Source organism: Mus musculus, chromosome 5 (genome assembly GCF_000001635.26).
Source record: "Mus musculus strain C57BL/6J chromosome 5, GRCm38.p6 C57BL/6J".
NCBI classification, from domain to species: Eukaryota; Metazoa; Chordata; class Mammalia; order Rodentia; family Muridae; genus Mus; species Mus musculus.
Genome location: NC_000071.6, coordinates 95,297,873 through 95,369,961, shown reverse-complemented (window position 1 = coordinate 95,369,961; position 72,089 = coordinate 95,297,873). Strand labels below are relative to the sequence as shown.

At 40.3% G+C, this 72,089-nt stretch overlaps 1 protein-coding gene across 1 annotated transcript; it reads right to left on the bottom strand.

Annotated features, from left to right (window-relative positions):
* Positions 1-26,386: 26,386 nt before the first annotated feature.
* On the bottom strand, positions 26,387-64,039 carry Pramel47 (PRAME like 47). Its single transcript, NM_001270456.1, has 5 exons — positions 63,934-64,039; positions 60,639-60,741; positions 29,485-29,778; positions 28,403-28,993; positions 26,387-27,591 (listed from the first exon to the last, which is right to left on the bottom strand). Exons 3-5 carry the CDS (start codon positions 29,751-29,753, stop codon positions 27,024-27,026), a joined length of 1,428 nt encoding a protein of 475 aa, NP_001257385.1. The 5' UTR covers positions 29,754-29,778; positions 60,639-60,741; positions 63,934-64,039; the 3' UTR covers positions 26,387-27,023.
* Between the last annotated feature and the right edge of the window lie 8,050 nt (positions 64,040-72,089).

Sequence of the window (72,089 nt, the reverse complement as noted above, 5' to 3'; positions counted from 1 at the left end):
ATGAAATCATGAAATTCTTAGGGAAATGGATGCATCTGGAGAATATCATCCTGAGTGAGGTAACCTAATCACCAAAGAACACACATGATATGAATGCACTGATTTCTGAATATTAGCCTGGAAACTTAAAATATCCAAGATAGAATTTGTAAAACACACACAAAAAAAAAAAATCAGAAAGAAGAAAGACCAAAGCATGGATACTTCATTTCTCCTTAGAATTGGGAACAAAATACCCATGGAAGGAGTTACAGAGTCAAAGTTTGTCACTGAGACAAACGGATGGACCATCCAGAGACTGCCTTATCTCCTGATACATCCCATAATTAGCCACCAAATGCAGACACTATTGCATCTGCCAGCAAGATTTTGCTGTAAGGACCCTGATATAGCTGTCACTTTTGAGGCTATGCCAGTGCCTGGCTAATACAGAAGTGGATGCTCATAGTCATCTATTGGATGGAACACAGGGCTCCCAATGGAGGAGCTAGAGAAAGTACCCAAGGAGCTAAAGGGGTCGACAACCCTATAGGTGGAACAACAATATGAACTAACCAGTATCCCCAGAGCTTGTGTCTCTATCTGCATATGTATCAGAAGATGGCCTAGTAGGCCATCATTGGGAAGAGAGCCCCCTTTGTATTGCAAACTTTACATGCCCCAATTCAGGGGAACTCTAGGGCCATGAAGTGGGAGTGGATGGGTAAGGGAGCAGGGCAGGGGGAGGGTATTTGAAATAGCGTTTGAAATGTAAATGAAGAAAATATCTAATAAAAATTGGAAAAAAAGAAAACATACCACAAAATTTTAATGAAAAGAAAATCCTTCTGATAAAAAAAAAAGAAAGTGTATCTTTGTATGTCAGGCTGTTCTGTAAGTCACTTGATAGACCAGGGTGGAGGTCGTCCTGCCTCTTCCTCCCATGTGCTGGGATTACACTTTTGTAATACCAAGCCTGGCTCTGTCTCAGGACTCTTAAAATGGCTGTTCCTTTTCTTAGGAGAGACAGAGAGGGTGTGGATTGAGATGGAAGAGAAGGTAGGGAAGATCTCAGAGGAGTTGGGGGAGGAGAAGCCATAAAACATTGTATGAAAAAATATTTTCAGTAAAGGAAAAGCAAAGAAAAGGGGCTAGAGATATGAATGAACAGTTAAGAGCACTGGCTGCTCTAAGAGACCACTCAGGTTCATTTCCCAACCTTCTCCTGAGAGCTCCTATGTGCTGTATTCCTAGTGCTCTTAACTGTGGAACTATCTGTTCAACCTGCATTGGGGAAATCCAAAGAAGGGTCAGCTTAGCACATTGTCTACAGATGATGCCACCAAGATAGTAGCTAGACTTTGCAAAGGCTCATACTACACAAGGAGGCAGAGACAGGGTCTTCCTTAGTTTGGGTGTAACCTGGGTTATAGATGGAAACTGTTTCACCTAGGCAGCCTTGGAAAATGGGATCTGGGGTTCAATATAGGAAAAGATCTCAATATCCTGACTTAATTAGTGAGATAGTACAATTTAAGAACCTCTGAAGTTGAGAGTTCTAGCACCCTATAGCAAGAGAGAGGAAGCAATATAGAGAAGGCCAGTGGCTCCTTATGGTGAACCCTAGTCTTAAATACAGTTTGTTCCCAAACTTGTTGCTGACAAAACTTTCCAAGATGTGCCCTGGACTGAAGGCAACTGATCTTTGTTCTGTACTGTCACAGGGATCTGCTGTGGTTGATGCTGCCTCCCTGGAAGTAGTAATACTGAAGTGACCCCTGATTTTACTCTCTAGGCACATCTGGTAGAGAGATTCTAGATTTGCAATGGTTGATGACCCACCCTAGATGTGGCCAGTGTCCTATGAAAGCCCAATTTCTAGAGAAAATCAAATGGAAAAGCCACGCTCAACAGTTTCTTTGGATTCCAAGTCTGTAGTCTCTGGCCCCTGCCTTTTGAGGGCAACTGCCAAGCAGGGAAGAAAATTGCTGCTTCTGGCTTGGGCAAAAACCTGGTTTTGCTCTGATGCTCAAAATTGTTCATTCCAAGATTTTACTGTGGAGGCTCAGGGTTAAAAATAGAAAGAAACTGTGTGGGCTAGGAAGATGTGAATGGCTAAATACTAAGGGTACAACTGTGAGTCAGCTACTACACCTGCATAGGTGGTAGAGGGCAGCAAGCAACCAGAAAAAGATCAAATGGCCACTTACAAATAGTAGCTTTCATTATTAAAAATGATTCATCTGGGGAGCTTGTAATCTCAAGACACAGACCAGCAAGGGGCTAAAAGTTTCAAGACCAGAGAATAGGGCTTATTAGCAGGATCTCAGCCTCAGCCAAGTCCAGAGGAAACCTTTAACTAAAGACAGAAGTCACAAAACCAAACAAACAGACAAGCAAACAACAAAACCTGCCAGGCTCTCCATTCTTCTACTCTTTTTGAGCATGGAAGAGAAGATGAAAGGCACCTGGGCAGTGCTCCTAGCATCATGCTGAAACCATTCCTCCCCAAACCGCAGAATCTACTGTGCTCTATCCCTGGCATGGAATTCTTCAAGGACACCTTGAAAAAGTGCCTTAGAGGGACACAGGTCAATCACAGAAAAGCTCTGGTAAACAGATTGCAGCAATATAACAGGATCAGGGATCTATCCCCTCCCACTGAGCACAAATCCTAGACCTGAAGGTAGTCCTTTTTCCACAAGTGGGTATTTAGACAAAAGCTTCCATTCCCTTTGAGGCTTGAAATTTTTCATGCATGATAAAAAGTAAGTCATTGTCTATATCTGGCCAGAGGTACTGGTGGCCCTTCCATTAATAACTACGGTGCCTATTAACTTGTCTGGGTCAATGCTAGCCTCTAGGCTCCCCAATTTCCTGCTCATGAGCCCCACCCAGCTCAAAGTCTCCTTTGTCTTGGTCCCATTTTACCCTGAAAATCTTTCTTTCCACTACTGACTTGTCTTTACTTTTCTCAGGAGACATCTACAGTTCTTCGTAGAAAGCCTTTTTCTCTTGAACTGAGGACCTTGGAATCTTTACTGCAGCTATTTTCACTCATGAAAATTCAGGACAAGTGGCTGAGCTGCCTATTTAACATCAGCTCCCACTGTTGGTATTTGGTTGGGTGAGACAGAATTTCATTATGTAGTGTAGGCTAGACTCAGTTTGGAGCTATCCTTCATCAGTCCCCTGAAGCTTGCGCCACCACACTGGTTCATCTCTCATCCTGTTCTGTATGTGATGACTGTCTTAGTTCATTTGTGTATTGGGGAACATGCATGTAGAGGTAGAGTACTGGAGCCTGATAAATTTCTCTTATTTTTCCTGTGGGCCCTATTACTGGGTCTTGCACCATGGAAAAATGAAAGAACAGTAGGCGTTTGTCCTAGCAGAATGTCTGTCTGTCTGTCTGTCCTCATACTGGGTGTTGGGGCTCTGGGTACTGCTTAATATTTCTATATAGTGAGACTATCTCTAAATAAACTGAAACACACAGACAGACACACAGACACAGACACAGACACAGACACACACAGACACACAGACACACAGACACACACCAAACCCAACCAATGAAAACAAAACAAAAACAAAACAAAACAAAACAAAACAAAACAAAACAAAAAAAGATTGTGAATGAAAAGTTAAAGGTAATTCCAGGGCTGGAGAGAGGCTCAGTGGTTAAGAGCACTGACTATTCTACCAGAGGTCCTGAGTTCAATTCCCAGCAACCACATAGTGGCTCACAACAATCTGTAATGTGATCTGATGCCCTCTTCTGGTGTGTCTGAAGACAGTGACAGTGTACTCATATATATAAAATAAGTGAATCTTTAAAAAAAAAAAAGAGTACTGACTGCTCTTCCAGAGGCCCTGAATTCAATTCCCAGCAACCACATGGTGGCTCACAACCATCTGTAATGTGACCCGTTGCCCTCTTTTGGAGTGTCTAAAGACAGCGACTGTACTCATATACAATAAATCAAATCTCTCTCTCTAAAAAAAAAAAAAAGGTGATGCAAATCCTTTATTATGTGAAATAAATATCTGATTTGTTTGGATCTTATACCTACAAGTACTTTACCTATAGAAATTCCCCATATTCTTAGTTTACCCATTGTGTAAAAGAAAGGCCAGGAACCAGAATCAAGCTATGCTGGTACTCAGCTACTGAGTTGAATAATCAGGATTGATTCCCCTGTCCTTTCATCCACTGTCCTTTCACAATGAATGAGGCTGGGGATGGAGCCCCAGGGCATCATACATAACCAAGCAAGCATCCACCACTTACATACATCTCCAGTTTACTTTAACCAAGTCATTCATTGGTTCATTTTTGCAAGCTGATATATTTCCAGAGGGTCTTACTTTGTAGCCTACCCTGACTGATAATTAATTTTATCTACCTAAGAGGTATGTACAGACACTCACAATTTTTATTGAGGTGGCTACTTAGCCTTCATATTGGGTTTGTTCAAATTTGCAAATCTCCTGCCTCATCTTCTCATGCCAGCAAACATGGTTTAAAACTATGCCACATATGTGTTTCTATGAGGAAACATGAATATTCTGCATCACCTTGGACCACAACCCAGTCTTAGAGACAAGCTGAAGATCATGGATGGGTCACTGTGTGGACACACGGAACCAGGTGGGCAGAGATCTCAGTGTCCAAGAGGTTAGACAGTGACCCTAAGCATGGGATCAGTGTCCATACTGGCTCCTGGGGGACTCATTGTTGCTGTTGCACTGGCTATACTGTATGAGCTGTTTCTGTAGTAAGACTGGCTGTGATTTTCCTGCCATTTATGAAGGGTGATGTCAAAGACGAGAGGAACTCAGAGGAGTTTTTGATTACTCCCCCTACTTTTCCAATATCTAGAAGTTGGGCAACTGAGATATATTTTCTCTTGATGTGAATGGTACTTACTGGGGACCCAGGTTCATTTTTATGGTAGAGCTTACCAACAAATCCTGTTTCCCACCTGGAATCCCATGAGTATTGTTTGTAGAAAAAGAGTGTCTTGTGGTGTTGATAGAAGAAATGACTGGTCCATGATCCTATATAAGTACCTGACAAGACAAATCAGGACTGGCTCTATATCCATCTGACCATTGTTAACAATAATCTTTTGTCTGGTCAAAGAGAAATCAAGTATAGAGATCAAAATATTTAAATGAGTTAACATGGGATGATAGCAATTTGGATTTGTTTCTGGCACCAGGCTATGGAGCATTTTCCTGACCCTATTTTGAAAGACTGTTTGTTATCTGTGGGTTTGTCTTGCACCTCAAATCTGCAGATGTAAAGGTTACCCTGGATAGAAATGATCAGGAAGGGGAGGGCGAGAATCCCATGTTTTATACAATAAGGTCGAGCTTGACTGCCAGAGTGGAATCTCATTTTCTGGGATTGGGGAGAAGGTGGGTTGTCTCAATGTCCTCTGGAACTTAACAGAGCATGGTCCTGTTAGGATTGACATGTATAAAGAAGAGTCATTTTTAGGTAGAGGGATAAAAAGTTTGAGGTGTGTCAGGTGGACCCAATGAGAGAGTCCCTCCAGTGTCCGGGTCATGAGAATTACCTTAAATGGGCCCTGGCATTTGAGAGAGAGGGGTGAGGGCCAATGGCTTGGAGAGCATAGAAGGATTTGGTCTCCAATGTTGGCAGGCAGTGAACAGGAGATAGTGTGTGGCTGCCATAGACGGTGGTAACCAAAGATACATAGGAGAGAACACAAGGGGCAAAACAACGTGGTGAGTAGATCTGGGAGGGGAGAGCATTTAGGTAAAAGACCAGGAGTTAGTACCAGATATCCATACAAGAGTTCAAAGGGTAAGATGAGTAGAGGTTGGTTGGGGAGACCTTGTAGCCTGAAGAGACCCAGAGGTAGTTTTATCCAATCAAGGTGATGTTCCTGTGACAGCTTAGCAAGAGTGGTTTTTAAAGAGTGGTTGGTTCTTTGTACATTACCGTAAGATTGAAAGTGGTAGGGAACATGAAAATGCCAGGGGAAGTCTAGGGCCTTAGAAAGAATTTGAGAAATTTAGAAAGTAAAATCAGGACCATTGTCTGAGTGGAGGGAGGCTTGAACAACACATCAGGGGAATTCCTCTTGGAGAAGGATATCAGAGACTGTCTGATACCTTTTGTTAGTTGTGGGAAATGCCTCCACCTACCTCAAGAAGGTGTCCACCAAGACCAGGAGGTACTTGGCACATTTGACAGTGTGCCTACTTGTGGGTAAAGTCAAGTTGCCGGTCAGTTCCAGGAAGGGAACCTGTAGCCTGATGGGTAGGAAAAGGGTTGCTACAAGACCTTGAGTTGTAGTTTGACATCTAACAGATTTTTCAAGAACCAGTGATAGATTTTTAAGAAAATTAAGTTCTCAGGAGTAGGCTGTAGTTAGGTCTTAAGAAAATAAGACAGTGCTTGGTTATTAGGATGAAAGAGTTGGTGAAGATAGGACAGAGTTTGTCAAGTGATAGGGGGTGAAAGTGGGGGTGTAGGTTGCAATTTAAGGATGTCCTGAGGAGGTTGAGATGAGTCTAGGCCTCTCTGGGCTGCAGCTCTAGCTGCCTCATAGGCTTCGTTGTTTCCCTTGGAGACAATAGAGTCATTTGTCTTGTGTTATATGCAGTGAACAATCCCAAAAGCTGTCAGGATATGGGAGGCCTATAGCATGGTCATAAATTTGGTTGTATTAGTTATTGATCCTCCTTTTGTTGTAAGTAACCCAAACTCCTTCCTGATACTGGTGTGGACAGGAGGATATGGAAAGCTTTTTTGGAATTTGTGGAGATGTTGAGAGATTGTCCCTGTGTCAGCTGAAAGACATGGATAAGAGCTATTAGTCCAGCCTGTTGATTAGTGGTGTGAGCAGGAAGGACCTCTGCCTCCATTACCTTGGTGTCTGAAAGTATGGCATAAGGTCCAGATTGTCTGGACCCTTGCTATAGAGAGGAGCTTCCACATGTGTACCAGGTATAGATGGATTGAGGCATTGTGCCCTCCTGCATGTGTGAAGGACAAGGTAATAGCTCCTCTAATGTTTCAGTGCAAGAGTGAGATAGTATTTGGTTGAGGAAGAAGATTGGAAATAGTAAGAGGTGGACATGATTGGAAGGTGCATGTGGAGTCTTCTATTAGTGCTACCTGAAGATAAAGAACCTTGGAGGGAAGTTGAGTCTTTAAGCCTTTGTAAGTTAACAGCTGTTACTGGTTATGAGAAGAGAAGGCAGTTTTAGGTGACTCCAAGTTTAGTTTTTTTGAATCTCAAATAAGGAGTTCAGTGGATGTTAAAGTATGAATACAAGGTGCCCATCCCTGGATGGTTAGATCTAGTTTATTTGACAGGTGTGCTACATGTGCAAAAGAGGGTCCCAGTTGGTGACCTAAGACTCCAAGGGTAAATCCCTCTTTTTCAGTTACATGGAGGGAAAAAGGATGAGTCAGGTCAGGGAGATATAAGGCTGGGACCTTAAAGAGAGCCTGTTGGAGCCTTTGAAAGGGCTTAGTAACAGTTTTGAGAAGAGGTTCATGGATGGTGCCTGAAGCTGCTCCATATAAGGAGCAAGAGAGGAGGGAAAAGGAATGAACCCGGGAACATACAAAGCTAACCATTTCTAAGAATGATAAAATCTCTTCTTTTGTATAAAGAATCTTGGAGACTGAATCAGATTCTTTCTATCTAAGGTAATAACCTTGTGAGTTGGGGTGATTTTAGTCCCAAATAGGTGACCTGAGGAGTAGAAATTTGAACTTTAAAAGTTGAGAACCTGTAGCATCCACTGGAAAGGATATTTAGAAGAGCAAAGGTGTCAGCTTGGCTAATATCTAGCTATGGACTAGAGAAGGATGTCATCTATATAAAGTACAATATTAGATTTAGGGAGAGATAAAGAGAGTAAGTCAGAAGCCAAGGCCTGGCCAAATAGGTTTGGGCTGTCCCAGAATCTCTGAAGTAGAACAGTCCAGGTAAGTTACATAGAAAAGTGGGTGTCAGAATCTGTTCAGGTAAAGGCAAATATGTTCTGTGACTGGGCATCTAAAGGGATACAGAAAGATGCATCCTTGAGATATGGGACTGAGAAATGGGAAGTTACCGAGGGGATAGTGGAAAGAAGTATATAAGGGTTAGCCACAACAGGATGGAGAGGAATCACTGCAGAATTAATGCACCTGAGATCTTGAACCAGGTAATACAAACCGCTAGGATTCTTAACTACTATTAAAGGGGTGTCAAAGTGTGAAGAGTTGTGATGAAGGAGTTTTTACCTTAAAAGGTCAAAACTGATAGGCTTAAGTCTGAGGCTCTGGAGAGAGAAGTTAATGAGTTTGGGTGTTTTACCTGGAACAATAGAGTAACTGGATGGCAAGAGTAGTTCTTGTCATGTTTAGCACCAGTGGGGTTCTGGAATTCCCAAACTTAAGGGTCACCTGAGAAGCTGGTAAAGGAAACAGCATGCTAGAGTTAGTAGGTTGACTGGCTAGAAGGAAGAGTAAAGGAACTGCTGGTGATCTTGGGTTTAGAAGAATCCGGAATCAAAGAAAATTGATGCTTCCAACTTAGCTTTCATTCACAATAATAGACAAGTCATGCCGCCACTTCCAAAAAGGAATGGGTGAGAGGCACACCTGAAAATGCAACTAAAAATGCAAATAAGTGGTGTGGTTTGATGGGGAAGGTGACATTGTCCTCCTATCCCAACAATAGAAAAACATGAAGGGGAAGTAGGTCCCCAAAACTGTCAGGACCAAGTAAGTGGCCCCAGTTTCCAAGAGGACGGAGATGGGCCACCCACATACCATCATGGCTTCCTGGGGCTTATTGCTACTGATGGTTGTGGCCAAAGTCAAGAGAGCTCAGGTCTCTTTAGTCAAAATGGTAGCCTAAAGAATGGAAAATTAACTTTACTGACTGTATATTTGACAGAGGGCTGATATTCAAACATTACAAATACCTCAATAAATTAGACATCAGCAAACCAAATACACCTGTTAAAAAGGGGGTGCAGAGGTCAACAGAGAATTTTCAAAAGAGGAATCTCTAATGGTCAAGAAGCACTTAAAGAAATATTTACTATTCCTAGTCAAAAGCAAACTGAAAGGACCCTGAGATTCCATCCTATACACATCATCATGGCTAAGATCAAAACTCAACTACCAGCACATGCTAGTGAGGATGTGGAGCTAGGAATACCATCCCACTGTGGTGAGAAGTGTGCAAACTTGTACAACAAATTTGGAAATGAATCTGGGTATTTCTCAGAAATAATTCTACTTTAAGAACTTGTTATAGCACTCCAGGGAATATATTGAAAATGTGTTCCCCCAGAGCACATGGACACTTGCTAAAGTACATTCATAGCACATTTATTCATAATAACTAGAAACTGGAAACAGCCCACCTGTACAGCACCCATAGAATGGATGAGGAAAGTCTTGTACATTTATGCCATGAAATACCAATCAACCATTAAAAATAAGGACTGTTTTATAATTTTCAGGCCAGTGGATAAAACTGGAAAATATCATTGTAAGTGAGGTAACCCTGACACAAAAGAACTTGCTTAGTGTGTATTCAGTGATAAGTAAATATTGCCCATAGAGTACAGGATAACTATACTATAATCCAAACACCCAAAGAAGCTAAGAATCAGTATGGCCCAAGGTAAGATGATGATTGAATCTCACTCAGAAGGGGAAATAAAATGTATATCAATAGTGTTTGATTAGTGGGAACTGTATGGGAAAGGATATGGAGACAGGAACAGTTTTGGGGATCAGGTGTGGTGGGAAGAGCTGTCTCCAAAGGACTGGGAAATGGAAAAGCCATCCATGTGGGGGCATGTCAGGAAGAATCCAGAGACCTGGGTTGGGGCAGGCTGCTGGGAGGATAAGGGAGTGATCTTGGCTGAGACCCTACTAACTGGAGATAAAGACTGAAGTGGCCACCTCCTGTAGCCCAACAGGATTTCTAATGGAGGTAGGGGGACACCAACCTTCCCACAAAAGTTTCCTTCCACAATTTTCCCTGCCTACAAGATATACAATTTAAAGGCTGGAGCAGAGATTGAAGGAGTATCCAACCACTGAGTGGACAAACTTGAAACCTACCTCATGGAAGAGAGCCAAACTCTGACACTCTTGATGATACATGGTTATGCTTAAGTACAGAAGCCTAGCAGAAGTGTCATGTGATTAGTTTACAGTTCATAGCATACACTCAGTCACTTCCTCTCCTCTCAATCTCTCCCTATCCTCTTCCACACCTTGCCTCCCATTCTCCTCAGTTAAGGAGAGCCCTCCCATGGATATATGTTACCTTATCAAAGTGCATCTTTTTTGATTAAGGCTATACAAGGCTGCGCAAGTAAGGGAAAGTGATCAAAAGTTAGTCAACAGTCAGTAACAGCCCCATGTTCTGTCATTTCATTGCCATATGAAGGCCAAGTTTCAGAACTGTTAAATATGTGTAAGGGGCCTAGGTCTGCCTCATGAAACTTCTCTGGTTGGTAGTTGAAACTCAGTGATATCAACTGTGGCTAGATAGCTTGATTCTGTAGGTTTTTCTAGTGCTGTTTTTGATCTCTCTGGCTCCTCAATCCTTCCTCCCCACCTTCTACAAAATTCCCTGAACTCTGTTTGGCTGGGTCTCTGTATGTATTTCTATCTATGGCAATGTGATTCCTCGCCAATGACAGTTGTGCTAGGCTCCTTTCTGCAGAATATCATTAGTAATGTCAGGGCTCTTGAACAGATTGGAAAATGTGATGACTTCCTGAACACCCATTGCTCAGGCACTCAGTTCAATAATTAATAAAATGGACCCCATTAAACAGAAAATCCTTTGGATGACAATGAACAGCATTAGTATGTCAAAACAGCAGCCTATAGAATGAAAAAACATATCTTTACCAACTTTTCATTTGTCAGATTGCTGATATCCAAACAAAATAAATATCTCAAGGAACCAGATATGTACAAACCAAATACCCCATTTAAAAATTGGGCAGAGAGGTCAACAGAGGAATTTCTAATGGTCAAGAAGCAATTCAAGACATATTGTATTTTCCTAGTCAAATGCTGATTGAAAGTACTTTGAGGGCACATCCTATAAGGTGGTGGGCACATCCTTTGAGGTTGTGGAGTAAGGGAGACAGTCTTCAATTTCTGATGAGTGTGCCAACTTTTACACCACACTTGTAATTCAATCTGTGTATTTTCCACAAATAATTCTACCTCAAAACCCAGTTATACCACTCCTGATCATATACTCAAAACATGCTTCCCCATAATACATGGACACTTGCTCAACTACATTCATAGCAGCTTTATTCATAATAGGCAGAAATTGGAAACAACCCACCTGTCCCTCAACCATAGAGTTGATAAGGAATATCGTGTACATTTATGCCATGGAATACTGGTCATCTCTTAAAAATAAGGAATATTATGTAATTTTCAGGAAAATGGATGGAACTGGGAAATATCATTCTGAGTGAGGTAACTCAGACCCCGAAGAACTTGCATGGTATGTAGTCACTGATAATGAGTTATTACCCATACTGTACAAGATGTCCATGCTACAATCCAAGCACCTAAAGAAGCTAAGAAACAATAGGGCCCAAGGTAAGATGATTGAATCTCACTAAGAAGGGTAAATAAAATATCTATCCGAGGTGATTGATCAGAGGGAATTGTATGGGAGAGTGTACATGGTGAGGAACAATTTGTGGTATCAGGTGTGGTGGGAGGGCCTGTGGGGTTGAGAGTTTTGAGACATAGAAAAGCAATCCATGTGGAATCATTATAGGGACAAGCAAGAGAGCTGGGATAGAACAGGCTGCTGGGAGTATATGGGAATGACCTTGGCTGAGACCCCAGCAGATGGGTATAAACAATTGAAGTAGCCACCTCCTCTAGCCAGGCAGAATTTCCAATGGGGGGAGGGGGGGACACAAAACCACCCACAAATCTCTCCATCCAATATTTTCCCTGCCTACAAGATATGCAGGGATAAAGATCAAGCAGTGTTTGAAGGAATAAACAACCAATGATTAAACAAATTTGAGACCTAACCCACGGAAGAGAGCCAAACTCTGACACTCTCAATGATACTTGGTTATGCTTAAGGACAGAAGCCTTGCATACTGTCTTGTGAGTTACTTCATCCAGCACCTGATGGCAACAGATGGATATCCACAGCCAATCATTAGGCAGAATTCTGGGAGTCTTGTGGAAAAATCAGAGGAAGAATAGAGGGAGCCAGATGGTTAAGAGATCAGCCCAGGGCTTTTACCAAATTCCACCAAACCCCAGAGCCTAAGGATCCATCCCTTCCTGGAAGACAGAGGATGTCATGAAGCATGTACGCAACCCTCCCTTCGTGGATTACATTTCTCAGGAAAACCTCAGGGCACACTATCTGTTGGCCACCTACAGACAAGAGAAGTCCTTGCCACCTCATTCCCTAAGGCCCAATCAGTTTAAAAGTCATACTGTTTCACAAATGATATTGTGCCTAGTTGTTGTATAAAAACTTGCCAAATGGGCCATGTGGGATTGGCATCTCTTCTTGAGGTGCAGGACAACCCCAGCAAACTGGAACAATAAATTTCTCATGCTTTTGAATTGATCACTGGCACTGAGTCTTTACTTAGCAGTCTCCAGTAGCTATGGGCCATCAATGCCTTACAATGGGGTCAAGTATACCAGAAGGAGACCTACAGAGCTAAGCTATTCTGACCCATTGGGCGTTCAGAGAGACTGAACCAACCAAAGAGCATGCATGGCCTAGACCTATGCCTTCTACACACATGGAACAGATGTGAAGCTTGGTCTTAATGGGGTATCTCAATAATGAGATTGGGGGTTGTCTGTTTTAGACCTTTTTCTCTTCGTTTGGAACCTTTTTGACTTGTGGACTGACTTGTCTGGCTTTAGAGGGAGAGGATGCATTCAATCCTGATGCAACCTGGTGTGTCAGGGTTGTGTGGCACCTGTTAGGGGTGGGGAATGGGTGCCTTTCTTTCTCTGGGGATAATGGGAGGAGGAAATGAGGGGAAAAGGTCAGAGGTTAGGATTTAGTGGAAAGGAAAGGCAAGAGGTGATCAGCTAGTAAAGTGAATACATAAATGAATTAATGAAAACAAAAAGGAATGAAAAACTGGGAGCTAGATGTGTTAGCATTTAAACTTGGCACAAACTGAATGGAAACAAGGTTTCCTGAAACTTCTTAACAACATATATTCTCATGAGGTACTTATAATTACATTAAATAAACATGAAATTTGCAATTATTTTAATATAAGATAAAGTTCTGAATATTTGTGTGAAGCTTTGTATCTATAGTTAGTATGCACTTATAACTGATAATTAGATCATGTCAATTTTACAAAGAATGTTGTTTCAGTCAGACATTTCCCTAAGACATAAATAGGCATGGTTATATTTATTTTAGTCCTTATCTCCCTCCATTTCTACATGGTTTCTTTCCCTTCTGTTATCAACATACCCTTAAAGTTCATAGTATAGAAATTGTCTAGGTGTTTTTGTTATTTTGATTTTTATTTACCTATTTTGCAGAGTTTTTATTCCGTTGCTGATCAGGGATAAGATGAAGTCAATAGACAGCAAAAGGAAAGTGCTCAGGGACTCAAACTCCATGTCAAGAAGAAGTTTCTAGAATTTTTATATTAGGTATTAGATAAGTACATAGAATGATATTGATTTTCTGCTCTGAATTCTCAACCTATAGGGTACTGAGATAACTGTTACATATTATCACACTGTGTTTAATGGGGTTCACAGATCCTGTGAATGGCTAGGTAAACGTTCTATGAAATGATGCACATCCAGACCATTCTTGGAATGACTCAGGATATTGGTATTGCATTGGCAGATCTACTTAGAAACTATCTAAAAAAAGCAAACAATCAAGCAAACCAGCAACACACACATGTATACAAATCGTTTAAACTGAAATGAATTAAAGATAATGTCAAAGTCATAAGCTTTTGTGCAAAAGAGATTCCTGATTCCTTGTGATTCTGTATCCATGAGCGCATTTACCATTGTCACACATGCAAGAATCATCTGTCAGTAAGTATGAGTCCTGGCTTCTCTTTCAGACAACGGGAGTTCAATTCTAGACAACCACCTTGTAGCTGACAACCATCTATACAAGGTTCTGATACCCTTTTCTGTCATGCAAGGATACATGCAAATAGAACAAGAATATACATAAATGCATACAGAAATAAATGTACCGGGACAAACTCCTAATTTCCTCTCACTCACCCATGGTGTCAGAGGTCAACTACTGGATCCCAGAACACCCTACACTATTGCTCACCAATGGAACTCAAAGGATATACCTAAACCTCCACATACTCTCTTCCTAGAGCAACACAACTGAGACTGATCAACATCACCATTTTAATTAAATGGGCCATTTTTATTCCTTTGTGAAATTAAGTCCATTTTTTAATTTAATTTTTTAATTAGGTATTTTCCTCGTTTACATTTCCAATACTATCCCAAAAGTTCCCCATACTCACCCACCACCCCCACCCCCCGATCCCCTACCCTCCCACTCCCCATTTTTGGCCCTGGCGTTCCCCTGTCCTGGGGCATATAAAGTTTGTAAGTCCAAAGGGCCTCTCTTTCCAGTGATGGCTGACTAGGCCATCTTTTGATACATATGCAGCTAGAGACAAGAGCTCCGGGGCACTGGTCAGTTCATATTGTTGTTCCACCTATAGGGTTGCAGTTCCCCTTAGCTCCTTGGGTATTTTCTCTAGCTCTTCCATTGGGGGCCGTGTGACCCATCCACTAGCTGACTGTGAGCATCCACTTCTGTGTTTGCTAGGCCCCGGCATAGTCTCACAAGACACAGCTATATCTGGGTCCTTTCAGCAAAATCTTGCTAGTGTATGCAATGGTGTCAGCGTTTGGAAGCTAATTATGGGATGGATATCTGCATATGGCAATCACTAGATGGTCCATCCTTTCATCACAGCTCCAAATTTTGTCTCTGTAACTCCTTCCATGGGTGTTTTCTTCCCATTTCTAGGAAGGGGCAAAGTGTCCACACTTTGGTCTTCGTTCTTCTTGAGTTTCATGAGTTTAACAAATTGTATCTTATATCTTGTGTATCCAAAGTTTCTGGGCTAATATCCACTTATCAGTGAGTACATATTGTGCGAGTTCCTCTGTGATGGGGTTACCTCACTCAGGATGATACCCTCCAGTTCCATCCATTTGCCTAGGAATTCCATAAATTCATTTTTTTAATAGCTGAGTAGTATTCCATTGTGTAAATGTACCACATTTTCTGTATCCATTCCTCTGTTGAGGGGCATCTGGGTTCTTTCCAGCTTCTGGCTATTATAAATAAGGCTGCTATGAACATAGTGGAGCATGTGTCCTTCTTACCAGTTGGGATATCTTCTGGATATATGCCCAGGAGAGGTATTGCGGGATCCTCTGGTAGTACTATGTCCAATATTTTGAGGAACCGCCAGACTGATTTCCAGAGTGGTTGGACAAGCTTGCAATCCCAAAAACAATGGAGAAGTGTTCCTCTTTCTCCACATCCTCGACAGCATCTGCTGTCACCTGAATTTTTGATCTTAGCCATTCTACTGGTGTGAGGTGGAATCTCAGTGTTGTTTTGATTTGCATTTCCCTGATGATTAAGGATGTTCAACATTTTTTCAGGTGATTCTCTGCCATTCGGTATTCCTCAGGTGAGAATTCTTTGTTCAGCTCAGAGCCCCATTTTTTAATGGGGTTATTCAATTTTCTGGAGCTCACCTTCTTGAGTTCTTTATATATGTTGGATATTAGTCCCCTATCCGATTTGGGATAGGTAAAGATCCTTTACCAATCTGTTGGTGGTCTTTTTGTCTTATTGACGGTGTCTTTTGCTTTGCAGAAGCTTTGCAATTTTATGAGGTACCATTTATCGATTCTCAATCTTACAGCACAAGCCATTGCTGCTCTATTCAGGAATTTTTCCCCTGTACCCAAATCTTCGAGGCTTTTCCCTACTTTCTCCTCTATAAGTTTCAGTGTCTCTGGTTTTATGTGAAGTTCCTTGATCCACTTAGATTTGACCTTAGTACAAGGAGATAGGAATGGATCGATTCTAATTCTTCTACATGATAACAACCAGTTGTACCAGCACCATTTGTTGAAAATGCTGTCTTTTTTCCACTGGATGGTTTTAGCTCCCTTGTCAAAGATCAAGTGACCATAGGTGTGTGGGTTTATTTCTGGGTCTTCAATTCTATTCCTTTGGTCTGCTTGTCTGTCACTATACCAGTACCACGCAGTTTTTATCACAATTGCTCTGTAGTACAGATTTAGGTCAGGCATGGTGATTCCACCAGAGGTTCTTTTATCCTTGAGAAGAGTTTTTGCTATTCTAGGTTTTTTGTTATTCCAGATGAATTTGCAGATTGCCCTTTCTAATTCGTTGAAGAATTGAGTTGGAATTTTGATGGGGATTGCACTGAATCTGTAGATTGCTTTTGGCAAGATAGCCATTTTTACTATATTGATCCTGCCAATCCATGAGCATGGGAGATCTTTCCATCTTCTGAGATCTTCTTTAATTTCTTTCTTCAGAGACTTGAAGTTCTTATTATACAGATCTTTCACTTCCTTAGTTAGAGTCACGCCAAGGTATTTTATATTATTTGTGACTATTGAGAAGGGTGTTGTTTCCCTAACTTCTTTCTCAGCCTGTTTATCCTTTGTGTAGAGAAAGGCTATTGACTTGTTTGAGTTAATTTTATATCCAGCTACTTCACTGAAGCTGTTTATCAGGCTTAGGAGTTCTCTGGTGAAATTTTTAGGGTCACTTATATATACTATCATATCATCTGCAAAGAGTGATATTTTGACTTCTTCCTTTCCAATTTGTATCCCCTTGATCTCCTTTTGTTGTCTAATTGCTCTGGCTAGGACTTCAAGTACAATGTTGAATAGGTAGGGAGAGAGTGGACAGCCTTGTCTAGTCCCTGATTTTAGTGGGATTGCTTCCAGCTTCTCACCATTTACTTTGATGTTGGCTACTGGTTTGCTGTAGATTGTCCATTTTATCTTTAAAGATGTCTTCAGCTATTTGAATAGCTACACATGTATTATGTGGATTAGTGATTGTGAAAGGTGGGATCAATAGAGGATAGAAAGGAGGGTCCTAGAACAGGAAGCCTGAGTTCCATTAGACAACCACCTGATTATTAGCTCTGAAACAAAACTTTGGTTCTCTGAAAAAGCAGCGTGTGCTCTTCACCTGTGAAGAATCTCTCTCCATCTATGCATTGTTTGTTTTAAGAATATGAAAGAATCTTAATTGTCAGAAAATATCAGGTGAGTTTACTGGTCCTAAGGAAAAAGATCAGGTAACTGGACATTCAGACAGGGAGACGTGTTGTGGGGGAAGACAGAAAGAACGAACCTGAGAGAGGCATGTTCTTTATTTTTTTGTCTACCTCTGTACTTTAGGCCAGCCTAAAAGTTTATATGTATCCCACCATAGCTGATAACTTTATCCACCTTCCCAAGATTGTAAACTGGACTTCTTGCTAGAGGGTGATTGTTGCATAATCTTTAAATTTACATGCTTTATTCAATTTGGACGAAGACAATGATATTTAAAGAAAGAACTCATGTTTTACCTGTTCAATAAATATAGATTAACATATTATTTTATTGAGAGGTTACTCTACAGAAATGGGATATAATGATGAGGCTGAGGGTGATACTTTTCTCTCTTCTTTTGATTACAACTGAAGACTTAAAATACATTTTTTTTTTTGTACTGTAAATGGTTTATGGAGAAGAGGGACCTGCATCTCATTGGATATCTTTAAATAAATATGGGTACTTCAGAGAGTTTTGGAGTACATTGGAATAAGGCTTTAGGGACATGTGGCATAACAGATGTATATAGTGGTTCCAGCAGTCATCTCTTTAAAGCATGTCAAAAAGGCCAAGATTACAAAGCCAGACTCTAAAGCCTGTTTACTTTGCACTATGTTGTCTTCTTCCCTTTAGGCATTCCTTATAGGTCCACAGTGCCTTGTGGTCTGAATGTACTAGATGTTAATTATCTGTGATCCTTTTAATCTTCCTTCCTAGTAGGTGTGTCTATGTTGCTCACATTAGTTTAAATGTTTTGTGCACGTAACTGTTCTGCCACACAGGAGTGTTGTACATGTAGCCCAGGAAAAGGACAAGGGAAAGAAGTGTCAAGAAACTTTCATTTTAATGTAACAGGTTAATTTCACCAAGACCTTTGCTTCACTAATGAAAAACAGTGTCTTTCCATTTCTCCACCCATTGAACCTTCCTGACCCTGAACCAGGTAGTGAGGTTGTTAACAGTCAAATACCACACAGAGAACATCCAGGTTTATAGGTATCCAGACTAGTTAGTCTGTCCATGGAGAAGACATGTAACAATGAAAAGCTGTGTATCTGACTCCACTAGGCCCCTGTTCCCACAGTCCATACAACTGTTCCCCATGTCAAGCTCAGTTTCCAAGACCCAGTCAATGAACAACATTGTCCCTCCTGATGCAACTAGGACATGGACTCCTTGGCTTGTGGGGCATAAGGCAAGCTCTCTCCCAATGACCTGGTTGACCACATCTATAGCAGGGGCATGTTGGTCACTGAGCTTAGAAGACCAGGAGTATGGTGTCATAGCTGGGGCTGGTCAGATAGCCTTTGCCAGCCTGTGGTAATTTTTTCCGTGGGCTTCTCATCTCTCTTATGATACACCTTGAAGGCCAGCACCAAGGCTTCTGTCTGAGAAGTGGGGTCCCTTCTCCAACAAGTTAAGTTTAGCTTTTATTTTGAAGTAGCTCTGGGAAAAAAAGTAAGGCATCAGAAGTTGCTTACCTTCTGGGTTTTCAGGGTCCAGATTAGTGTATTGAAATAAAGCCTTTGTGAGGCATGCTAAAAATTGAGATGGGTTTTTCTCTTTGTCCTGGAAAACCTCGTGGAGTTTTTCAAAATTTACCATCTTTAAGACTGCCTTTTTTAGGCTGGCCTGAAGGCATGTTATAAATCAATCTCTGTGTAAAATACCAACTGCAAAATTATAATTCCATCGAGGAACTTGGTCAGGTACTGCACTGATGCAATTAAACCAATTGGATAGGTTCCATCTATTTGGTGAATTTTGTCTGCATGTGTTTTTGTCTCTTCCCAAACTCACCTGTGTTCATCAGGAAGTAAATTATTAGTAAGGATCATATGTACATAATGGAAAGTCAAGCTATAAGATTTGGTAAAGTAAACAAAGAAGTCTCACCTGAGGAATATGAATGGCTTAGAAGCACCTGAAAAAATGTTCAGCATCCTTAATCATGAGAGAAATGCAAATCAAAACAACCCTGAGATTCCACCTCATATAGGTCAGAATGGCTAAGATCAAAAATTCAGGTGACAGCAGATGCTGGTGAGGATGTGGAGATAGAGGAACACTCCTCCATTGTTGGTGGGATTGCACACTTGTACAACCACTCTGGAAATCAGTCTGGCCGTTCCTCAGAAAATTGGACATAGTACTACCGGAGGATCCAGCAATACCTCTCCTGGGCATATATCCAGAAGATGTTCCAACCAGTAAGAAGGACTCATGCTCCACTATGTTCATAGCAATCTTATTTAAAATAGCCAGAAGCTGGAAAGAACCCAGATGTCCCTCAGTAGAGGATTAGATACAGAAAATGTGTTACATTTACACAATGGAGTACTACTCACCTATTAAAAAGAATGAATTTATGAAAGTCCTAGGCAAGTGGATGGACCTGGAGGGCATCATCCTGAGTGAGGTAACTCAATCAAAAAAGAACTCACATAATATGTACTCACTGATAAGTGGATATTAGCCCAGAAACTTAGAATACCCAAGATATGAGATACAATTTGTGAAACACATGAAACTCAAGAAGAATGAAGACCAAAGTGTGGATACTTTGCCCATTCTTAGAATTGGGATCAAAACACCCATGGAAGGAGTTACAGAGACAAAGTTTGGAGCTGAGACAAAAGGGTGGACCATCTAGAGACTGCCATACCCGGGTATCCATACCATAATCAGCCTCCAAACGCTGACACCATTGCATACACTAGCAAGATTTTGCTGAAAGGACCCAGCTATAGCTGTCTCTCGTGAGACTATGCCGGGGCCTAGCAAAACACAGAAGTGGATGCTCCCAGTCAGTATTGGATGGATCACAGGGCCCCCAATGGAGGAGCTAGAGAAAGTACCCAAGGAGCTGGGGGGATCTGCAACCCTATAGGTGGAACAACAATATGAACCAACCAGTACCCCCCCCCCCCCAGAACTCATGTCTCTAGCTGCATATGTATCAGAAGATGGCCTAGTCGTCCATCAGTGGAAAGATAGGCCCATTGGTCTTGCAAACTTTATATGCCTCAGTACAGGGGAACGCCAGGGCCAAGAAGTGGGAGTGGGTGGGTGGGGGAGTAGGTGTGGGAGGGTGTGGGGGACTTTTGGGATAGCATTGGAAGTGTAAATTAAATAAATACCTAATAATAATAATAATAATAATAATAATAATAATAATAATAACAATAATAATAGATTGCGTAATGTACTGAAACTCTTTAATAAAGGTAGAGGAATTAGAGAGACAGGAACCAAGTCTGTTTTCTATTTGAGAAAGTTCACTCAGGTAGAAAGGGACATGTACTCTGACAAGGCTGTCCACCCCAGTAACTTCCCTTAGAGGAAGGACCAGTGCTTGGTCAGGTGGCCCTGGAAGAGGACTTGGGGGTTTGGCTGTGGCCTTATAGTAGAAAGGGACATGTACTCTGACAAGGCTGTCCACCCCAGTAACTTCCCTTAGAGGAAGGACCAGTGCTTGGTCAGGTGGCCCTGGAAGAGGACTTGGGGGTTTGGCTGTGGCCTTATAGCAGGTTATAGGAGGAGTAAAGGTCAACACCAATGCAATGTGATTGTAGTGACCTGCAGCTGGCACAGGAGGAGGGGAGGGGTTTGAGAGGTCAAGCTAGGAGGGTATGGGTTGTCCTGGTGAGAAGGAGAAACTGAGGCAGCAGTTTGGGTTTTCAGCAGCGTGGAAACAGGTCTGCATTGTAAAGGAGGTGGATGAAGGGTCGTAGACTCATCTATCAGAGGTTATGTAGGTTTCACAGTTAAGAGAAGTTTGGTTGGGGTACAAGAGGAGCACATGGAGGGATGGGAGTGAAGATAGATGAATGCCTGTACAAAGGGAACCTCTTTCCATTTACCAGACCTCTGAAGTATGGATGAAGATCCCTTAAAATCATTAGATCTAGTGTACCTTTAAGTGTCCATTTGGAGCTATTGTTTAATGGGTACTTAATCCTGACCTTATTGAACTAACTTCAGAGATTTGAGATTTTCCAGGAGACATCCCAGTGGAGTGCCCATGGATGTGTTCAAAGACAATTTAGCACCCCCTGGGTGATGGGGTGTTACTGAACTATTCGTACTGGCATCCAGAGCAGAGTTCAGTAACAGGTTTAAGTCTACAGCCAAGGCTAGATGTTCAGGTCATCACAAGAATGTACTGAATTTGCCTGAAAGTGGTTCAACCTAGATGTAGGAATTTAGGAATTGCTACAAGAGCCTGAGGGATTATGAATGGCTTTCAAGAAGAGAAGTCACCCAAGGGTCTAATTCTTATCTCAAAGATCAGCTAGGAGGTTGGTCATAAGAATGAGAGCATTGAAATGCCAACCTCTTAGCCCAAGAAAGGCTGACCAGGCCCTATCTGGGCATTTAGGGTCCCTTCTGCCTACTGGGGAAACACCTTACTAAATTTCTGGTGTGTGTTCCCAGACTTTTCTGTTTAGTAGCAGAAAACATGGAACTGTATGGTTGGTGTAGACTTATCTGACTGTGTAACTCCACATGGTATTACACATCTTGGTGTGCCAGGATAGTGGGGAGTAGGTGCCTCTTCTTTACAGGGGAGAATGGGAGCAGGAAATGAGGGAGAAAGACAGAAGGTAGGACTGGAAGGAAAAGAAAGGCAGGATATGATCACCTGGTAAAGAAAATAAATACATGAGTTAATGAAAATCAATAGAAGTGATAAATAGGGAGCTAGCTATTTTTAACATTTAAATGTTGTCCACTGCAAACTGAATAGAAACAAGTTTTCCCTGAGACGTACTAGCAACAAATGTTTTTGTGGGCCACTTTTGTGTGTGTGTGTGTGATTTTTTTTTATTAGGTATTTTCCTTGTTTACATTTTCAATGCTATCCCAAAGGTCCTTCATACCCACCCCCCAATCCCCTACCCATCCACTCCCCCTTTTTGGCCCTGGCGTTCCCCTGTACTGGGGCATATAAAGTTTGCAAGTCCAATGGGCCTCTCTTTGCAGTGATGGCCAACTAGACCATCTTTTGATACATATGCAACTAGAGGCAAGAGCTCCAGGGTTGCTGGTTATTTCATATCATTGTTCCACCTATACGGTTGCAGTTCCCTTTAGCTCCTTGGGTAATTTCTCTAGCTCCTCCATTGGGGGACTTGTGACCCATCCAACAGCTGACTGTGATCATCCACTTCTGTGTTTGCTAGGCCCCGGCATAGTCTCACAAGAGAGAGCTATATCTGGGTCCTTTCAGCAAAATCTTGCTGCTGTATGCAATGGTGTCAGCATTTGGAAGCTGATTATGGGATGGATACCTGCATATGGCAATCACTAGATGATCCATCCTTTCGTCACAGCTCCAGATTTTGTCTCTGTAACTCCTTCCCTGGGTGTTTTGTTCCCATTTCTAAGAAAGGGTAAAGTGTCCACACTTTGGTCTTCTTTCTTCTTGAATTTCATGCGTTTGGCAAGTTGTATCTTATATCTTGGGTATCCTAAGTTTCTGGGCTAATATCCACTTATCAGTGAGTACATACTGTGCGAGTTCCTTTGTGATTGGGTTACCTCACTCAGGATGATACCGTCCAGGTCCATCCATTTGCATAGGAATTTCATAAATTCATTCTTTTTAATAGCTGAGTAGTATTCCATTGTGTAAATGTACCACATTTTCTGTATCCATTCCTCTGTTGAGGGGCATCTGGGTTCTTTCCAGCTTCTGACTATTATAAACAAGGCTGCTATGAACATAGTGGAGCATGTGTTCTTTTTACTGGTTGGCACATTTTCTGGGTATATGCCCAGGAGAGGTATTGAGGGATCCTCCGGTAGTACTATGTCCAATTTTCTGAGGAACAGCCAGACTGATTTCCAGAGTGGTTGTACAAACTTGCAATCCCACCAACAATGGAGGAGTGTTCCCCTTTCTCCACATCCTCGCCAGCATCTGCTGTCACCTGAGTTTTTGATCTTAACCATTCTGACTGGAGTGAAGTGGAATATCAGTGTTGTTTTGATTTGCATTTCCCTGATGATTAAGGATGTTGAACATTTTTTCAGGTGATTCTCTGCCATTTGGTATTCCTCAGATGAGAATTCTTTGTTCAGCTCTGAGCCCCATTTTTTAATGGGGTTATTTGATTTTCTAGAGTCCACCTTCTTGAGTTCTTTATATATATTGGATATTAGTCCCCTATCCGATTTGGGATAGGTAAAGATGCTTTCCTAATCAGTTGGTGGCCTTTTTGTCTTATTGACGGTGTCTTTTGCTTTGCAGAAGCTTTGCAATTTTATGAGGTCCCATTTATCGATTCTTGATCTTACAGCACAAGTCATAGTTGTTCTATTCAGGAATTTTTCCCCTGTACCCATATCTTTGAGGCTTTTTTCTACTTTCTCCTCTATAAGTTTCAGTCTGTCTGGTTTTATGTGGAGTTCCTTAATCCACTTAGATTTGACCTTAGTACAAGGAGATAGAAATGGATCAATTCGCATTCTTCTACATGATAACCGCCAGTTGTACCAGCACCATTTAATGAAAATGCTGTCTTTTTTCCACTGGATGGTTTTAGCTCCCTTGTCAAAGATCAAGTGACCATAGGTGTGTGGATTCATCTCTGGGTCTTCAATTCTGTTCCACTGGTCTATTGTCTGTCACTATACCAGTACCATGAAGTTTTGATCACAATTGCTCTGTAGTACAGTTTTAGGTCCGGCATGGTGATTCCACCAGAGGTTCTTTTATCCTTGAGAAGAGTTTTTGCTATCCTCGTTTTTTTGTTATTCCAGATGAATCTGCCGATTGCCCTTTCTAATTCATTGAAGAATTGAGTTGGAATTTTGATGGGGATTGTTATAATTACACTAAAAATATCATGAGATATGCAAGTATTTTGGTATAAGATAAAGTTTTAAAGATTGTTGTGAAGCTTGGTGGCTATCATTAGTTTGTACTTATAACTGATAATCAGCATGTGCCAATTATACAAAGAATGTTGCTTCAGTCAGACATTTCCCTACAGACATAAATAGGTAAAGTTATATTTATTTTAGTTCTCATTTCCCTCCATCTGCACATGGTTTATTTCTCTTCTCTTAGCAATGTATGCTTGATGTCTATACTATAGAAATCATTGAGTTTTTTATTATTTTGATTTTTATTTACTTATTTTGCACAGCTTTTATTCCATTCCTGAGCAGGGATAAGATGATGTCAAGAGAGACTGGGAGGAAAGTGCTGAGGGACTCTAGCTCCACATCAAAAGTAAGTTTCTTGAATTTTCATATTAGATATTTAGGTAAGTAGATAGTATGATATTGAATTTCTGCTCTGAAACCAGAAAACTCCTATGTACTATTACACCCTGTTTAATGATGTTCACAGATCCAGTGAATGGATAGATAAACAATCTATGAAGAGAACTACATCCAGACCTTTCTTGGACTGACCCTGAATATTTTAATTTCTTTGGCAGACCTATATAGTGACTATATAAGAAATAAACAAGCAATACTTCAACACACACATGTGTAAAATATGTTTGAAATGTAATGAATTAAAGACAATGACAATCTGGTAAGTTTTTATGCAAAACAGACACCTGATTCCTTGTAATTATGTATCCACAAGTACTTTTTGGATTGTCAAACATAGGTCTGGAGAAATGTCTCAGTAACTAAGAGTACTGGCTGCTCTTTCCAACAACCTGAGTTCAATTCTAGACAACCCCCTGACCTGCTTAAAACTATCTATCCAAGGTTCTGATGCCTTTTTCTGACATGTAAGCATACATGCAACTAGAACAGGAATATAAAATACATACAGAAATAAATGTTGAACATGGACAAACTCCTAATTTCCTCTCACTCACCAGTGGTACAGTAGTTCAAACTCTGAAGCCCAGAGCACCCTACACTATTGATCACCAACTCAACTCAATGGAAACACCTGAAATTCCACAGGCTCTCTTCAGAGACACACAATCAACATCCCCATTTTAATTGAGTTCTATTTGTGAAATTGAGTCATTTTTAAAGGACTTCTTTAGCTATGTGCATAGTGACATATTACGTGTTCATGCATGTGAAAGCCAAGATCCACATAGTCCAGAAAAGAGAGTCCTTTCACCTGAAGTCTGAGTTCAAGAGTGACCTGATTATTAGCACTGAAACCAAACTTTGCTCCTATGCAAAAGCAGCATGTGCATTTAACCTGTGAGCAATCTCTCCCAAACTACGGGCTGCCTGTTTAAAGAATGTGAATGCATGTTTATTGTCAGCAAATTTCAGGTGAGTTCACTGGTCCTAAGGAACAAGGCTAGGAAACTGGACATTCAGACAGGTAGTCAGAATGTAGGGGAAGACAGAAAGAAGGAGCCTAAGAGAGGCTTGTTTGCTTTGTCTTCCTCTGTGCCTTAGGCCAGCCTAGATGTCCATGTGTTCAACCATAGCTGATAACTTTACCCACCTTCCCAAAATTTAATTGTGACATTCCTGGCATCAATGTGTTAATTTTGACTTCTCTCCAGAGGGCATTTGTGGCAGAGTCCTTAAATTTTGATATGTTATTCTATTAAGACAATAACAATGATCTTAAGCAAAGGACTCATGTGCCAAGTGTTCAATAAATACAGAGTAACAATAAATTATTTTATTGATAGTTTGCTATACAGAAAGGGGTATAATGACTAGGCAGAGGGAGATTCTTTTCTTTTGTTTTTATTACAACTAAAGTCTTAAAATACATTTTTTAAAAGTAAATACTTCATGTAGATAAGTTACCTGCATATTATTGGACACCTTTACATATACTATAGGTACTTCATAGATTTTGGGACTCCATAGGAATAGGGCCCTAGAGACACATGTCATGAAGACCTCATATAGAGGTTCCTGTTAGTAAACTCATTAAAGCATGGCAAAAATATCAAGAGTTCAAAGCTAGAATGGAAAGCCTGTTTGCTTTGCTCTATGTTGTCTTCTTAACTTTAGGCATCTTTGATGGGTCCAAGGTGCTTTGTGGTCTGAATGTACTGTATAGTAACCATTTGTGACACTTTTCTTCCTCCTTCAAAGAATTTGTCTATGTTGCTCACTTTAGTTTAAATGTTTTGTGCACATAACTGATCAGCCACACAAAAGTGTTACACATGTAGCCCAGGCAAGAGACAAGGGAAAGATGTGTCACGAATACTTTCATTTTATACATGCCATTTATCACCTAAAACTTACCTTTCTTTATAAAATAACAGTGTATTTCCAATCCTGGACCTATTCAACCTTCTAGACCCTGACCCTGATAGTGATGTTGTTAATAGTCAAAGACCCATGAGAGAGATCATCTAGGTTTATGAGTACACAAAAAAGCATCTATATATACACTGTCTGGGCAGAAGCCACATATAAATGCCAAACTCTTTTTCTGACCCCACAACCCCCCTGATATCAGATTCCATCGAAATGGTCCCAATGTTAAGCTCAACCTTCAGGGTCCCAGTCACTGTAAATCTCTTTATTTCCAACCATATGGGAAGTGTCTGAAATCACAGTTTCTGAGCACTGCAGATAAAAGATGTGTCCCAAGCCTGTCATTTATTCATATCCAGAAGTCCTGTATCTATGTTTACTGAAAACAAGAACAAAATATTGGGCCCTGGTCATAGACACAGGGCTTACCACATTTTTGACAGTTATCTGTAGCAAAAGAGATGCTCTTGGGCTGCCTTATAGCTCTGAGAGTATACATGAGCTCCTGACAAAGTTGGACAAATCTTTCTACAGAGACATGACCCAACTCATTATAGCACTGCAGAGGGGCAGGGTATTGTTCCACATTCATCTTGCTCCAGTTGGCTGTGTGCTGGAAAAGGGCCTTCAGGGTGCACATGGAGAAGTCATTGTTGTAGAAGTTGATCTGGTTGAGCTGAGTGCATTGACTGAGGGCAGGTAGGAGGGCATTGATCTGGGAGTCCTTCATCCTACACCACTGAAAATCCAGAATCTCAAGAGTGTCTGCTACTTTTTGTAGGAGACCTCTCAGAGGCATAAGATCCAAAGCATATAAGATCATCCCTCTTATTTCCAGATGTTTTAATTTAAAGAGGTTTTGGGAGCAGGAAAATAAATCAAAGTCTCTCTGTGAAATTAGGCATTGAGTGATGGAGAGGGTCTCCAAGGGTGTCATCAGGCACCTAGGGATAGAGGAGACCAGAGGGTTAGTTCTAAAAAGTAGTGTTGTAAAGGTTTGGCTGGGATGTACATAGAGGTAGAATAAACCAAGGGCCCCAAGCTCAGTTTGACAAAAGGATCAAGTACATCATCTATGATGCTTATTATTGGATCTGCTCATTCATGCCAATCCCACAATTCATCCTTGGATCTCACACTCAAGCTGAAAACCAGTTCATCATTAAAAAACAAAAAACACACACACAGAAGAACTTCCAATCTAAGAAAGTCCTGACAGAATTTTGATAAATTCTGTGGACTCATTGAATCTACATTCCATCATTCCTTCTGCAATCATCCTTGCTCTAATTTACATTCACCTGTCCCATACACTCAGTGCTACTTAGGCTCAAAACGTTTCTCCCATTGGCACTTGGGGAAGATAGAAGGCTGTTCTCACAGATCTGAGCATATAGCTCATGTTCAAACTGTACTAATGAGTATCCTGACTCATCTATACACTCCCCTTTCTCTTCCCTATCCATTTGATTGGACGGGCATGATTCCAGGAAGAATTACAACTCATTCTTACAAGATCTGACCTACTCTTTACACCAAATCACTTCTGTACCCCATGAGTTCTCATTTGAGATACTATTATAACTTGTAGTATTCCCATTGTATATTTCAGTATACATTGAAACAAGATACAACTTTCTGAGTCTAATGAATGTCTAAATGTTGTTCCTAGTGACTGGCAGGCATCATGGACCACTAATCTTAAGATAGACAGATTTGCTTTTGTACCTGACCCAGATCTCCATTCTTGCTTACCCTAGGACCTGATTCATGTAGTCTCTTAGAAAATGGACGTGTTTCATGAAGATATGCTGGAGACAGTTGAATTGGGAAAACTGAGAAATAATTTTGTGAACACACTTGGCTTCTGTGGCACTTGTTATATTGATAATAGGGGAGGTATTCTTGTGGAGGGGTGCCAGGAAGACTTTTTGAAGATTTTTCATGTGCCCAAAATAGGGAGCAAAATGTGCAAGTTGTAACAGAGTCCAGTCAGTATTCAGTTCTAATTCTGTGATGTGCTCTGGATCAAAAACATTAAAGATGTCTCTGATAACTTGGTCTGGTGGGTCCCAGATCTTCATCTTTATACAGCAGAAATATAGGGATCCTATTCTCTGCTTGGCCCAATTCAAGAAATATGCCTTTGATTTATTGAAGTGGGAACTGATTGACAGGTTGACTATGACCTTCAGACGCTGCCTCCGTGCATATCTCGGAAGGACCTTCACTAGCTGCTTTTCATCCAATGTCTTTGATTTATAGTCACTGTCATTTGCATCAGCCCGTATGTTCCAGAAGGCATGGTACATATTTCTCATGTCAAGAACCTGAAGTTTTGCCCTCCTGTGGTTGAAACATATGAATGTTAGCACACCCTGAATCATCTTTTGCTGCATATATCTAAACTCAGCTCCCCTCCTATTTAAGGTGTTTGATTTTTAAGCACCTGATATCCAAGGTGGACTCAGGTATGCTACAGAAGCTTTCCTGGGCTTCATTACACTTGATTACTTTCCTTTCAGTAAGGTAACCATTATTTCTCCTTAGAGATTAATTAATTATTAATTAGAAAATTTAATTATTATTACTAGTTGTGGGAAGGCCAGGGATAGGCTCATTCTACTGTGAGGCTAAATCTAATCTAGTCCATATTCAACTCTAATCCATATCCAACTGTCCTCAGTATAAGTAAACAATAGCTTTCAAGAACCTTGTATCCCTACTTGATGATGTGATTAGAAGCATCTGATCCATTTAGTACAAAGCCAATCTCCCTGGCAATGTCTATTGTGTACTCCTCATGCTCCCTTATACAATACATGGATATTGCTTACCTGGGGTGAAACTCTCTTGTCAGTCGCATGTCTATTCCATCTAGCAGAGCTTGCAAGGTTTCTAGGTTAGGCTTCTTCATCAATGACCCCACATGGAGACAGGGGAAAGGCCAGGCTGCCACCATTGCCTTTAGGAGATTGGTTTGTCTGCCAGCAAAGGCCTCTTTGAATAGTGCTGGGAAGACCACAGTAGGCAACTCCTCCAGAGAGGACATGATCAAAGCTTCATGTGTCAGCAGAGTGTGTGTGGGTGGGGTCTGACCACTCATCCTCTCAGGTCTTCAGTAAAGGCTCCTGGGGAAGCAGTTAGAAAAGAATATATATTCAAGACAAACTTTATAATATTCCTTCACCATCACATCAACCACTTAGCTTCTGAGTTACTGCCATGACAGTCATAAAGCCACCAATTTACCTCTTCATCCTAAACTGGTGGTGTAAAGACTCTCAAACTGGCATCATGGGAATCTCTCTATTACTCTAATGGACACCTAATTTTGGGGTCAAATATTTTTATTTGTTACTCTTTCTTTTAAAAAGGAAAGAATGAAAGAATGCAAAATGGGAGAGACTCCCAGTAACCAGTACAGCTGGCCCTGGCTGAAATATGTAACATAGAGGAGATAGAGCTTGATGAAGCAACCCCCAATGAATATGCATGGCTCCCTTTTGAGGGAAGGGGCCACTCACACATCTCAAAAATTTTAACGTAGAATTGTTACTATCTAAAGGAAAAACAGGGACAAAAATTGGAGCAGAGACTGAAGAAAAGGCCATCCAGAGACTGGAATCTTGGAATCTATAAAATTAGCAGACACCAAACCCCAACACTGTTGCTGATGCCAAGGTATGGCTGTCCTCTGAGAGCCTGTGCCTATAACTGTCTAATACAATAGTAGACACTCACAACCAACAATTGCATTGAGCTTGGGGACCACAGTGGAAGAGAAAGGGAAGGACTGAAGAAGCTGAAGGGGATTACAATCCCATAGGAAAAAATTATCAACTAACTGGACCCCTCAGATTTCCCAGGAACTAAGTCAGCAACCAGAAAACATACATGAGTGGGTCTATGGTTCCTGATACATATGTAGCAAATGATTCCTTATATGGCTTCAATAAGAGAGGAGGTCCTTTGTCCTGTGGAGGCTTGTTGTCCTAGTGAAGTGGATAAGCTAGAGGAGTGAGGCAGGAATGTGTGGGTGGGTGGGGGAGTGCCCTCTTAGTGGTAAAGAGGAGGGATCATGAGAGGGGGCTTGCAGAGCTGAAACCAGGAAATGAGATAACACTTGAAATGTAAATAAATGAAGTGATCAATAAAAAAATGGGTGGAGGGCCAGGCAGTAATGGCACATGCCTTTAATCCCATCACTTGGGAGGCAGAGGCAGGGAGATTTCTGAGTTCAAGGCCAGCCTGGTCTACAGAGTGAGTTCCAGGACAGTTAGGGCTACACAGAGAAACCCTGTCTCAAAAACCAAAAAAAAAAAGGGAGGGGGGCAAGGGACAAGTAGGAGGAATGGGATGAGGAACAATCAAGTGGCAGATCAGGAGGGGGATAATGAATGGAGGGTAAAAATGAATTGAAGAGAAATTAAATTTAGTAATAAAAATTTAAAAAAAAGAAAAAAAACAAATCAAAAACTGAATAGCAAAAAACAAACAAGAAACATACAAAAAAACCAGTGCAAAAAAAAAAATACAAACAAAAGTCTTGTGTTGCAGATCAATATTGAATTCTCACTAAGGAGGATGACAACTGTGGGTTCCTACAACTTTCAGGCTCTCTTGGGTCCCAAAAGCATACCAAACCCCTCCACAAACACACTCACACACACACAAAAGAAAAGGAAAAGGAAAAGGAAAAGGAAAAGGAAAAGGAAAAGGAAAAGGAAAAGAGAAAAGGAAAAGAGAAAAAGAAAAAGGAAAAGGAAAGGAAAGGAAAGAAAAATCAGGAAATCAGGTGAAACATGTGAAAATGATCTAAAGCAAAGACTAAGGTGAGACATTTGATTAACTCAGAATTGTAATTTCTGCTATTGGGAGTTAATGATGATCAAAGTTACATGTTCTATAGGGCTACAATGTGAGCCAGGGTCTCACAAAAACAAAGAAGACCATCATTTCAGTGAAAGGAAATATGAAGGAACAGGTTAGTCAGAATGATCTGATTTCCAGCAAACCCAGAGCAACATGCCCAAGGGCTTAGAAAATTCTTGTATCAAAGAAATATATAAAGCACACTAATGAAGTATACAAGCTATCATAGAGATATATTGGAGAAGAGGCTAAAACTGCATTGGGAATGAAACCCAAGGTCTTCAATGTGTTTTACTAAAGAGACAGAAAATGAAATTTCCTGTACTATCCTGGAGTCTAAAATCAAACTGCATCAAACTGCTTAACCCTAGGGAAACCAATTACATACCCGTTGTGAGTACTGCAGTTCTGAGTCCTAGACAAACTAGGCAGTTTTTCTACCTCAAGGTCTGAATATTTTCTGTCTCCACTGAAGACTTTATATGCCTCTCTGTGTAACCTTCCCTATTGCACCTACACCCTTCAACCTCGAATTAGAATTGGATTAGATGGTTAAACTCCACCCTTTTAATTCTATATGTAACATCCAACCACTTCGTTGATTGCATTAGAGCTCTCTGTGAGAATACATCCATAGCACAACACCCCTCAAACATTCTATTTGTTACTTAACAGCAATTACTGAATTTGTGGATTTCCCCCTTCATTTGCTTTTTTATTACATAGTTTTGAGTTTGGTACAGGACTGGGTCTTGCTGTGAATCTAGAGTGGTTTCCAAACTCTAAGTTCTAGCAATCCTCTTGTCTCAGCATTCTTCTTCCTGCTAGGATTAATATGAAACACCACACTTGGGCAAATTTTTATTCATGCACACAAAGTCAGTCTGATTTGTGTCAGATCAGGGTTCAATCTATTGCTGATAATAGACATAAAACAATTCATCAATATTACTGTCACTGGATTTGAGACAGTTTTTAATAGTCAGGAATAAGTTCTGGAGCTCTAGGACTGAATTGGATGCTTCAATAAACTGCAGTAGTACCTACACAAAAGTTAGAGGAAGGAGCATGGCCTGATTCCATTAACATTGTCCAAGTGTGCTGGGTGTACACTCAGTTTGTAGGGAGCTACCAAACATACAGGGAGTCCTCTTTGGAGCAGTGCATGCAGCAGATATGACAGCCATGCCTGGAAACTCACAATTCAAGAGTTGGGAGTGAGGGATCAATTAAAACCCATCCTCAGCCATATTGTAAATAGAGGGACATCCTGAGACTTACATGTGATTCTGTTTTTAAATAGACCTAAAGAGAAACAGAAAACAGAGGGTCTGAGGCTGATGCTGCCCTTTGTAGACAGAAAACAGATAATGTGTCAGGTAGGATCAGACCAGCATGTTTGCCCAAGATGAAATCAGGAGTGGGACCTGTGCTGAGGAGTTGGATCCTCAATAATGAGCACCTGTTAATATTCTATTCTGAGCACCTACATGGTGGATTGAAATGATCTGTGAATCCAGTTCCTTGAAATCTGAACCCTCCTTCTCAACAATGTGGGCATCAGGCATACATGTGGTGCACATTCATATATGCACAGAAAACACCAAAACACAGAGAAAAAAAATCTTTAAGAGAAATAAATCTGTAAGTAGAATGGCGGCAAACACCTTTAATCCCTGAACTCTTGAGGCAAAGGTAGATTGGGCTCAGTGAGTTCAAGGCTAGCTTTATCTAAGTAGCTAATTATTAACCAGTGAAGCCTATTGACTAAGGATCTGTTTTATAATTAAAGCAGAGCTGGGATGGGTTGCACATAACTTTAATCCCAGCACCCTGCAGGCAGAGGGATGTGGACCTATAGGGCCCATACTGATCTACAGGTTAAAGTGTGGAACAGGGAAACCTGTAAAATAGGGAAACTCTCTCTCTCAAATCCAATCCAAATCGAAGAAATAAAACCAAAATCTACTTTAGCCATGAGGTGCTACTATAAGCCTTTCATCCCAGAATTAAGGAAGCAGAAGTAGGTGGACCTCTGAATTTGAGCTAGCCTGTTTTACAGAGTAAGTTCTGGATCAGTCAGATCTGTTAAACAGAAACCCTGTCTTGAAAAAGCTAAAAACAAAAAATGAAAAAAAAATAGTGTTTTTAAGAAAAAAATTTTAGGGAGCCTAGTAGACTGTGAGATATCTCAATGGTCAATGGCACTTGTTGCCAAACCTGAATTCAGCTATGAGACACACAGATGTAAGGAGAGAAATCACTTCAGTATCTCATGGTTTCTAGACCACCAACACATTCTTGGGATCCAGGTAAAATATGAAGACCTAGATGGAATATAAGACCTAGGTAACTGCTACATATTGGGATATAACAAAATAAAGATATATAGCAAAAAGAGCCAATGAAAAACCATGAGAAATTCATATAGATGCAGGACATGTTCACACACAGTAGATTCCAATAAAAACCCAACATTGGTAGCCATAATATATGAGCAAAGGTCCCAAAGGTGATAAAGACACTGTAGGAAGTCCAACAGAGTCAATCAACTGGGACCTTTGATGCTCTCAGAAACTGAACCCCCAACCAAAGAACACACATGGGCTTGGAATAGGCCTCCCCACACAGATGTACAGCTTGGTCTTCATGTGGGTCCCCTAACAGCTGGAGTGGAGGCCTCCTTCAAAATCTGTTGCCTGTATGTGGGACATGTTCTTCTATTTGAGCTGCTTTGTCTGGACTCAGTGAGAGAGGATATGCCCTGCCTTGAAAATACTTAAAGTACAAGGGTGTGGAAATACACAGGGAGCCTCCACTCACTTAGAGGAGATGGTAAGAAGGCACCTAGATGGAGTGTGCTAGGGTGTGACCCTGGAGAGAACAGCTAGTGGGTTTTAAGATAAATAAGCAAAAAAAAAAAAAAAAAAAAAAAAAAAAAAAAAAAAAAGATAAAAGGCCTGACAAAACATTATGAGACCTAGGACCTCCAAAGAGGCCCCTGAGTTCATTTTGTGTTGGCCTGCAGACCTGCCCATCTGAATGGGATCTGTATCCTCAGGGAGACTTCATTTGAGAGAACTAATTTTTCGTTTGTTATTAATAGTTTCTGGGTTTGGGATTGGAGCTTGTGTCTATTTCTTTTCTCTACACTGATATGCCATGCAGTATAGACCATCACAGGCCCTGAGAATTCTCCTTTAGTCTCTCTGAGTTCATATGTGCATTAGTTCTCCTGTGTTTAAGAAGGGCTGACTTGCTTGGTGTCCACCATCCCTAACCCTGACACACCATTTAAATTGTTTTGAAAACATTTTAGTACAGCTCAGGCTTTCATTGCACTTTCTATTACAGTCCAAGGTGTCACTGGATTTCTGAGCCTCTACTCAGACTCAGATGAACTGGGAACACAGCATGCCTCATTTGTCTAGATCATGCAATGATTTAAAATCTAAGATGTGAACGCCAAAAAAGGAGTTTTCTCCTCAAGTTATATCACAGAATTCCCTGCCAAAATGGGTGAAGCCATCATCCTGCCTCAGCCTTCTGAGGGCTACCATAGTAGAATATTGGCAAAGCATAAAGCTCACCTCTTTATTCCAGAATAGTGAAATAATTTTTTAAAGTGTGACCAAGAGAGCTCAGTCAGGCAACAGGGTCTCAAGGGTAGGAATGACGATTGAAAAGACAATGACCATTAGACAACATTATTCCATGACTCCAGCCAGAGCTAAGGCTGAAGTAGATTCACTCTTCTCCAGTCTGCTTTTATACTAGTCTAAATACATGCAAAGGATAAAGTCAGTTTTAGGTCAAGCAACAAACAAGGCAATAAACTACATACCAAGTAATGGGACTCCAATGGAGATGTTAGCAAAGCACTGAAGTAGATGAAATGGTTTGCAACCCCATAAGAAAAACAATATCGTCCAGCCAGACCCCAGGAGCTTCCAGGGACAGAACCACCATCCAAAGAGTACACATGGAGTAAACCATTGCTCCAGATGTATATGCAACACAGGATGGTCTTGTTGGGCATCAATGAGAGGAGAGGCCCTTGGTCCTATGAAGGCTCAATGCTCCAGTGTAGGGGAATGCCAGGGTGGGGAGTCAGGTGTGGTTGGGAAAGGGAGCACCTTCATAGAAATGGGAAGAGGGGATGGGATGGGGTTTCCAGAGGGCAAAATGGTAAAGGGAAGAAGATTTGAAATGTAAATAAATAAAATATCCAATAAAAATTCTATTGACAAAAACAAACAAAAATAAATATCCCCTGATCAATATTTCTATGGGTTTATCAAGAGACCATGGTAAAACTAATGCCACATATTCCTCTGCTGAGTTTTCCTTGAGCATTTTATTAGCCCCAAAGTAAATATTCTTATCTGAGCCTACTTCACTGTCCTAGCCCATTGTCAAATTCCTGCCAAATTCCTACAAGGAGGCCCCAAATGCACTGCACAAGGTACTCGTCATGTCCTCCTCTTACAATGGCATTTTATGGTTTTGCACATTTATTTTCAAGGACAGATTATGGCTCCCAAGTGAATTTCCCTCTGAACCATGCTGGTCACCAATGAGGAAAACACATCCAGGTGACTTGGCTCACATAGTAATCCTTCCAGCAAGAAGGCCAAGGCAAGAAGATCCCCATGGGTTGAAATTCTAAATTATCCCTGGCTATAGAACAATGTTGTCACAGAATACAATCCAAACCAAGAAGGTCAAGAGCAAAAAGGAGAATAAAGAAATCAATCAAACAATAAATAACCAAGGAAGGAAACAATAAAATTCAAGCCTTAATATGCAATACAAGGAACACAGAACCTGAAGAGACCACCCCCAGTGGATAGGCATGGCTTCCAGTTGAGGGAAGGTGCAACTCACACATCTCAAAATTTTTAACCTAGAATTGTTCCTGTCTAACAGAAAAACAGGGACAAAAAAACTGAAGAAAGGGCCATCCAGACACAGGGATTTTGGGATCAATCTCATTAGGAGACATCAAACCCCTACATTATTGCTAATGACAAGATCTACTTACATAAAGGATCCAGGTATGGCCGTCCTCTGAGAGGATCTGCTATCACCTGTCTAAGATAATTACAGACACTCACAGGCAACCTTTGAACTGAGCCTGAAGACCATAATCCTCTATAATATATGATGTTCTAGAAGTATCACCATTTTTGATCTGAAGTTATACTACATAGCCATAGTATAGTGAAAACTGCATTGTGTTGGCAGGAAAATAGGTTGATCAAAGAAATGAAACTGAAGACCTGGACACTAGATTTTTAATAGAGAATTCAAAAGAGACATTGGAAAAAAGAAATCATCCCTATCAAATGGTGCCTGTCTAACAGGATATCTGCATGTTTAAGAAAGCAAGTTGCTTCGTATTTATCATCCTCCAATACTCTCAAGTCAATTGAGTAAAGATCTCAACATAAAAATTTATCAGCCAAGCTCAACAGTTCCTTTGGATTCAAGTCTTCAGTTTCTGGCCTGTACCTTTTTGAGTACAACTGCCAAGCAAGGAAAAAAATGGCTGTTCTTGGATTGGGGCAGAAAGCAGGTTTTGCTCTGAGGCTCACAAGTGTTCATTCCCAGTTCCTACTGTGGAGGCTCAGGGTTAGCAATGCAAAGGAATTGTGTGGGCTAGGAAGATGTGAATGCTAAATACTAAGGGCACAACTGTGAAGCAGCTTCTACACCTGCATAGGTGGTAGAGGGAAGCAAGCCACCAGAATAAAAGCTCTTAGAAACAGACCAGCAAAGGGGCTAGAAGTTTCATGGCCAGAAAGAGAACAGGGCTTGGCAGCAGGATCTCAGCCTCAGCCAACACCAGAGAAACACTCAACTAGACAGAAATCACAAACAAAGAAACAAACAATAACAACACCTGCCAGGCTCTCCATCCTTCTACTCTGAAGAGCATGAAACAGAAGATGAAAGTCACCTGGGCAGCACTCCTAGCATCATGCTGAAACCATTCCTACTGTGTTCTATCCTTGGCATGGAATTCCCCAAGGACACCCTGGACAAGCTTCTCAGAGGGACACAGGTCAATCACAGAAAAGCTCTGGGAAACAGCTTTCAGCAATATAACAGGATAAGGGATGGATCCCTTCCCATTGAGCCCAAAGCCTGGACCTGAAGGAAGTCCTTTTCTTACCAGTGGGTATTTTGACAATAGCCTCCATGCCTTTTGAGGCTTGAAATTTTTCATGCATGGTAAAAAGTGAGTCATTGTCTTAATCTCGCCAGAGGTACTTGTGGCCCTTCCATTAATAACTGTGGTGCCTGTTAAATTGTCGAGGTCAATGCTAGGCCCTAGGCTAATTTCCTGCTCATGAGCCTGACCCAGCTCAAAGTCTCCTTTGTCTTGATCCCATTTTATCCGGAAAATTTTTTCTTTTCAGTATTGATTTGTCCTTACTTTTCCCAAAAGACCTCTATAAACCTCTTTGTAGAAAATCTCTTTCTCTTCACCCGAGGAATTTGAAATTTTTACTGCAGCTATTTTCATTCATGAAAGCCCAGGACAAGTGACTGAGCTGCCTATTTAACATCAATTCCCATTGTTGGTATTTGGTTGGGTGAGACAGAATTCCATTATATAGTCTAGGCTAGAATCAGTTTGGAACCATCTTTTGTCAGTTCCCTGAAGCTTGCATCACCACAATGGATCATCTCTCGACCTGTTCTGTATGTGATGACTGTCTTAGTTCATTCGTGAATGGGTGTGTCAGCATGTATGTAGAGGTGGAGAACTGGAATCTGATAAATTTCTCTCATTTTTTCTGTGGGTCCTATTATTGAGTCCTTCACCATGGATGAAATGAAAGTTCACTATTTGTCCCAGCATGATATATGTCTGTCTGTCTGTCTGCCCCTCTCATACTGCAGGTTGGGGTCTTTGGTATTGCTTAATTTTTTTTTTTGTTGTTTTTGTTTTTAGAGAAAGGGTTTCCCATTAAAAAATGGGGTATAGAACTAAATAAAGAATTGTCACCTGAGGAATACCGAATGGCAGAGAAGCACCTGAATAAATGTTCAGCATCCTTAATCATCAGAGAAATGCAAATCAAAACCACCATGAGATTCCACCTCACACCAGTCAGAAAGGCTAAGATAAAAATTCCGGTGACAGCAGATGCTGGCAAGGATGTAGAGAAAGAAAAACACTCCTCCATTGTTGGTGGGATTGCAAGCTTGTACAACCACTGTGGAAATCAGTCTGGGGCTTCCTCAGAAAATTGGACATAGTACTACAGGAGGATCCCACAATACCTCTCCTGGGCATGTAACCAAAAGTTGTTCCAACCGGTAAGAAGGACACATGCTCCACTATGTTCATAGCAGCCTTATTTATAATAGCCAGAAGCTGGAAAGAACCCAGATGCCTTTCAACAGAGGAATGGATACAGAAAATGTGGTACCTTTACACAATGGAGTACTACTCAGCTACTAAAAAGAATGAGTTTATGAAATTCCTAGGCAAATGGATGGACCTGGAGGGCATCATCCTGAGTGAGGTAACACAATCACAAAAGAACTCAAATGATATATACTCACTGATAAGTGGATATTAGCCCAGAAACTTAGGGTACCCAAGATACAAGATACAATTTGCAAAACACATGAAACTCAAGAAGAATGAAGACCAAAGTGTGGACACTTTGCCCGTTCTTAGAATTGGGAACAAAACACCCATGGAAAGAGCTATAGAGAAAAAGTTCGGAGCTGAGAGGAAAGGATGGACCATCTAGAGACTGCCATACCCGGGGATCCATCCCATAATCAGCCTCCAAATCCTGACACCATTACATCACCAGCAAGATTTTGCTGAAAGGACCCTGATATAGCTGTCTCTTGTGAGGCTATGCTGGGGCCTGGCAAACACAAAAGTGGGTGCTCACAGTCAGCTATTGGATGGAACACAGGGCCCCCAATGGAGGAGCTAGAGAAAGTACCCAAGGAGCTAAAGGCATCTGCAACCCTATAGGTGGAACAATGATATGAAATAACCCGTAACCCTGGAGCTCGTGTCTCTAACTGCATGTGTATCAGAAGATGGCCTAGTTGGCCATCATTGTGAAGAGAGGCCCCTTAGTCTTGTAAACTTTATGTGCCTCAGTATGGGGTAATGCCACGGCCAAGAAGTGGGAATTGGTGGGTAGGGGTGTGGGGGTGGTTTGGGGGAATTTTGGGATAGCATTTGAAATGTAAATGAAAAAATAATTTAAAAATTAAAAAAAAAAAAAACTGCCAGTGTTCCACTGGCTACAGTTGGAAGGTCAATCAAAGGCTAGGGATTTTAAACTCACCTATGTTTGTAGTTAAAAAGATATCAAGCTTGTGGAGATGATTGCAAGAGTAATAAAAGGGTTAAAAACAGATGTGGTACAGTATGGGCCTATAGTTTTCTTTATACAAGCTTTGTTGGATACTGTGATAGATACAAATTTAACCCTGCCCCAATGAATATAAGAGAAATCTCCATAGGACTTTATCTAACATGGTGCTGATGAACTGCTCCAAGAAGCTGGTATCAGTTTTGGAGACTATGGCAGGGCTTCCTGTTGTTATACAATTGGCCTATGAGAATGCCAGTGCAGCCTGCCGCATGGCCATCTGGCCATACAAATCAAAGAGATATATAGTTATAGATAGATATAGACATAAATATATACTCATCTTTGTACAGAATTGAGCCCTCCTATAATTAGGGTCCGGCTCTGACTGCTGCCTTGCAGGTGACTACAGTACAAACAAAGCTTTACAGCATAGGGGTGATAAGGAATGTTTAAAGTATGGGGGCATAGGCCATTTTAGGAAAGACTGTCCAAAAAACAGAGGTATAGACAGGCAGTAGAATCACTCCCCTTGAGTCTGTCTTAGGTGCAGGAAGGGGAATCATTGGGCCGGGCCCCAGGAAATAGGCACAAATTAAGAAGCCTTTATATTGGAGTTGATGCAAAGCTCAGAGCAGGCTCCAAGATGCTTGTGTGGCTTTCCATTTGTCTTGGTCATCCTGACCAGGCCCTAGCAAGGTGTTTACCAGACCTGCTGACAAAATAATTGATCAACTTATTTTACTTCCTTTGCATCCACTTCCTACCAAGTTTGTTATCAGTGAGAGAGGACAAAGTTGCTTTCATTCCTCTGATGCTTACTGAGTTCAATCTATTAGTAACAAGAGACCTTACCTTAAAATACTACTTGAAGAAAAAGGCTTTGAAGAATTAATAGACACTGGACCTGATGTACTCACCTCCAAGGGATTGGCTAGTTCATTAATCAAAAGGAAATTTCAGATTTAAGATTCATGGAAGGTTAATGAAACTAGGAACTTGTGGGGGCATTGCAGGCTGGCTTGCCTACTCTAGCTGCCATTCCAGGAAATGTATATAGAATTATTATGGATTTGGTTTTTGGTTTTTGTTTTTGTTTGTTTGTTTATTTGTTTTTTGGTTTTTTTTTGGGGGGGGGGTTGAGACAGGGCTTTTCTGTTTAGCCCTAGTTGTCCTGGAAATCACTTTGTAGATCAGGCTGGCCTCGAACTCAGAAATCTACCTGCCTTTGCCTCTGCATCTGCATCTGCCTCTACCTGCTGAGTGCTGGGATTAAAGGTGTGAGCCACCACGCCCGGCTGGGGAATTGTTTTTATACTATTCCTTTGCACCCTGATGATTGCAAAGGGTCTGCTTTTAGTGAGCTTTTAATTTCAAAGAACAAATGAAGCAATATAATTGGCAAGTTTTGTCTCAAGTAATGGCTAATAGCCTCATATTATGTAAAAATTTTGTCGCTTCTTCAAAACACAAAGTTAGGACATTTGACTCTTTCAGTGTACATTATTCTTTATATGGATGGTATTTTATTAGCTGATCCCTCTGATAGAATTTTACTACAAGTCTTTGCTCTTATACAACAAATTTTGGAGTAGTTGTTGCTCCAAAAAAGATTCAAAGGTAATAACTTTATGAATATTTGGGGGCTCAGTTACATCCTAAACATTCTAAACAGATTGTGGCACAAAAAAATTCAAGAGAGAAAAGATAATCTATTTACTACAAATTATTTTCAAAAGTTGTGTTAGGAGGTGTTACTTGGCAAAGACCTCATCTTAAGCTTATAACAGGAGGACTTGATCCTCTTTGATAATTCTCAAGAAAAATGAAAATCTTAATTTCCATAACAATTAACTGATGAGGGACAAATAGCTTTATAGAAATTAAAGGAAGCTGTAAGCCAAAACAGATACAATATATAGACTATGATCATTTATTGGGTGTTTCACAGCAGTCGTTTGGCAAAAGGAACATTAATGTAGATTCAAAAAGAGAGGTTATAATTACGCTTCTCTTTCCTTTGGTGTGACAGTTATTCTGACTCAATCATGGACTGGCCTATAAATCATTCCAATATTGGAAAAAAGGGAATGACAGACATCATTTGGAAGTCTGTGTTGGGCATTGGGCTATACACTGACAGCCGGGTCTCCAGTTGAGCTGAGATGTTGAACCACAGAACCTGGTAGTGTTAATTCATCTACATAGGACAGAAGGAGTTCTCTTATAATGAAAATGAAGCCACAACATACCGAAACCTATGGGACACAATGAAAGCATTTCTAAGAGGGAAACTCAAAGCTCTGAGTGCCCCCCCAAAAGGATCTAAAGAGAGCACACACTAGCAGCTTGACAACACATCTAAATGCTCTTGAAAAAAAGAAGAAAATTCACCCAAGAGGAGTAGATGAAAGGAAATAATCAAACTCAAGGGCGAATTCAACCAAGTGGAAACAAGAAGAACTATTCAAAGAATTAACCAAAAGAGGAGTTGGTTCTTTGAGAAAATCAACAAGATAGATAAACCTTTATCTATACTCACTAGAGGGCACAGGGACAGCATCCTAATTAACAAAATCAGAAATGAAAAGGGAGACATAACAACAGATCCTGAAGAAATCCAAAACACCATCAGATCCTCCTACAAAAGGCTATACTCAACAAAACTGGAAAACCTGGACGAAATGGACAAATTTCTAGACAGATACCAGGTACCAAAGTTATATCAGGATCAAGTTAATGATCTAAACAGTCCCATATCCATTAAAGAAATAGAAGCAGTCATTAATAGTCTCCCAGCCAAATAAAGCCCAGGACCAGATGGGTTTAGTGCAGAGTTCTATCAGACAATCAAAGAAGATCTAATTCCAGTTCTGCACAAACTTTTCCACAAAATAGAAGTAGCAGGTACTCTACCCAACTCATTCTATGAAGCCACAATTACTCTGATACCTAAACCAAAGAAAGATCCAACAAAGATAGAGAACTTCAGAAAATTTACCTTATGAATATCGATGCAAAATACTCAATAAAATTCTCGCTAACCGAATCCAAGAACACATTAAAGTAATCATCCATCCTATTCAAGTTTTTTATTTCAGAGATGCAGGGATGGTTTAATATACGGAAATCCATCAACATAATCCATTATATAAACAAATTCAAAGACAAAAAACACATGATCATCTCGTAAGATGCGGAGAAAGCATTTGACAAGATCCAACACCCGTTCACGATAAAAGTCTTGGAAAGATCAGGAATTCAAGGCTCATACCTAAACACGATAAAAGCAATCTACAGAAAACCAGTAGCCAACATCAAAGTAAATGGTGAGAAGCTGGAAGCAATCCCACTAAATTCAGGGACTAGACAAGGCTGTCCACTTTCTCCCTGCCTCTTCAACACAGTACTTGTAGTCCTAGCCAGAGCAATTCGACAACAAACGGAGATCAAGGGGATACAAGTTTGAAAAGATGAAGTCAAAATATCATTTTTGGCAGATGATATGATAGTATATTTATGTGACCCAAAAATTCCACCAGAGAACTCCTAAACCTGATAAACAGCTTCGGTGAAATAGCTGGATATAAAATTAACTCAAACAAGTAAATGGCCTTTCTCTACACAAAGAATAAACAGGCTGAGAAAGAAATTAAGGAAACAACACCCTTCTTAATAGTCACAACTAATATAAAATATCTTGGCAAGACTCTAACTAAGGAAGTGAAAGATATGTATGATAAGAACTTCAAGTCTCTGAAGAAAGAAATTAAAGAAGATCTCAGAAGATGGAAAGATCTCCCATGCTCATGGATTGGCAGGATCAACATTGTAAAAATGGCTATCTTGCCAAAAGCAATCTACAGATTCAATGCAATCCCCATCAAAATTCCAACTCAATTCTTCAATGAATTAGAAAGAGCAATCCGCAAATTCGTCTGGAATAACAGAAAAGCTAGGATAGCAAAAACTATTCTGAAGGATAAAAGAACCTCTGATGGAATCACCATGCCTGACCTAAAGCTTTACTACAGAGCAATTGTGATAAAAACTGCATGCTACTGGTATACTGACAGACAAATAGACCAATGGAATAAAATTGAAGACCCAGAAATGAACCCACACACCTATGGCCACTTGATCTTTGACAAGGGAGCTAAAACCATCCAGTGGAAGAAAGACAGCATTTTCAACAAATGGTGCTGGCACAACTGGTTGTTATGTAGAAGAATGCGAATCGATCCATTCCTATCTCCTTGTACTAAGGTCAAATCTAAGTTGATCAAGGAACTTCACATAAAACCAGAGACACTGAAACTTATAGAGGAGAAAGTGGGGAAAAGCCTCGAAGATACGGGGATAGGGGAAAAATTCCTGAATAGAATAGCAATAGCTTGTGCTGTAAGATCGAGAATATGACCAATGGGACCTCATGAAACTGCAAAGCTTCTGCAAGGCAAAAGATACTGTCAATAAGACAAAAAGGCCACCAACAGATCAGGAAAGGATCTTTACCTATCCTAAATCAGATAGGGGACTAATATCCAATATATATAAAGAACTGAAGAGGGTGGACTCCAGAAAATCAAATAACCCCATTAAAAATTGGGGCTCAGAATTGAACAAAGAATTCTCACTGGAGGAATACCGAATGGCAGAGAAGCACCTGAAAAAAATGTTCAAGGGCCTTAATTATCAGGGTAATGCAAATCAAAACAACCCTGAGATTCCACCTCACACCAGTCAAATGGCTAAGATCAGAAATTCAGGTGACAGCAGATGCTGGCGAGGATGTGGAGAAAGAGGAACACTCCTCCACTGTTTGTGGGATTGCAAGCTTGTACAACTACTCTGGAAATCAGTCTGGCGGTTCCTCAGAAAATTGAACATAGTACTACTGGAGGATCCTGCAATACCTCTCTGGACATATATACAGAATATGTTCCAACCGGTAAGAAGGACACATGCTCCACTATGTTCATAGCAGCCTTATTTATAATAGCCAGAAGCTGGAAGGAACCCAGATGCCCCTCAACAGAGGAATGGATACAAAAAATATGGTACATTTACACAATGGAGTACTACTCAGCTATTAAAAAGAATGAATTTATGAAATTCCTAGGCAAATGGATGGACCTGGAGGGCATCATCCTGAGTGAGGTAACACAATCACAAAAGAACTCAAATGATATGTACTCACTGATAAGTGGCTATTAGCCCAGAAACTTATCATAGCTGAGATATAAGATACAATTTGCAAAACACATGAAACCGAAGAAGAATGAAGACCAAAGTGTGGACACTTTGCCCGTTCTTAGAATTGGAAACAATCACCCATGGAAGGAGTTACAGAGACAAAGTTTGGAGCTGAGACAAAAGGATGGACCATCTAGAGACTGCCATATCCATGGATCCATCCCATAATTAGCCTACAAATGATGACATCATTTCATACACTAGCAAGCGTTGGCTGAAAGGACCCTGATATAGCTGTATCCTGTGAGACTAGACCGGGGCCTAGCAAACACAGAAGTGGATGCTTACAGTCAGCTATTGGATGGATCACTGGGCCCCAAATGGAGGAGCTAGAGGAAGTATCCAAGGAGCTAAAGAGATCTGCAACCCTGTAGGTGCAACAACATTATGAACTAACCAGTACCCCGGAGCTCTTGACTCTAGCTGCATATGTATCAAAAGGTGGCCTAGTTGGTCATCACTGGATAGAGAGGCTCTTTGGACACGCAAACTTTATATGTGCCAGTACAGGGGAATGCCAGGGCCATAAAATGGGAATGGGTGGGTAGGGAAGTATGGTGTGGGAAGGGTATGGGGGACTTTTGGGATAGCATTCTAAATGTAATTGAGAAAAATACGTAATAATAAAAAATATTTTTTGTTAAAAAAAGGAGTTCTCTCATGTCTCCTGGAACCCTGGCTCCTGTCGAAGTTACCAACCTGTGGAGAGCCGTGAGCAATCGCCATTACAAGATGGCGCTGGCTTACTCAGTGCCTAACTAGTAAACAAGCAATGTGTGCAGGTGCTGGAGTAAATTTGTGCCAAGTCACTGCCCATCTCGGGGCATAGCAGTGGGGTGATGAGTGAGCAGCTAATCAGGAGCTGACATGTCACACGGAGGGGTATTTAAGCAGCTACTTTTTCCGGGTTCAGGGTCTTCCTGAGAAGTAAGCAATAAAGCTTTGCTGTAGAATGATCTTTTTGTCCGAGTGTGTTTTGCTGGTGAAACGTTACAAGGACAAAGTGGCACTAATAACTCGGGAATATATCATCACCAGGCGCTGAAAGGAGACCCCCCGTTTCACGGGGCAGATTCAGAACTACGGGACAATACAGCTCTGCAAGGTATGGGCTTGAACTTTCTCCAGTGTTAGAAGCCTTTCTGTTCCTTTTTACAGGGCTCGTTCTTTTCTTTAGCTTGTGTATAGTTTCCACAGGAGGAATTGCTAACTAGTGTTCAGCCGAGGTCAGGCCAGGTTAGAAAAAAGGCAAGAAGATAGCATGGGAGCCTCCCACTCTGTGGTGACCACCTTACGGTTGGTCGGTCCTGAGGCAGAGTGGCTTGAAAGTCTCCACCAAGACACTAGAAGACTTTGTAAAAGAGATAGATCGCATAGCACCGAGGTTTGCGTGCTCAAGGTCCTTAACTATCTCCTCTTGGGAGAAACTCAGGTGAGATTTAGTTGGGGAGCAGGAGAACAGCAAACTTAAAGCAGGAAACAATCATGCCGTTGTGAAAGCTGATAAGACCGTGCTTAAAGGATGAGGAATGTCAACAAGTAGTTAAGGCAGGGCAGAAAATTCTGGATGAAATTCAAGAAAGCCTATCAGAGGAGAGTGGGGAGAGAGAGTAGGAGCCAAAAGGGAGTCATGGTGCACCAATCAAGCATACAGGCCTTTCCATGGGTCTTGAACCTGAGGAAAAGATAATGTTGATACAGAATGCCCGGAGAGAGTTTAGAAGAGGAGAAAACAGAAAAACAAAAGATAATAGAAAATATAAAGATACAAAAGATAATATAAATTATAAAGATACAAAGGATAATACAAATTAGGTCAATTTACCCTCCTCTCGAGGACTTTGACTAAAGAGGCAGCCTTCATTAAAGGCTTAAAGATAGTTCTCAGGGTCACTGTGCCTCCTCTCATTCACTGGCAGTATTCCCAGAAGAAGGAGATAAGGAAGTAGAGTCTGAACATGAGAGAGAGAAAATAAGTTTTAGAAAAGCAGTTATCCCCTGTTTGGGATCTTTTAGCAAAAAAGAGAAAAAAATGAAAATAAGCTGTTTCAGAGCTCTCCTGGGAACAGAAGAAAAATGTGAGACGTCCTACTTTCTTTCTGGCTCCTATGGAGATATTCTTAGCTCTCGTTAGGATATCTGTGTCCCTTTGAGACACCAAGTTCTATTCCCTGTCTGTCTATTGTTTGTTTCTGGTGCACCAAAACAAATTGTCCATATGTCTGTCAATTCATGTTTGTTTTTGTTATGTTGTTTGAATGATTATTGTTCTGTGTTTCATGTTGAAAAAATATAAATGGTTAAAACTTTATCTACTGGCTCTCCATCCTTTACCTTGTTTAAAAGCAGTCTCAATTTCCACAGCACAAGCTGATAAGTTTGCTACACTGTGGCTGGGAGCCAAGTACAGCTGAAAAAGCCTTGCTGAGGGCCTATTGCAAACGGAGCTCTTAAAGGGCAGACAGCCTTTTGCTTGTAACGGAAAGTTGGCTTGGGGTTCGGAACTCAGGGTTAGAGTCTTTCTAGACAACATGAATGAACACAAGAGGGCAGGTCTTTAGGGATACTTCAATATGGGGATAGTCTTTGGGCCAGGACTCTGGCAGAGTGTTCAGATTGAGAAAAGTTTGCATTTGGGTTGAGGCAGAGCTCAGAGGGGTGCAGCCTCAGCTTGGCTTGTGTGATACTTCTTAGAGCCTTATTACAGACCTAGCCAGATGTTGTTCTAAATAAAATTTAAATTCAAAGTTTATAAAAGGTCAATTACACTGTGAAATTTATCCATACATTGCGATTTGACTTGCCTACTTTATATAAAGTTATAGTGTACAGAGTTTGCTTACATGAATAAGTGTCTTTTCCTTGTTCCAAACAGCCATTAATTTGGTTATTGCAGAATATTGATGTTTGATTTATTGCATACCATTATATAAAGTAAAATTGAAAATCATCATCCTAAGATAAGTTAAAAATTTATAAATTCATGCATGCATGCATCCCATTTATTGTGTTTAAAAATAGCCTTTATATGAGAAGAAAAAAGTACATGTGAATTAAATCACATGATTATTCTTTTGAGTTTCCTCTTGTTTCAGCACAGATAATTAAATTGTGTGCTGAAGATGGTGTTTAAAAATGTTGAACAATCAAACTTTAAGTTGTATATTAATAGTTAATATTATATCTAAGAGCTTACAATTGCTTATGCAACTTATAAGAAAAAATACTGTTTCTTTAAGAAAATTGTTTTTGGACAGTTAAGAACTTGTCCTGGGTTGCCTGGAAATGACCCCCAGGATTTGCTTTTGTGTTATAGAGGTTTACACAAAGCTTTAACTAATAAAGATTACAGATAGCTCTTGAGAAGATACAAACTCAGGATTCTTATATTTATTTGGGTTTTAGAAGATAGTTATTTACAGAGACAACTTAAATATTTTCTCTAATTTCTGATTAATAAATAAATAAATTATACACAAGTGACTATAATGACTTTTCAAGCATTCTAGTTACAATCTCTCTTCAAGAGAAACAATTGAAAGGTAATTAGTCACTGTTCATGTTGTATTAAAACTGACTAACAGTTCAGTATCTAAAATTTTGATGAAAATACAAGATTGTATTTTGATGCGTGAGCACCCCTTTTATATTCAACATGTTAGAGCACATACATCATTACCTGGCTCCTATTCAAGAGAAAAATTCCTAAGCTGAAGTTAGCCACTGGCAAGAAAGACTAAACAGATAAGTCCTAGCTGTTTATTTTGTAAATCTAAATAGTATATATGACTGGGCTGAAAAGCCACCCTAGAAACAAATGTTCTGTTCTTGTTAGTCAAAAGATTCATGACCTACACCTGGCATCATGGCGACCAACTCCCACAGGCTATATCCTGGGGAGGACTTGGAATGTATATGAAGGCCTCTATCTCAAACTGGTCATTAGATAACTAGGAGAATTAAAACTTCTTTAAAAACAAAAACATAAAGGGGGGATAAAGGCTATGATGCCAAAGATGGCTCTATGCCTTATAATATTTACTCTTAATTTCTTAAAACTGGATAATGCTGGGAGACCACCACCTGAAAGGCATGGACAATGGCCTCAACCACCCAATGAAATGGTCAAGTAGAAGAATGTCCTTGATAATAAATGGTACGGCCCGGATCCTATCTTAATCAGATCCTGGGGAGCTATTTGTGTTTTTTCCACAGGGTGAAGAAAATCCACTTTGGGTTCTGATGCGACTGACAAGGACCGTGAAAGATCAAGACGAATCCCAAGATGATCCTGTTATTCTTACTCCTGATGATTGAGACCAGGATAAGCATACCTTTGTGGGCCATAGTAAGATCATGGCCAGTACATTTACCGGTACATTCCAATTCTTCTACCTTGCCTTTGTTTTTGGCAACTGAATATTTTTAAAGAAAAAGATTATCTCTAATTGGGCAGATTTCATTAGCCAAAATAAAGTGAGCTCTGGGGTGTTATTTAATGCTTTAACACAAGTTGCTCAAGGAGCAGTCAGGCTCAAGTGATGTTGGAAGTAATGTAACTTCACCTATAAACATCACCATGATTATAATAAAGAGAAATGCGACTATTCCCAAAAAGATCACGATGGCCTGTTGACAATACTACTGCTATACGCAGCATGCCTTGGTGTCATCCGGACCTTGCATTTCCTATAGTTTTTTTCACCTTGTCAATCAAAAGCTTTTTCCTCAGAAAGAAATAACATATTGTTTTGTTTTGTCATCTCCATTGGATTTTGCTGTAATAACTGGTAAAGGAGATGCTACAGGAAAAGAAAACTATTTGGCCATATTACCAATGGATTCTAAGTAATGAGACAGGTGTTGGTGCCCAGTTGAAAGGAGGGCTGATGATTTTGAATCAGCGCCTCGATCTGGTTGAGGAACAAATAAGTGTTCTATACCAGTTGACCCAGTTGGGCTATGAAAGAAAAGTGGGTGCTCTGTGCATTACCACTGCTCTATATGATAAATTTACACATGCATCTAATCTGTCTAGGCAGCTTTCTTTGTATCTTGCAGGAAATTGGTCTGAAAGATTCGATGAGACCCTTGAGGCCCTGAGAGCGGCTGTTCCCAGGATCAACTCGACACGAGAGGACCTGTCATTGACAGAGGGTCTCTCCTCCTGGATTTCATCTGCATTTTCTTTTTTTTCCCATTTTTTATTCGGTATTTAGCTCATTTACATTTCCAATGCTATACCAAAAGTCCCCCATACCCACCCACCCCCACTCCCCTACCCACCCACTCCCCCTTTTTGGCCCTGGCGTTTCCCTGTACTGGGGCATAAAAAGTTTGCGTGTCCAATGGGCCTCTCTTTCCAGTGATGGCCGACTAGGCCATCTTTTGATACATATGCAGCTAGAGTCAAGAGCTCCGGGGTACTGGTTAGTTCATAATGTTGTTCCACCTATAGGGTTGCAGATCCCTTTAGCTCCTTGGCTACTTTCTCTAGCTCCTCCATTGGGAGCCCTGTGATCCATCCATTAGCTGACTGTGAGCATCCACTTCTGTGTTTGCTAGGCCCCGGCATAGTCTCACAAGAGACAGCTACATCTGGGTCTTTTCGATAAAATCTTGCTAGTGTATGCAATGGTGTCAGTGTTTGGATGCTGATTATGGGGTGGATCCCTGGATATGGCTCATCTGCATTTTCTTATTTTAAGGAATGGGTGGGGCTACTTTTGTTTGCTGCTGTTATCTGCTGTGGACTTGTGTTTATGCTCTGGTTGGTTTGCAAGCTCAGAACCCAACAAAACCGTGACAAGGTTGTTATTGCTCAAGCACTTCCTGCTATTGAACAAGGGGCCTCCCTTGAAATTTGGCTATCCATGCTTAAGACTTAATTGGCATCTGAGTTCTCTGCTCTTGCGCTCTTCAGTTCTGCAGAAAATGAGAGAGACTCAACAATTAAAGCTCACCCAGGGCCATACTCAGCTCTTGCTCCCCTAGAGGCTAGACTCATTGCACAGGAAAGAGTGAGTAGGTCTTTAGCTCTTCTGGATTGTTGGGCTAAGCACCGCATAGGAGTCGCTCAGAGGTTTGGGCAGTCCGAGAAGACAAGTCGATTTGCATGAGGGTTGAGTGTCAAAGTGTCCCTCCCCTAGGAAAAACGGCACTGGAGCACGTCAGTGTTTCTCTGGGTAAAAACCTGTGAGCCTAAGAGCCAATCCTGTACATGGCTCCTATTTCTGCACACTAGGGATTCGACCTCTATCTTCATCCATTAAAGAGTGGCTTGCATTTTAATAAAATAAAAAGGGGGAGGTGTGGAGAGCCATGAGCAATCGCCATTACAAGATGGTGCTGGCTTCCTCAGTGCCTAACTAGTAAACAAGCAATGTGTGCAGGTGCTGGAGTAAATTTGTGCCAAGTCACTGCCCATCTTGGGGCGTAGCAGTGGGGTGATGAATGAGCAGCTAATCAGGAGCTGACACGTCACACGGAGGGGTATTTAAGCAGCTCCTTTTTCCAGGTTCGGGGTCTTCCTGAGAAGTAAGCAATAAAGCTTTGCTATAGAAGGATCTGTTTGTCCGAGTGTGTTTTGCTGGCGAAACGTTACAAGGACACCAACCCCCTCAGCCCCCACAGGAGAAGTGTGTGGCTAGCAGTCACGTAGGCAATGCTCCAAGCTTCTGACCTTCAGGCTAAACTCCTCCCCAGTTACCTATCAACAGAAAAGATAGCAGCATACTTTAAAAGGGGCTGTTTGGCCCCTCCTTGCTCTCTCACTCCTCTCTCCTCTCTCTTTGTCTTCTATCTTCTCTCCTCTTTCTCCCTGTCATTCTCTAGCCTTTCTTGTCTCTCTCTCTCTCCTTTCCCCCTTCTTTCCTCTTGGCCATGGCCAGTCTCTGTCTTTTCTACCTTCTCTCTCCCCCCCTGTCTTTCTATAATAAAGCTCTAAAACCATAGACAGTCTCTGCTCATCAAGGCCCACTGAATTTGGAGGATGATGAGATAGGTTTTCTCCTAATAAGCCATTTCTGATCTCCCAATTGAAGGCCTTCCTGTGCTCCATCCAAAGTCCTCTGTGCTCACTCTTGCCTGTGTGGGAACCTCTCTTCCCTTTGCCCTCTCTCCCATAACCCCGGGGCTACAGGGTATAAACCTAGGGCCCCTTTTGGTTTCAGGGCTGCCCCTTGTCCACCCCCTGTCAAATGGGTCAGAGGCTTGGATGCCCACCCGGGCTGAGTGGAAAGTGTCTGGCAACCTTCCCACTTCAGCCTGGCCAGAGCATAGGTGGAACTCTGGCTGGACATGGGCTATATATAGTCCCTCCCCCTTCTTTCTCAGGCCCCTTGTTAGTTCCCACAGTTCTGTACATTTTCAGAGAAATACTTGGAAATTAGTTACAGTTCTTTATGAAGTTACATTTGCAGGGGGTAAAATTGGACAGGAACTGGATTTTGAACAAGTGTTAGTACATGTGTTTAAGCTCCTAATCTTTTATTCCTTCAACAAGAACAACTATGTACAGCCCTTCATGAAGAATGTTACTTTTATGTCTATCATTCAGGAATAGTAAATGATTCTATTTAAAAAGTTCGAGTAGGGATAGTCAAAAGGAAAAGAAAAAGGACAGAATCAGGGATGGTTTGCATCCTGATATTCCACTTTCCCATGGCTTACAATATTAAATTCTAAACTGCTTGAACCATTAATTATAATCTTGTTGCTTTTAACTTTTGTACCTTTTATCTTAGGCAGATTGGTTGCCTTCACACAGGACCACTTTAGCAAGCTCAGCTATTTCACCATGGCACTTATTTATTGCTATAAAGAAATGCAATGAGTGCATATTCATATACCCTTTGTAGCCTTGGTCTGAATGGGAAAGAGTGTGTGACAGAAGGCCAGTAGCCAGAGACAGGTATGAGAGTTCTTATGCTTCTATCAATCTAAGAGAGTAATACATCAATGCTACATTTGTCCTCCATCATTGGTAAGAAGGAGCAATATAGGCACCAACATAAGATAGCCATAGTCACCTAGCTACTATACCCCCATATGGGAATACAAAAACAAAACAAAACAAAACAAAACAAAAAAACCCCAAAAAACAAAAACAAAAATAAAAACAAAAAAAAAAAACAAAAACAAAAAACAAGTAAATCTTGTGCCCCTGTCCAGCTACTGCTCATGTTTATAAAATAAAAATGTGGGGATTATAATCTTCCTCCAGCCTTGAGCAGGTAAACAGACACTGAGTGCTTGCTACAATGGGTTTTACGACCTAGGTATTCCATAGGATATTGGCAAACAGAACCCAAGTAGACATCAAAAACACAATCCACAATGATCAGGTAGACTTCATACCTGAGAAGCAGGGATGGTTTAAAGTACAAAAAGCCATCAATATAATCTACCATATAAACATACCAACGAAAAATTACATGCTACTGAGTAAGACTTTGATAAAATCCAATGTATTATGTTGAAAATCTTTGAGAGATCAGGGATAAAAGGCACATAGCTAAATACAATAAAGTCAATATACATCAAGTCAAAATCAAAGATCAAATTAAAAGGAGAGAAACTTAAAGCAATTCCACTAAAATCAGGGACAAGGCTGGCCATCTTCTCCCTGTCTCTTTATTGCAGTACTGGAAGGCCCAGCTAGAGCAACAAGACATCTAAAAGAGGTCAATAGAATACAAATTGGAAAAAAGGAAGCCAAATTATTGTTATTTACAGGTGATATGATAGCATATGTATATGAGCCCAAATATTTTAAGAGAGAAATCTAATAGCTGATTAACTCCTTTAGCAAAGTGGCTGGATAGAAAATTAAGTAAAAAAAATCAGTATCTTGGCTCTATACAAATGATAAATTGGCTGAAAAGGGAATTAGACAAACAATGTCCTTCACAATAATCACAAATAATATATCTTTTTGTAACCAAGCAAGTAAAAGACCTGTATGACAAGAACTTCAAGTCTTTGGAGAAAGAAAATGAGGAATATATCAGAACATGGGAAGATCTCTCATGCTCATGGATTGGTATCAATGTCTAAGGCATAGGTCTGAAGGGTAGAGTTGCATTAATAAGTACACAAGGGATGCATAGCAACAGTGTGACAATGCATAGTTTGTTGAGTGCTCAATAATCGTTTCTAGGTACTCAGAATAAAGGTTGCCTACAGATTCTAATTCTCAACAGCTTCCATATCTCAAGCCATAACTTATCTAGTTTCAAGGTGATACAAACCTCCTTGCTGAGTGAGAATTCTGTCAGCAGCCCACATAATTTAAGTGATGCTTAGTTTAATTAAAAGCAAAGTACATTTCTAATGAAAAAAATGGCGAAGAAAGCCACTTCCTCAGGCATACACCTAAATTGGCTTAACATCAGTGTTCTCTGCTGAGAAAGTACATCTTGTCCATGTCTCAGTACCCTGAGATTTACAGAAATCCTTATGTCACCTCACAGATAGCAGGCTGGGAGTCATGCCACTTTTCTACAGATCAGAAGGATTAACATAGTGAAAATGGACAACTTTTCAAATGAAATCTATAGATTCAATGAAATTCCCACCAAAAACTCCAACATAATTATTTACCTTGAAAGAGCAATTCTCAATTTCATATGAATAAATGAAAAACCTAGGATAGTTACAAACAATTCTGAACAATAAAATAATTTCTAGAGTTATCACCATCTCTTATTTCAAGTGGTATTACAGAGCAATGGTAATATAAACTGCATAGTGGTATTGAGACAGACAGGTTGATCAATAGAATTGAATTGATTATCCACACATCAATGTACACTTGATTTTTAACAAAGCCAAAACCAGACAATGAAAAAATGATCTTCAACAAATGGTGCTTTTCTAACTTGATATCTGTATGTAAAAGAATGTAAATAAATCCATATTCATCATCCTGCAAAGTACTCAAGATCCACGTGGTTCAAAGATTCAGTATCTTGTTTCCCTGAATCCCAGGATGGTCCACTTGATTCTACATGGGTCATGTTGTATATACATGGAGACCTATTAAAATTACACCCAACTTCTTAAAAGAGACTTTATATCCAGAAGGGCCTTAGCAAATATCTTACAGCAGAGACTGCAGATGGAAGATGCAGACAACTATACCCAGGTAAAATTTTACATCACCATAGATGTCATAAACCAGACTTTCCATGAGAAAATAAAATTTAAACAATATTTATCTTGAAATACAGCCCTATAGAAGATACTAAAAGGAAAATGCCAATCCAATCAGGTGAAGCAAACACAAAATATATACATGAAATAATATAATCGCACACCAGAAAAAACAAAAGCAGGGGAACACACACACACATATCCATCACCAACATCAGAAGAGGAATTACTAATCATTAGTCATCAATATCTCTTAACATCATTGGACTCAATTTTCAAGTAAAAAGACACAGACTAACTAATGGAATGGATGTGAAAAGAAGATCCAGCATTCCACGTCATACAAGAAACAGACCACCACAACAAAGATAGCCATTACCTTAGAGTAAAGGGATGGAAAAAGATTTTCCAAGCAAACAGACCAAGAAGCAAATTATTGTAGCCATCCTGGTAGTTTTAGAGACTTTCAGTGAAAATTATGGTAGGTCACTTCACACTCAATCATACCAAGAGGATGTTTCAGTTATCATTATCTATGCTCCAAATGAAAGGGCACATACCTTCATAAAACAAATATTATTAAAGTTTAAATAAAACCTAGAATAGCACACATTAATAGTGTGATACATCAATACACTGTTTTCACTAAAAGATAGGTCATTGAGGCAAACAGTAAACAGGGAAATAATGAAATGGAGATATGAATCAAATGGACCTAACAGATCTTCAGACCCTTTCACCCAAACACAAAGTGTAGTCTCCCCTCCCCCAGCCTGAAACCTGCTTGCTCTGGGGTGGAGCTTCCTGCTCATTCTTTCTGCCATGCCCACTGCTGGAACCTGCTGCCTTGCTGTTCTGAAGCCATCACGTGCTCACCCTGCTACTGGACTTCGAGATTATTTATTAAGTCCTCCCCCCCTTCCTTCATAACGGAGTGTTGCAACAGTAAAAATTGAGCTTTGATCAGAGTGACTTTTGACTTGGCTTCGTTCTTTCTTCTGCTCATCTAGTTCTTCTCTTTCAGCTCGAGTTGCCATCTTATTTGAAATGTTCATTGCTAGCTGCGGGCCAGCCTCAACAACAAAGGATATACCTTCCCTCAGAAACTCATGTAACCTTCTCCAAAATTGACCATGTAGCTGGTTACAAGGCAAACCTCAACAAATATAAGAAAGCTGAAATAAATCCCTATATCTTATCAGACCACTCTATTAAACCTGGACTCTAACAATAGAAACAACAGAAAGCAAACAGCCTCATGGGAACTGAACAACTGTCTACTCAGTGATCACTGGGTCAAGAAGAAATGAGTTAAAGTCTTTTGAAAAGTCAATAAAAATGAAGGCTGAACACACCCAAACTTATGGGACATGGGGAATGCAGTCCTCAGAGGTAAATTCATAACACTAATTACCATCATAAAGAATTGGATTTCTCATACCAGCATCTTAATACTACACCCGACAGCTCTAATAATAAGAGAAGCAAATACACCCACCATTTGTAAACAACAGGGCCGAAAACAATCAATTAGAAACAAATAGAGCAGTAAAAAGAATCAACCAAACAAGTTTTTTTTGTTTTTTTTTTGTTTTTGTTTTTGTTTTTGTTTTTGTTTTTTTGTTTTGTTTTGTTTTGTTTTTATTTCTTTTTGAGAAGATCAACAAGACAGGCAAATCTCTAGCCAAACTAACTAAAAGACAGAGAGACAGTACCCAAATTAACAAAATCAGAAATTAAAATGAAGACATGAAAAAAGACACCAAGAAAATCATTAGGTTTTACTTCAACAACGTGTACTCTACAAAATTAGAAAATCTAAATGAAATGGATGATTTTCAAGACAAATGCAAATTACAAAAGTTAAAACTCAATGTCCAGTTAACTGTCTATTCCTATAACCCCTAGAGAAATAGTAGTAGTCAGTAAAAACAGCCCATCTCCAAAAAAAAAAAAAAAAAAAAAAAAAAAAAAAAAAAATGCTCAGGGCCAGACAGTTTTATTGCAGAACTTTACTCTACTTTGAAAGAAGAGCTTATGCCAATAATCCTCAAATTATTCCACAAAATAGAAACAAAAGGAACATTGACAACTCATTCTGAGGCCAGGGTCTCCCTGATACCTAAATTATTCAAAGTCTCAACAGAAAATAAGAACTTCAGGCTAACATCCCTTATGAATATTTACGCAAAAATATTGGAAACTGAATCCAAGACTATGTCAAAGACACAACCCACCTTAATCAACTAGGCTTCATCCCAGGGATGCAAGGACAGTTCAATTTATGGAAAATCCATCAATGTATTCCACCATAAAAACAAACTTAAAGAAAAAAAAATCACATGATCACCTCACTCGATTCTGAGAAAGCATTTGACAAAACCTAACAGCCTATTATGTTAAAATTTTGGAGTTATCAGGATACAAGTTGGATATGTCAACATAATATAAGCAATATGTAACAAGGCAATACCCAACATCAAATTAAAAAGAGAATTTTAAAGCAATCTCTGTAAAACCAGGGACAAGACAAGTCTTCCCACTCTCTTCCTATCTACTCAACATATTACTTAAAATTCTAGCTAGAGTAAAAACTAAAGGATCTCAGGGGGATAAAAATTGGAAAGGAAGAATTCAAAGCATCACTAGTCGCAGATCATATGATAGAATAGATAAAAGATCCCCAATATTCTACCAGAGAATTCATACAGCTGATAAACACCTTCAAAAAAATGGATGGATTCAAAGCTCACTGTAAAAAATAACTCTTTTTATAGAAATGATAAACTGGCTTAGAACAAAATTAGGGAAACAGCACCCTTTACAATAGTTACAAATTATCTCGGTATAACTCTCCTCAAGCAAGTGTAAGACCTGAATGACAAGAACTTCAAGTTTTTGAAGAAAGAAACTTGAAAGAAATTGGAGAAAGAAATTGAGGAACATATCACAACATGGAAAAAAATCTCTCCCCTTCTGGATTGGTAGGATCAACCTAGTAAAATTGGTCATGATACCAAAAGCAATCTATAGATTTAATGCAATTCCTATCAAAATTCCAACACAATTATTTATAAACCATAAAAGAACAATTCTTATATTCATATGAAAAAATACAGAAGTGGATGATCATAGTCATCTATTGGATGAAACACAGGGCCCCCAATGGAGAAGCTAGAGAAAATACCCAAGGAGTTGAAGGGGTCTGTAACCATATAGCTGGAACAACAATATGAACTAACCAGTACCCCCAGAACTCATGTCTTTAACTGCAATAAGTAGCAGGAGATGGCCTAGTCGGCCATCATTGGGAAGAAAGGCCCCTTTGTCTTGCAAACTTTATATGCCCCAGTACAGGAGAATGGCAGGGCCAAGAAGTGGGAGTGGGTGGGTAGGGGTGCAGGGCAGGGTAAGGGTATAGGGGAATTTCTGGGTAGCATTTGAAATGTAAATGAAGAAAATATCTAATAAAAAATTGGAAAAAAAAGAAAAAATAAAAAAAAAGATATCTAAAACAATCCTGTACAAGAAAAGTTCTGGAGTGATCACCATCTCTGCTTTCAAGTGCTACTAGAGAGCAATAGTTGAACAATGTTATCAAATTGAAGACCCGGAAATAAACCAGTACAATTATGGGCATTGTTTTTTGACAAAGAAGGCAAAACCATATAAGAAAAAAAAAAGAAAAGAAAAGAAAAGAGCTTCAACAAATGGTGCTGTTCTAACTGGATGTCTGTATGTAGAAGAATGCAAATAGATCCATATCTATCTCCCTACAGAGCACTCAAGTCCAAGTGAATCAAATATATCAACCTAGACATGCATGCACTAATTCTAATAGAAAAGTGGGGAATAGCCTTGGACCCATTAGTACAGGAGACAACTTCCTGAACAGATCCAACATCTCAGCCCCTAAGATCAACAATTAAATGGGACCTCATGCCAGGGAGGGTGGCACACGCAGAGGCAGGTGAATTTTTGAGTTCGAGGCCAGCCTGGTCTACAAAGTGAGTTCCAGGACAGCCAGGGCTATACAGAGAAACCCTGCCTCGAAGAACCAAAAAAAAAAAGGGGGGGGGACCTCATGAATCTAAAAAGCTCCTGTATGGGAAAGAACACTGTCAAAAGGACAAAATAGAAGCCTAGAGATTGGGCAAAGATCTCTACCACCCTTACACCTGAAAGAAAACTGATATGCAAAAAAATATATAAAGAACTAAAAAACATAGACACCAACAAACCAAATAACCCAAATCTTAAAAATGGGCACATAGCTAAATAGAATTCTCAACAGAGAGATATTAATGATGGAGATGTATGTACAGAAATGTTCAACACCCTTAGTCATCAGGGAAATCCAAATCAAAATGACTATAGGATTTCATTTTATATCCTTTAGAAGGGCAACAGTTCATGCTGGCTATGATGTGCAGCAAGGGGAAAACTCTTCCTTTTCTGGTAGGAGTGCAAACTCATACAACCAGTCTGGAAATCAATTCAGAGATTTCTCAAATAATTGGAAATAATTTTCCCAGAACTGATTATACCACTCCTGGTCATACACACAAAAGATACTTGATCATACTTCAAGGACAGTGTTTTAACTATGTACATAGTTTTATTGGAAATAGCCAGAAACTTGAGACAAAGCAATGTCCCACAACTGAAAAATGGATAGTGATCATATGGTACATTTACACAACAGAATACTACTCAGCTATTAAAAACAATGATATCATGGAATTTGTAGGCAAAACTCAGACCAAAAAAGGACAAATGTGGCATGGACTCATAAGTATATATTAGCCATATAGTACAGGATAACCATGCTATCCACAGACCCAAAGAAACTAAGAAGGAAGACCCAGCAGAAGATGCTTGAATCTTACTAAGAACAGAAATTAAGAACACATCAGGAATAGATGGATGGAGGGAAATGTGTGAGAGAGAAAATCTGGACAGTAACCAGAGGGATTGCATGTGAGGAGGTTGAAGGCAGAGAGAAGTGGAATCTGTGACTGTGGAGAATCTCTGAGATGAGCTAGATAACTAGGACAATGGAAACTCCCTGGAATCTATGAGAGTGACCCTAACTATGACTTCTTGAAATAGGACATACAGAAAATGAACCAGTCACATGCTGTAACTAGGCAAGATTTCTGATGGAGACAACAATTCAGCCACAAACCCTTAACCCACAAATTTCCCTGCCTATAAATATGCATGAATAAGGAAGGAGCAGAAATTGAGGGAATGCATAACTAATGACTAAACAAGTGTGAGATTCATGCCAGGAGAGAGACACTACCCCTGATGTTATATTAAGGATATTGTGTTATACTGACCGACGGGAGCCTAGCATTCATGTCATATGAGAGGCTTCACACAGCAGCTGATGGAGACAGATGCAGAGACCCAATGCAAAACATTAGGCAGATCTTGGAGAATCTGTGGAAGAAAGGGGTTGGGGGAAGGATTGAAGAATCAGATAGCTCAAGTAAACAACAAAACTTACAGAATCAACCAACCAAGCCCGATAGGGGCTCAATGAGATTGAATTACCAACTGGAGTGCATCCACGGGATAGACCTAGGCTTCCTACACAGATGTAACAGATGTGCACCTTGGTCATTCCATGAGACCCCTAGTAGCAGGAACAGGGGCTGTCTAATTGTTGCCGCATTTGGATCTTTTTTCCCTAACTGGGCTGCCTTGTCTTGCCACAATTAAAAAAAAGAAGCACAAAGTCTACTGCAACTTGATATACCAAGGTATATTCATGGGAGACCTCCACTTCTCTGTGGAGAAATGAAGGGGAGAGGAGGTAAAGGAGGTGAGAGAGCATAACTGGCCAGACAGAGAGGAGAAGCTGCATTCTGGATGTAAAATAAATAAATTAATAAATTAATGGAAGTCATCCAGTCTCTCTTTCTTCCTATTGGGTTCCTTTGTAAGCCTTGATATGGGAGCCTTTGTCTTGCCTTGTTTTGTTCTCTCTGGCTGTCATCTCTTGGAAACCTGCTTTTTTTCTGAAGAGAAAACAAAAGGGGATTAGCTCTGGGGAGGGGAGATATGTGTTTACAGGGAGTTAGGAGGAGTAGAGGAAGGGGAAATATGAATGAGATGTATCGTATATATTTGAGAATATCTTTAACAAAATATCCATTCTCTTTTAAAATACAAAATCTCCTTTCAAAGTCCAAAGTCTCTCAAGTCTGAGCTCCTGTGAAAATCAAATGTAAATTAAATTCTTACTTTAAGAGGAGAAAACCAGGGCATAGTCACAATCAGATTAGAGCCAACCTAAATGGCAAGAGTATAAAGAACTCAATGTCCAATGCCTGGGTACTAATGAAAGACTCCGAGAGGAGCCCCTCGCTCAGGCCTCAGGACAATAGCGGACACCCAAGAACTCACGACAGACCGAGCTTGTTGCAAACCACATGAGGCTTTATTCGGGGAAAGCCAGAGCTCTGGGGACGACTCATATCCCACGCAGGGGTAGAGGAGTCGTCCTGGAGGGGAAAGAGTTCCCAGTTTTTATAGGCCCTCAGGGGGGAAAGGAGAAGGGGGAGATTAGGGGATTTCCAGATCTAAACAATGTCTATTCTCAAGAAATGGATATGGGAGGGGTACAAGGAAAGAGTCTAATGAAGGTGCAGCAATGGGCACACACCTGGTCAGAACATTGGCAGACACACAGGTTCAAGGAGTGGCCAGAGCATTGTGCACCTCTATTTTTCTAAATCAGTGAAGCTAGTTCTGCTAACACTGACGTCTATCTTGCCAATTTCAGGGCTTCTGTGTCCTTTTACATTCTGCCAGGATCTTTCACTACCTTCTCTCTTCTGGGTTCCTTCAAAGGCCTTGGATCACTTCTCTGGTCTGCCCTGTACTGCACACAGAGCTTGTCTTCTAGGCTCAAGCTAGCTCCACCCCATACCTGCTGTCCTTGGTACTCATGCCAAGGTACTGCATCTCCAAATGCTGGGGGTCTGTCAACTGGGTAGCACTTTCACCCATAGCCTTTCCTAGACTCCAAGATTCCAGCAATGCTCTCCAATGCCAAGCCTCACCTGTTCTCCCCTTAGTAACTTCATAACCAGCACCACCTGGGTGATTCTTTCACTAACAAGTTCAGCTGCCAACCTTGGAATACAGCTTCTTTGTATTCTGAGAGAACACTCTCCAGATGACTTTACATCAATAATGCTGGTCTCTTAATTTATATCTGCTGATTCTTCAGCCCCAGCTGACCTATATTGATATTTCAGGAAAGAAAAGGTTTCGCTTTACTTGTTCTGGTGACTTGTTCATCAAGAGCTGATTCTTAAGCTAAAACCTGAACCATGAAGTCTTAACTCAAATGGCTCAGTAGTCTTGGCTTCCTTCTGAAGTATCACAAGCCATGCCTCCACCATCTGTACTGCTCTCGATGCTCTTACCTTCCAACCTCCTACAGAACGCCTGAGATCTCTTCACTTAATGGATTTTCTACCCAAATTTCCAAAATCCTTTCCCAATACTCCCTAAAACATGATCAGGTCTGTCAAAGTAACATCACACTATGCCAGTACCAGGTAATGTCTTTGGGATTGTTTGCTGTGATGAACCTGGTCCACCAGCCTAGGGATAGAACTACCCACAATGGGCTGTGCACTTCCTCATTAATCACTAATTAAGAAAATGTTCTACAGGCTTGCCCATAGCGCAGTCTTATGGAGGCATTTTCTCAATTCAGTTTCCCTACTCTCAGATGACTCTAGCCAGTGTAAAGTTGACACAAAGCTGTCTACACACACACACACACACACACACACACACACACACACACACACACACACTTACACACAAATTTCAACCCAAAAGTTTTTTCTCTTATTAGTAACAGAGGAAAACCCCTCAAGATATTTTAAGGTATTATTCTTTACATTTTTCTCACCGATGAGAACTTCATTTTTTAATGAGTCTAAGTTCCATGAATGCTGACAAAAATAAGTGAAATAAAAGTTTAAAGGTAGATACTTGACATGTAGTGAGTTTCAGGAAGGCTTGCCAGTGGGCTTTGAGCATTCTCTGTCACCACACTCTTTTAAGAGTCCACAGAGCTTGGACTTTTTCCCATCACATAGGACATAGAGGTAGAAAGGTCTCTGCTGCTCAAACTCATCTAAGATACATATATATTTCTGAAGTAGCCTGGATTATAGGAGACCATGTTTCAGTTTAGCAAAACTAACCAAGCAATAAAACTAGCCAGAAACACTAAAATGAAACAGAAGATTCTTGAGTAATAGCCTGTAAGGTCAGCCCCTGGGAGCTGAGGCTGGGTTTGGTCACACATGCCAATGACTCAAGTATTCAGGAGACAGGGACAGGAGGACTGCAGATTCCAACCAATCTGAGCTACATGGCTAGTTCCAGGCCAGTCTGGGCAACATATCAAAATGCTGTCTCAAAAATTAAGAGTCACAAATTATCAAAGGAAAAGACACTTTGAGCTAAACTAAAACTGAATTTGGGTTTGAAACTAACCTCTAAACAGCAAATCTGGGGTCAGAAATTACAGTGCCCCATGCCACCCAATGTCCTCAGCATGGAATGGCAGGGTGGGCTGCAGAATGCAGGTGTTTAACTTACCTGTGGTGACAGTGTTCCTAGTTCAAGCAAGGACAGGCTGAAGTTTTAGGTTCTACAACTCTGAAAGTTTCCCTTACTCCTCTGAAGCAAAAAGCCACCTTCTTCCTTACTCCTTCTCTTTGCCACCCCAGATCCACCCACAAGCTACAATTTGATTCGATGGGAAGGGGTAAATCTCAGAGAGCCCCACCTCTAGTTAAAAAATCGCAGTAACCAAGGGCTGCTCAGTGAGGGGGAATTAATAAAAAAACAAAAAAACAAAAACCAAAAACCCTGAGCTTCCTAATTGCTGTGCAGCTCCAGGTGGTTGGACTTGAAAACACATATACACAGTAAAGAGTAAATCAGACTCAGCTGGTTGTAGTTATATATTACAGATCTGTACAGACACTCATATGTTCATGTGTCTATGTGTAGTTGTTTGTGTATTATTACTGGATCTCTCCCAATGCAATGCTCAGTTTCTTTGTGTGATGAGCAAAAAGTTAAGATTGACACATCAGGAAGGGGAGAAGTGGATTCCCTTTTTGTTGATACAAAACAACAACTATAAACTAAACAAAACGAAACAAACCAACTCTAATCTCAAAGGGAATAAAACATACTTTATTCTGGTGCCAAATAGGAGTAGTCATGTTCTGAAAAAAGATTTAGGTTACACCAAATTTCATGTTTCAACATAAAAGCAGTCTCATGAAGTTCTTATACTAGCAACTCAAAAAAATATATAGGTAAAATTTTAATGTTAAATTTTAATATTTACATTGCTGGGAATGTTAGTAGGTAGGTTTTTAAAACCTGAAAAATCTCTCATATCAGCTTCAGATGCCATCTGAGAACATTCTGAAGTTTTTGATTGTTGGGACTGGTGTTTTTAATTTAATACACTATAAGTGTTTTTTTTTTTAATCTATTAGGGTATTAGGTCCTGTTTTATTTGTTAGTGACAGGGTGTTTGGTGGGACATATAGGGAGAGACAAGGCATGGCTATTTAATACACTAAAGATTCCCCAAGTCAACTGTGTTCAATTTCCTGCCTGAGGCATTCTATCTCCCCCATGTCACTGCATGCCAGTCAGCCAGTCAGCCTCTGCAGCCATCTTCCCAGGAATCTCTTTTCAGTCCTCCTTACAGAGATGAAGTACATTAAAAAGAATTGAAAATGAAATTCAGAAGGAAGTGCCTATATCATCTTATTAGAGTCTGAGAGGGAGACAGGCCATCTGTAAATCCCAGAAGGTACCAGATGGGAAAGGAGATAATGAGGGAGAATCATGTCTTTAGAGTTAGGGACAGCAATGGTGGTCTGCAAACACAATATAAAAAGGCAGGTGGTATCTACAGAAGAGAAGGACAAAAAGCCTAGAGAATCACAGCAGGAATGTTTAGAACATACACAGGTATTGGAGCGAAAAAGTTTAAAGATTGCATTCACAAATTTGAGTTAGAACCCAAAAAATAAGCCGGTTTGGCATTGAAGATGACCGACCAACTGGTAGGAGGGAAGTGTAAGAACAGCAGCTAAATAAGTGGTTGATCATTCTTCCCATGTCCTTGGAATATCCTCAGGTGAACCAACTCTCCTTTGGGATGCCAAGTGATTGACAGGTCAACTTGTATTAACTCCTAAATTGAAGGGATAATACAATGTAATGTTCTAATCTTTGGTACAGATTAAAATGACAGGGTTCTCTCAGGATCAGGGGTCAAACTCAGACCCTATAGTATGTCCAAGAGAAAGTAGCTCTTTGTATATATTGGACATTAGTCCCCTATCAGATTTAGGATTGGTAAAAATCCTTTCCCAATCTCTTGGTGGCCTTTTTGTCTTATTGACTGTGTGTTTTGCCTTACAGAAGCTTTGCAATTTCATGAGGTCCCATTTGTCAATTCTTGATCTTACAGCACAAGCCATTGCTGTTCTGTTTAGGAATTTTTCCCCAGTGCCCATATCTTCAAGGCTTTTCCCCACTTTCTCCTCTATATATTTCAGTGTCTCTGGTTTTATGTGGAGTTCTTTGCTCCATTTAGACTTGAGCTTTGTACAAGAAGATAAAAATGGATCAATTTTCATTCTTCTACATGATAATCACCAGTTGTGCCAGCACCATCTGCTGAAAATGCTGTCTTTTTTCCACTGGATAGTTTTAGCTCCCTTGTCAAAGATCAAGTGACCATAGGTGTGTGGATTCATTTCTGGGTCTTGAATTCTACTGCACTGATCTACCTGTCTCTTGCTGTATCACAATTGCTCTGTAGTACAGATTGAGGTCAGGCATGATGATTCCACCAAAGGTTCTTTTATTATTGAGAATAGTTTTTCCTATCCTAGGTTTTTTATTATCCCAGGTGAATGTGCAAATTGCCCTTTCTATCTCAGTGAAGAAGTGAGTTGGGATTTTGATGGGGGGATTGCAATGAATCTGTAGATTGCTTTCACCAGGATAGCCATTTTTACTATATTAATCCTGACAATGCATGAGCATGGGAGGTCTCTTCATCTTCTGAGATCTTTGATTTCTTTCTTCAGAGACTTGAAGTTCTTATCATACAGATCTTTCACTTTGTTAGTTAGAGTCACACCAAGGTATTATTATTTGTGACTATTATGAAGGGTATTGTTTCCCAAATTTCTTTCTCAGCCCGTTTATTCTTTGTGTAGAAAAAGGCCATTGATGTGTTTGAGTTATTTTTATTTTTTAAAAAATATTTATTTATTTATTTATTATATGTAAGTACACTGTGGCTGTCTTCAGACACCCTAGAAGAAGAGGTCAAATCTAATTAGGGATGGTTGTGAATCATCATGTGGTTGCTGGGATTTGAACTCATGACCTTCGGAAGAACAGTTGGTGTTCTTAACTGCTGAGCCATCTCTCCAGACCCAGATAGTGAAATTTTAATGAATTTAAAATGAGTTATATCAATTTCCCCATTTTCTTCAGTGCATCTACTAAATCAGTGGTTCTTAACCTGTATGACAGGACTCCTTTGATGTACCATATTATATATCTTGCATATCAGATATTTATCCTATAATTCATAACCTTGGCAAAATACAGTAAAAATCTAACCATGAAATAACTTTTTGGTTGGGGTCCCCACAAAAATGGGAAGTGCACTGAAGAAGGGTCTCAGCACTAAGGTTGAGACCCACTGGTCTAGACTGTCTTCCCCTTTCATCCCTGCCAGGATAGTTACAGGGAAGAAGCTTCTAGGCTAGGCCGGCAGGTGAGAAGAGAGTCTGTCCTGTGGATCGCATAACAGTTCTGGGAAGCATGAAGTGCAGGAGAAACACCAGGATATATGATTTTTAAAAAAGCCACAGACATTGAAGTCATAGGGAAGGAAAGTGACTTTTCCTAACCACAACTTAATTCTTACTGGGGGTGTCAGCATGTAGAACACACTTCATTTGGGGATTGTAGAAGGAAGGAGATTGTTAACTCCTGGACTTGTAGACTTAAGATGGGAAGAGAATGTTAGCTGGTTTATTCACAATTGAAACACTTTACATGGGAGGTCTTGTGGTCACAGGCAGTCATTGATTTGAGCCAACAAGTTGATGCTATTGAATTGTAACCTTCTGTCTAGTTCAGTCCTGAAGGCTGAAGCATGGATAAACTGAGGCTTATTCTTTTTTTTTAAATTTTTTATTAGGTATTTTCCTCATTTACATTTCCAATGCTATCCCAAAATTCCCCCATACCACACACTCACTCACTGACCCACCCACTCCCCCTTTTGGCCCTGACATTCCCCTGAACTGGGGCATATAAAGTTTGCAAGTCCAATGGGCCTCTCTTTCCAGTGATGGCTGACTAGGCCATTTTTGATACATATGCAGCTAGAGACAAGAGCTCAGGGGTCCTGGTTTGTTCATATTGTTGTTCCACCTATAGGGTTGCAGTTCCCTTTAGCTCCTTGAGTACTTTCTCTAGATCCTCCATCTAGGACCCTGTGTTCCATCCTATAGATGACTGTGAGCATCCACTCCTGTATTTGCCAAGTTATGGCATAGCCTCACAAGAGACATCTATATCAGGAACCGTTCAGCAAAAACTTGCTGGCATATGCAATAGTGTCTGTGTTTGGTGGCTGATTATGGGATGGACTCCTGGGTGGGGCAGTCTCTGGATGGTCCATCCTTTGTATTAGCTCCAAACTTTGTCTCTACAACTCCTTCCGTGGGTATTTTATTCCCTATTCTAGGGAGAAATGAAGTATTCATGCATTGGTCTTCCTTCTTGATTTTCTTGTGTTTTGGGGAATGTATCTGGGGTATCCTAGGGTTTCTGAGCTAAAATCCACTTATAAGTTAGTGCATATCAAGTGACTTCTTTTGTGATTGGGTTACATCACTCAGGATGATATCCTCCAGATAGATCCATTTGGCCAAGAGTTTCATAAATTCATTGTTAATAGCTGAGTAGTACTCCATTGTGTAAATGTACCACAGTTTCTGTATCCATTCTTCTGTTGAGGGACATCTGGGTTGTTTCCAGCTTTTGGCTATTATAAATAAGGCTGATATGAACATAGTGGAGTATGTGTCCTTATTACCAGTTTGAAAATCTTCTGGGTATATGCCCAGGAGAGATATTCATGGATCTACTGGTAGTACTTTGTTCAGTTTTCTGAGGAGCCACCAGACTGATTTCCAGTATGGTTGTACAAGTTTGCAATCCCACCAATAATGGAAGAGTGTTCCTCTTTCTCTGCATCCTCACCAGCATCAGCTGTCACCTGAATTTTTGATCTTAGCCATTCTGAATGGTGTGAGATGGAATCTCAGGTTTATTTTGATTTGCATTTTCCTGATGATTAAGGATGTTGAACATTTTTTCAAGTGCTTCTCAGCCCTTTGGTACTTCTTAGCTTAGAATTTTTTGTTTATATCTGTACCCCATTTTTAATGGGTTTATTTAAATTTCTGGAGTACAGCTTCTTGACCTCTTTGTATATATTGGATATTACTCCCCTATCAGATTTAGGATTGGTAAAAATCCTTTCCCAATCTGTTGGTGGCCTTTTTGTCTTATTGACAGTGTCTTTTACCTTACAGAAGCTTTGCAATTTCATGAGGTCCCATTTTTCAATTCTTGATCTTATATCACAGGCCATTTCTGTTCTGTTTAGAATTTTTTCCCCTGTGCCCATATCTTCTTGGCTTTTCTCCAATTTCTCCTCTATAAATTTTAGTGTGTCTGGTTTTATGTGGAGTTCTTTGATCCACTTAGACTTGAGCTTTGTACAAGGAGATAAGAAAGATCAATTTGCATTCTTCTGCATGATAAACACCAGTTGTAACAGCACCATTTGTTGAAAATGCTGTCTTTTACCCACTAAATGGTTTCAGCTCCCTTGTCAAAGATCAAGTAACCGTAGGTGTGTGGGTTCATTTCTGGGCCTTCCATTCTATTCCTTTGATCTACCTGTCTGTTGCTGTATGACAATTGCTCTGTAGTACAGCTTGAGGTCAGGCATGGTGATTCCCCCAGAGGTTCTTTTATTGTTGAGAATAGTTTTTGCTCTTCGAGGGTTTTTGTTATTCCATTTGAATTTGCAAATTTCCCTTTCTAACTCCCTGAAGTATTGACTTGGAATTTTGATGAGTATTGCATTAAATCTGTAGATTGCTTTCGGCAGGATAGCCCATTTTTACTATATTAATCCTGCCAATCCATGAGCGTGAGAAATCTTTCCATCTTCTGAGACTTTCTTCAATTTCTTTCTTCAGAGACTTGAAGTTCTTGTCATACAGATCTTTCACTTCCTTAATTAGAGTCAGAGCAAAGTATTTTATATTACTTGTGACTATTGAGAAGGGTGTTGTTTCCCTAATTTCTTTCTCATCCTGTTTATCCTTTGTGTAGAGAAAGGCCACTGATTTAATTTTATATCCATCTACTGCACTGAAGCTGTTTATCAGGATTAGGAATTCTCTGGTGGAATCACTTTAGGGTCACTTATATATACTATCATATCATCTGCAAATAGTGATATTTTGACTTCTTCCTTTCCATTTTGTATCCCCTTGATCTCCTTTTGTTGTCGAATTGCTCTGGCTAGGATTTCAAGTACAATGTTGAATAGGTAGGGAGAAAGTGGGCAGCCTTGTCTAGTCCCTGATTTTAGTGGAATTAATTCTAGCTTCTCACCATTTACTTTGATGTTGGCTACTGTTTTCCTGTAGATTGCTTTTATTATGTTTAGGTATGGGACTTGAATTCCTGATCTTTCCATAACTTTTATCATGAAGGGGTGTTTATTTTGTCAAATGCTTTCTCAACACCTAACAAGATGCTTATGTGGTTTTTATCTTTGAGTTTGTTTATATAGTGGATTATGTTGATGGATTTCCATATATTAAACCATCCCTGCATCCCTGGGATGAAACCTACCTGTTCAGGATGGATGATTGTTTTAATGTGTTCTGGGATTCCATTTGCGAGGATTTTAATATTTTTGAAGGGAAATTGGTCTGAAGTTCTCTTTCTTTGTTGGATCTTTGTGTGGTTTAGGTATCAGAGTTATTGTGGCTTCATAGAATGAATCGGGTAGAGAATCTTCTGTTTCTATTTTGTGGAATAGTTTGCGGAGAGTTGGAATTAGGTCTTCTTTGAATGTCTGATAGAACTCTGCACTAAACCCATCTGGTCCTGGGCTGTTTTTGGTTGGGAGACTATTAATGACTGCTTCTATTTCCTTAGGAAAAAAATGGGACTGTTAAGATCGTGAATCTGATCCTGATTTAACTTTGGTACCTGATATCTGTCTAGGAAGGAGTCCATTTCATCCAGGTTTTCCAGTTTTGTTGAGTATAGCCTTTTGTAGTAGGATCTGATGATGTTTGGGATTTCCTAAGGATCTGTTGTTATGTCTCCTCCTCATTTTTGATTTTGTTACATAGGATACTGTCCCTGTGCCCTCTAGTTAGTCTGGCTAAGGGTTTATCTATCTTGTTGATTTTCTTAAAGAACCAGGTCCTGGTTTGGTTGATTCTTTGAATAGTTCTTTTTGTTTCCACTTGGTTGATTTGAGCCCTAAATTTGATTATTTCCTGCCGTCTACTCCTCTTGGGTGAATTTGCTTCCTTTCATTCTAGAGTTTCTAGGTGTGCTGTCAGACTGCTAGAGTATGGTCTTATGGTCTCTCTGGTTTCTTTTTGGAGGCACTCAGGGCTATGAGTTTTCCTCTTAGGACTGCTTTCATTGTGTCCCATACGTTTGGGTATGTTGTGGCTTCATTTTCATTAAAGTCTAAAAAGTCTTTAATTTATTTCTTTATTCCTTCCTTGACCAAGGTATCATTGAGTAGAGTTTTGCTCAGTTTCCATGTGAATGTTGGCTTTCTATTATTTATGCTGTTACTGAAGATCATCCTTAGTCCATTGAGATCTGATAGGATGCATGGGATAATTTTAATATGCTTGTATCTCTTAAGGCCTGTTTTGTGACTGATTATATGGTCAGTTTTGGAGGACGTACCATGAGATGCTGAGAAGAAGATATATCCTTTTGTTTTAGGATAAAATGTTCTGTAAATGTCTGTTAAATCCATTTGTTTCATAACTTCTGTTAATGTCCATGTGTCTCTGTTTAGTATCTATTTCCAGGATCTGTCCGTGGGTGGGATGGGTTTTTGAAGTTTCCCACTATTATTATGTGAGGTGCAATGTGTGCTTTGAGCTTTACTAAAGTTTCTTTAATGAATGGCTGCCCGTGCAGTTGGAGCATAGATATTTAGAATTTAGAGTTTATCTTGGTAGACTTTACCTTTGATGTGTATGAAGTGCTCCTCCTTGTCTTTTTTGATATCTTTGGGTTGGAAGTCAATTTTATTCTTTATTAGAATGGCTACTCCAGCTTGTTTCATCAGACCATTTGCTTGGAAAATTGTTTTGCAGCCTTTTAGTCTGAGGTAGTGTCTGTCTTTGTCCCTGAGGTAGGTTTCCTCTAAGCAGCAAAAATTGGGTCCTATTTGTGCAGCCAGTCTGTTACTCTATTTCTTTTTGTTGGGGAATTGAGTCCATTGATATTAAGAGATATTAAGGAAAATTAATTTTTGCTTCCTGTTATTTTTGTTGGTAGAGTTGGGATTCTGTTCTTGCTGCTGTCTTCTTTTAGGTTAGTAGAAGGATTATTTTCTTGCT

Excerpts from the sequence above, each read along its gene's own strand:
- Pramel47 (NM_001270456.1), bottom strand. The coding sequence starts at position 29,753 with ATGAGTGGTCAGACCCCACCCACACACACTCTGCTGACACATGAAGCT. Across the intron at positions 28,994-29,484 it reads ACAAGAGAGTTTCACCCCAG|GAGGGCAAAACTTCAGGTTC; the intron begins GTAAGCAATATC and ends TTTCAACCACAG. Across the intron at positions 27,592-28,402 it reads TACATGAATCAGGTCCTAGG|GTGCCTGATGACACCCTTGG; the intron begins GTAAGCAAGAAT and ends CTCTATCCCTAG.